This window comes from Argiope bruennichi, chromosome 7 (assembly GCF_947563725.1).
Source record: "Argiope bruennichi chromosome 7, qqArgBrue1.1, whole genome shotgun sequence".
In the NCBI taxonomy this organism is placed as follows: Eukaryota; Metazoa; Arthropoda; class Arachnida; order Araneae; family Araneidae; genus Argiope; species Argiope bruennichi.
The window spans coordinates 6,829,727-6,901,815 of NC_079157.1; the positions used below are offsets into that span (position 1 = coordinate 6,829,727).

At 28.2% G+C, this 72,089-nt stretch overlaps 1 protein-coding gene and 1 long non-coding RNA gene across 3 annotated transcripts; one reads left to right on the forward strand and one right to left on the reverse strand.

Annotated features, from left to right (window-relative positions):
* Positions 1-843: 843 nt before the first annotated feature.
* LOC129976712 (zinc finger protein 728-like) lies at positions 844-22,542 on the forward strand. Of its 2 annotated transcripts, XR_008785176.1 has the most exons (3): positions 844-965; positions 11,101-13,904; positions 22,381-22,542. XR_008785176.1 is itself a non-coding variant. In XM_056090418.1 (2 exons), the coding sequence occupies exon 2, from the start codon at positions 11,687-11,689 to the stop codon at positions 13,364-13,366; it is 1,680 nt and encodes a 559-aa protein (XP_055946393.1). In that variant the 5' UTR covers positions 844-965; positions 11,101-11,686; the 3' UTR covers positions 13,367-14,131. The 2 variants fall into 2 exon arrangements, 1 of the variants encoding a protein (XP_055946393.1); XM_056090418.1 differs by lacking the exon at positions 22,381-22,542 and having other exon boundaries at positions 11,101-14,131.
* Positions 22,543-46,479: 23,937 nt separating this feature from the next.
* Positions 46,480-48,278, reverse strand: LOC129976394 (uncharacterized). Its single transcript, XR_008785138.1, has 3 exons — positions 47,924-48,278; positions 47,297-47,416; positions 46,480-47,042 (listed from the first exon to the last, which is right to left on the reverse strand). It is a non-coding gene; the product is annotated as an uncharacterized LOC129976394 (long non-coding RNA).
* Between the last annotated feature and the right edge of the window lie 23,811 nt (positions 48,279-72,089).

Sequence of the window (72,089 nt, forward strand, 5' to 3'; positions counted from 1 at the left end):
GTATATATATTTCAGATGCTTCAATTTGTCAATGCCTTTTGTGACTATCTATGGTTTAAAAAATCCAAATTTTAGTTTATATTATAAAATTGAAATGTTCTCATGTCATATTTTAAATTTAAAAATAGCAGTATACATTTTTTTTTTCCAGTTCATGGTAACATATTAAGACAAATAGAAATGTGAAGTTTAGGAATTATAAAAAAATAGACATACACTGTTCTGGGAATGGAAAGGCAAATATAACCATTGGCAGAATATTTTTTTTCTCAGACTATAAAGATATTATATCCATACCATCATATAATAGGCACATCTTTTTTATTTACTGCAGAAATAGTACATGTTAGATGTAAATGAAAAATGTTTCCATATTATTCAGAAATTTTTCTGTAAAGGAATGTTATCATATTACAATTAAATTTTTTTCAAAATCAGTAAATTACCAGTTTTGAAGATGATATATTAATGGAAATATTAGTCGGGTCAAAAGTACTTTTAAATGATTTCAAGATTCATTAATATCAGGAAATTCAGAACCCTATAAAAACCGAATTAGTAATAATAATAATAATAAAAGCAGTAGAAAACAAGTAAAAGCCACCTGAAAATGAATTGTCTGAAATATTGCTTTTGGTAAAATAAATGGTATTTGCATTAAATATCCATTGAATAAGATGAAGGTCACTGAAAAATATGTTTTAAGCTAATATGTCGACACCTTGCTTGGAAAACGCATCCTTCCACTCCAGCGGAAAACGATTCAATTGAAGCGGGATAAGCGTTGAGCTACAACTCAACATTTAAAAGACAACGTTTATCTCTGCTACCCCTCTCGGTCAACGTCCCTACCTGTCGAAAGTATGGTTTGGGATGGATTCGCCCATCCCTTAGGGATAGACGTTGCGATTGAGACGCTAGTGAAAAATAAACGAATAGGCGGCAGCCTGACCATCCACATTAAGGTAAGAAGTGTTCCTAATTAATTTCTGTGTTTTATAGTTTTTTTCTTCTTTGAACAGAGGTCAGTCTATATAATAATTTGAGCCTTATATTTTTAAGTAAATTATATCTAGCTTTACCTAATCGTCCACCGCAATTTCCTTACAGATCGCTATTGTATATCGTCTTTGTGCCATTTTTCCACAGTCATATTAATGTTGATTTTGTCATCAGTACGATAGCAAGCTGCCCACTGCTCTGTTCCGTTACAAAAGTTATTTTTGAAATAAACAATATTATATGTGTCGACATCCGAAAAGATTTTAGATTTACATATATTTAATAAAGTTTTGAATGTGGCCTCATCAGTTTAATTAATCAGCTCGTATAATCTATTTAGAATTTCTGGGATTTTTTTCATTTATTATTTTAGTTGTTCCAGATGTTAAACTTTCCTTTTGTGCTCTGTTACATGCCAGTCACACAAAGTGTAGAAGTTTAGATTTATTGGAAAAAAGCACACCAAACATTAAAGAAGGTTTTAAAATCATCAGACATAAACGCATTAACTTTTATGTTTCCAATCCAAATTTTTACTTTTTGAAAAAAATATATGAAAACTGTTTCATGTTGCCTGTTGCAATGCAAAAATGCAATAGAGAAGCTTTCCAAATTATCATTTTTAATTAGTAGGCTGCTCAGTTGTGTATTATATTTATTGATAACATGTGTCAATGCACAACGCTTCATTTCCATATATTTTAAAACTTACTTCCTGGTCTTCATTCATAAGCCCAAGTTAAAATAATCTTTTCCTAAATCAGGAAATTCAGAGCTTTCTTCCCTTATTAATGGTAATTTATACATTAATATTTGATTCTGATCTAATGCCAACACTTCATTTATCCATGTTTCCACAAATGGAATATTATTTTCATTTCTTATGGTGTCTCCATTTATTTGATACTGATACAATATTTCCGATATCCTGAGCTGTTGTTACGACTAAACGCTTAGTTCTTAAAAAATGTGTCTGTATTGTTGTTTAAAATATGTGAAAGTCAGACACCTGTAATCAATTGACCAGCTATTTCTTCTTTTCTCTTTCACATAGCGTAGAATGTCAAAGTTGTGTCTTACGTGTGTGAAAAAATATTTAATATGTAACTCGTCTGACTCTTTACAGCTTTTAATAGATATGAAAGATGGGCTATATAAATTTATTTTGCATGATCCAGCCAACTTTATAGAGTTGTACTTACTTATATAGTTACCAACTTGGTATAGTTACTTCTTTATATGGTTCAGTTCCCTTAGAACTGAAATATCCATTACAGTAACACATATACATGGTAGTGTAGAAGAATATTGCTTTCTTATATAGGATGCTGAAGTTTGTAATTCAGTTTTTATCTTCCAATTTTTAAAATCATTCCAAAAGATGAAAGTTAACTTTCATTTCTTTTAATTAAATTAGGATGGATTTTCTTAATATGCATATACAGTTGATTTTTAATAAAAAATACATTTTTACACTCACCGTAGTGAAATATTTATTTGAAATTTGGACAACATTTTTTTTCATTCCTTCTGAAATATTGAATAGAGGAGAAGTATTTTCTGCAGATGGAATAGTAGCTTGGGGATTTTGGATGTGTCATGGATCTTCTTATGCTTTAAAAGAGCAACAAATTCGTTAAATGTTGCTTCATGATATGCACATGAATATGTTAACAATGACTGGACTGGCAGGGGAATAGGTTCTTCATTATGATTTATTTCAATGTGTTCAAGTTCATTTTTCATCGAACATGAAGATTCGCAACTTCAACATTTTGTTTCATAATTGTAAAATTTGTGGAAATTTTTGTCAATTCTTTTATAATTAATCTTTTTCAAAAATCTCTTATTGTAAATTTGATGCAGAAATATTGATGATAATTGCACTGGCACACGACTTGAATTGCTATAGTTTTAAACTATTGACTTTATTAGTTACCGTTTATGCAGAAGTATGTTTTTCAGCAGTATATTGTAATTCAAATATAACTGATGAAAACACGATTTTTTTTTTCAAAATTAAAGAAAAGATATAAGTCATAAAACCAAATATTTTTATGTCTGATATGGGACATCTTTTCTGTAATGCATGGTAGAGACAGATGTATGATATGGTGTTTTTTTTTTTTTTTTTTTTTTTTTAATTTGGCATGTTTTAACTAAGTGTGGTACAAAATTTTAACAAAATCAAAGGTATGCAAAATCTAGCCTTTGTATATAAGATGTTGAGAACTGTTTTAACTGTGAAAGATAGTGCAACATTTGAAATACTTCTGCAAAATGTATAGAATGTTTTATCAACTGTTGTTGCAATTGCAGGTTATGTGAAATATTTTTCTGCCTCTTATTTGAATTGTTGTACATTATGCGCATATTGCTAAAGAATTCATGCTGGACTGAATACAAATATGCATCTAGGAAGGATGCAAGAGAAAAAAATATATTCATGCTTCTCAAAAAAATCTCAAGCAGCAGAATGCCTTTTCATTTCAGAAAAAAAAATCATGCAATAATATTACTATGCCTCCACTAACAAATATAATGCAAAGCTTTAAATCTGTTAAGTGAGAAAACTGATATAGTAATTGAGAAAAAAAAAAAGTAACTTCATAACTATCCAGCAAAAATTACTATTTATATTTTATTAATGTGTCAAATCCAATGTCAAAAGTCTTAATGATTTCATAATAACAGTTTGAAACCTTTTAAGTTTTTTTCTTCTGTAATTTATAAATATAATTTTAATGTGTACTTAAAAAATTAAAATCCGTTTTCAGTCATTGTCAAATGAGACTGTCTGAATTTGGTAAAAATCATAAACCTGCTTTTAATTGTTTATAAATATTATTAAAGTGTGTTATTATTAAAGAAAATGTTTTAAACCAGTTTTTGAATTAATAGTATGGATTTGGTATATTTTGAATTTATATCCAGTTATTTTTAAATATGCTAGTTTTTTGAATATATGCAATTAAATTAAATGTTATTTTCTTTATCTGTTTTATTAGTTCTTTTAACCTTCACTTTTAGCATGCATCACAAAATTATATAAATATACATTTTTGTTACAATTAATTGCTGTATTTTCATTAAACAGAATTTTTAAGTGTTATATTATGTATGGATGCAAGCATTGCAGTCTGTGCCTCAAACCTGGCTGGCACAATTTTCAAATCTTTTGAACTGTGTACAATTTATCATACATTTCTATTTGTGAAGCTGTTCATGTCTAGTAAGCAGGCATAAAATTAGATATATTTCCAGTTGTCTTTATTTACAAAATATCTTTCTTTAATTTCCTCCACATCACTTTTTTCAAATTATTCAACATATAAGGTACATTGAGAACTTTCTTTATTCACCTGAAATATTATGGCCACATAAATTTTGAAGTTTACTTATGTTAGTGACAAATGTATTTTGCAACTATTTCTATAATATAAAATTATTTCATTGGTGGTTAATGAAATTATCAAATGATTATTTGTGGTTTTTATGCAGTGTGGTAAACATGGCATTGAAAAAAAAAAAAACATTATTTTCAGCAGTATAAATAAATCCCACATAAAAACCAGGAATTTAATGCATCTTGCATTCTGCTAGATAAAAACATTTATTAAAATATGCAATTTTGTTGCTTTTCATTTCTTTAAAATTTTTAAATTGTATTTGTTGAACTGTGAACGTTATTCAAGTAAGGTGAAAGTGCTTTTATGACAGAATTTTTTTATGAGAAAATTTAAAGAATATGCCTTTTTTCTGTTGCAATTGAAAATGTTTACAAAAAATGCTTGATGTTGAGTGGGATTGCATGTTTAAAATTACTTGTCATTTTATTCTGTATGAGAAATAATTTCATTATATGGTATAAAGAAAGGTACTGCAAACATCTCTTTCATATTAATTATTACACCTGGGCAGAAAGATAATATATATATATATATATATATATATATATATATATATATATATATGATAAAATACATGTTTAAATTGTATTGCATCTGAAATTTTTTTAAAGATAAATCTTATTTTATTTATTAGATTTATTCAATGATTCTTAAAAGACCATCATCATATCATATCAAGAAGACTTATTTGTGTGTACTTTTAATGAATCATTTTCCACAATTAAATTTTGACTTTATTTTTTATATGTGATTGTTTTGATTTTTAATTCAAATACTTGCTACTCATTTACAATGAAATTATTAATTATTTGGCTACTACACCACTATCATATTTATTGTGGCCAGACATTATCATATTCATTGTGTGTTTTGAATGAAAGACATATAGTAGTTAAAAAAAACAAATGAGTTAATTGTTTGCATTTTTTCCCTTGATTTTCTAAAATTTATCAATGACAGAATATGCAAACTTGTATGATAAATGTATACTTGCACCTTTTTGAAATTTCTCATAAAAAATGCTGTCTGTATACAATGCAAATTATTTCCATCATTACTACTACCACTACTTTTGCTATATACAAAAATTATTATTATTATTTAGTGTTCTACATTTTAGTAATTTGTTTTTCATCCTAAGTGCAGAAAAAAATTAATAAGTAAAGGAGTTTATGTCATTTTTTGGTATTTTTTTAAAATTAAGTCCTATTTCTTTTATTTGTTAGCATATAGAATTTTTCACTTTTCTAATTTCATATCACAAAAATTGTATAAATGCAGCACATTCATAATTGTGTTGTATTAGACAGGTTAGCAAATATTGAAATGCAATTGCAAATTATATTTTCTGTAATTAAATCATATGCAAATTTAGAATATATAGTGACTTGCTTTCATTGAGATATGAATTAGCCTCTCATTTTAATTTACTTTCAAAAACAAATAAATTTGAAGCTTTGAATTAACACTAAAAGGGACCATCAAATTAAGTTTGAACTAAAATGCATTCTTATCACAGGATCTGCAAAGTTATGCAAATGTTTCATAATCAACAATTTGACAATAACAGATTAAACACTAATTTATTAAAGTGATTAAATCAAATTAACCATGAAATATTTCAATGATACACATATTAATGCTAAATATACATTATTCAGAACTGTTGATAACTGCACTAATTCTTAATATTATTTTACTGTTTTGTAACAAAATAATAATAATTACTTACTTTAAAAATGTAAGTGCTTTTTCAACAGAATTAAACAAAATGTTAACATTGAATATAAGAGTAATAATGTGTAACAATGAATGTCAAGAGTAAATTTATGAAGTAAAATTCAACCATGTTTTTTTTAAATTTTAATCAATTAAATTTTTATCAATATTTTTTAAAAATAGTGTGCACTCATTCTTTTTTTAAATCATTGTAACTTTGCAAGTAGTTACGAGATTTAAAACTTATTCAGTGAAACTGACATTCTAATTTTAAACAAATATAAAGGTGCAGACCCTAATAGAATCATGTGTATTATAATATTTTAATGTTTAGTAGTAGTTCAAGCATTCTAGCTCTGTTTATTTGTTTCTAAAAACAAAGTAAAACAAAAAATCTGTGTTACATTTTTCGAATTTTTATACACGACCCTTTAAGACTAAACCCTAGTAATTAATTAATTATTGTTTTAATGTTTTGGGATACATGCCAATTTTAGTTTTTTTCCTTTATCACATAATAATGAGATATCAACTGACAAACTTATCAAGTAAGAAATAATGATTTCGAGCTAAAAAGAATAACAAACCAGAGGGAATGGTTCCCCCAAAATTTTCTCTTCTACTCTCGAATAAACTTGTTATGCAAGGGAAGGCCTTCCATGGCAGTGGCGAACAATAGTCACTAAATATTAACTTTTGGCATGAATTTTTCATTTTTTCTGATCTATCGTGTCATCCTTCGCGAGTTATTTGGCGGTTAATCCTTTGCAAGCGTTCCAAAAAATCGAATTTGTGTTTTAGATGTGTTTTTTGACAATTGATTGAAAAACAAGTAATATATTAAAAGAAAAACATTTAAGTCAATTCCTATTTAGGTTAACAAAAAAAAATTATTTTAGTTACTTTTTATAAAATAATTATAATTAATATAAAAATGTATATACATATGACAGAATTGCAATATTAAGTGGCAATATAGAGTTTGGTGACCAAATAGAAATTACTGGAAAAATTTAATTAATTAATTAATACTTGTAAAAAACTATTAACATCAAGTGTCATCTGCTACAAATTTTTAAAAATGTATTTGAACTTCAGTGGATGAATAAAAAGTATTTTATTAACGATTGAAAATTTGTACAAGATATATATATATATATATATATATATATATATATATAGAGAGAGAGAGAGAGAGAGAGAGAGAGAGCTAATAGTAGGAATTGAAAAAAAATTGACTCAAAATCTCATACGAAATTTGATATACTTAAAGTCATTTCGTTTTTGAATTATTGCGTTTACTTGTTTCTGGAACTACAGACCGACAGATAGTCAACCCGTAGTTGGATTTGACCCGTAGTTCAAAATTAGACAGATGTCTACGAAATGGATGTTAAATCTGTATACCCAATTTTATCTATCTGACTCTTTGTTTTGAACTACCTTGTTAGCTTATATAACGAACAGACGGATGGATTTCCCCTGAACAAATTTTGTTCAAAATTTGATTTAAATCTGAAATTTGTGTAAAGATTGTATATCAAATGTCACAGACATTTGTTTCTATTAATATTTCAATATTGGGCAATTGCGAATAATGTATAGAGTAACAAGAATTGTGTTAAATGAATCAGAAAAAATTTCAAGGTGGAACCTAAAGTTTAATTGTATAAAATAGCACCGAGAGAAACACCAATCCAGTACTATCCTGTTAAAAATATAATTTGCATAATCCCCCCCCCCTTACATGTAACTTAAACTATTTTTGGTTTTATGTAATATACTTTCTCCAAACTAGCATCAACTGTTTTGAACAGAGGTCTGCAGACTTTTCCAGGGTACGGGCTACTTCTAATTTTTTCAATCTGCTATGGTCCATCCCAGTGGTGTAGATGTGTTGTCTAAAAATCAGACAATATTGATTTTAGCTTAATAATAAATACGAAATATGTACTTACCAACATAACTACAAACATAATAATAATAGCCAAAAATATAATGATATCAAATGGTGCATTTAATATCAAGCAATTCAAAATACATTAGAATATAAACCATTTTCAACTAAAGTTAGTTCTCGTAATTATTAGTCTGTATACTATCCGCCCATCTTGAATATCTCGGTATGCAATTACTAACTGTTAATTTTGCACTGGATTCTAAGTGGTCGATATGTTGTCTTAATTACATTCATCGTTGAAAATGCAGATTCACACAGGTAGGTAGAGCCAAAGAACGATGTTAAATGATATGCAACTATTTTTTTTTAAATGAGAATACTGTACTTCGTTTATTAGATTCCAAAAGTTATTCTTAAATTCTGAACTACATGCTTTTAAAATAAAAGTTAAGTCTCTTTATGGCTATAGCGGTTTTATGAGACGTAAACATTACAGATAATACAAAAACATTACAGAATTCCAAGATCAAAAGAAATACCAGAAATGCGCTGATCGTTCCGCGTCTCACCCCTTAATGAGATGGAATCGTTGAAATGTGGTCGCTCATAATCCGTTGACGAACAGTACTTATAATAAAGCATAATGTGTGTGTGTGTGTGTTGGCGCTCTACAGGCCAGACCGTTCGACCTATAGCTACCAAATTTGGCGCATGTATACCTTGGAGGTCAGGAATGTGCACTTCGGAGTGATTTTTTGGAATTTCTAATTAGAAGTTTGTAGCACCTCTTTTTCGCCTTGAGCAGAGAGCGCCCCCTTGTGGCGTTTTACAGAAGATAAGTAGTTGAACGGCAGACCTGCATCCTGAGGTCGACTTTTTCCCCCTTGCGCTAACGCCGAATGCTTTCGGCTGGAAACTGTGGAATCCCTCCACCATGCTGTTTTCTTTTACCTAATTGTCTGTGTTTTGTAAATTTTGTAGTGTAGCTGTGTTTCTGGAAATTAAAACTAGTGTATTTAAAACCGGGCAGTTCATTAGAAAATCACAACATACCCACTATGTTTAATTAATTAAAAATTAAGCGAAATTTCGGTGTTTTTTGCAATAACTTCTAGAATTATTATTGCAAAAGAATTATTTTTATATCAAATTAAAGTTTAAAAATTATCTTTTTAATGATACAAATGTTTTTATTTATTAATTATTTTCAATTAATTTTAAAAAATCATTTTAACCATTTTTTTTAACAATTGATTGATTAAAATGGGATGAGAAGGGATTTTTGGCAACAAAGCCTTTATTCCCTAATGCCAAAAGTGCTCATTCAATAGATGTTAATATTTTAAATAAAAAGAGTTACACTCTAATCAATTAAATCAGTCGCTAAAACTGAATGATCTATGAAAATTTGAATATCACTATCCAATAAAAACCGGCGACTTTAGACCACCTCATCGACCGTCTCAAAGATGATATCCCCCACCCAGAGTTTCTCAAGAGTGTTTGGCCTAAAATTACGAAAATATTCATTCTATTCAAAACTTGAGAAATCGATCTGATCTGATAGCAGAACATAGAAACTTCATTTACTTATTTAAATATTGAAGTGTCAAGAATATGTCGCAGAATATGACTCCTTAAGAAGAACCTATATAAAATTTAAATTTCATAATTTTTTGAAGTATATTTATATCATAATTCTTTGAAGTATATTTATATCATAATTCTTTGAAGAATATTTACAGAACAAAATAAAATAAAATATCGTTACTAACATCATTTAAATCCTTTTGAAAGTAAAATTAAAAACAGAATTTTTTGATCTATCTGAGAAATTTTTCTAGGATAATTCTTTGATATTAAAAATTATGAAAATTTTTCTGTAGTGACCGTAAGACTTAGATGCTGAATGACATTGTTTTCAGTTCTCATATTTAAAAAAAAAAAAAAAATGCCTGGCTTCAGTGCGACATGTTTTCATATTAATTACAGTTTAATCATTTCCACTTTAATTTAAAGTTGAAATTTTTCACTAGCTGACAGGAAATTAGAAAGATATATAGCACATTATGGCTTAAGGCCATTATAATACTTTGGGTGAATTATATAACTATCAAAATTTGAAGCCTATAAATATTTTGATGAAGAAGCTATTAAAAAATTAGTTTAATAAAATATTGAATTGAAAATTTAAACGAATATTAAGATTGGCGAATCAACTGGTAGCCAAAGGCGGCTCGTGTTAAATGAAATTCTTTATCTCTAATGAAATTGAATGTAAATGTTTTAAAGGCTGCATCATTTATTCTAGAACTATTAAATTTGATTGAAGCATATTTCATAATTCTTATTGTTTCGCCTCTAACTTTAGAAAATGTTATTGAATAAATGATTTTTTTATATCATCCTAAAATCAAATATTCATCTTTTAAATATTATAATTAAATGACATATCCTTCTTACTCTTAAATTTAGCAGTTTTTATAAATAATTTTCAATAAATTATTTAATGCTGTATTTCTTTACCGTGGAGAATTCATCTAAAACTTTTTTGTTCATTATTTCACATTAATGCTAGATTTTTCTGAGATCGCTAAAAGTAAAAAATGAGAGTGTATGACCAGTGGTATCTAGTGTCTATTCTCGACACCTGCCCCTAGATGGCACTTTGAGACGCAGTATTTGTAAAGTTCCTATGCTACCTTTCAGTTAGTAAGTAAGACATCACTACTTTGTGATAGTTCGCTAGCCATCTTGAAACTGGGTGACGTTTTATTCTTCCATGTTAAGCATGTATGTGTAATTTGTTGTTTTGTATGTCTTGTGATGTGGAATCTTTCTAAATTCCACATCACTAATTTCAATAAAATATGTTTCTCAAAAGCCGTTGTTTTCATCTGCACAGGACCAAGAGTCTCTCTTCACTACAAGTGCTATTTGTTGTTCTCATAATGAGTGCATTCCGTTGTGAAATATGCTTTTATTCAATTTGTAAAAGCTTTTGTTATTCTTATTGTTTACTTCAAGTATAAATACTGATGTTTTTTTTCTTTCTTTCTTTTTTCCTAGGTGCGTAGAAGCAATGAACCGTACAAGTATGCCGTTTCTGAAAAAATAAAAGCAATTTTTCCAAAAGATATGAATTTAAAAGAGTTTTCATCTTGGCACCATCAAAATCGAGTTATGAATATAGATAGAAAAGATAAGCGCTCTTACTATTTCTAGAGAACAAGCCAGTCGCCTGAAATAGCTAATGTTAATTATATGATCTAAACGCTTTCTTTGTCAACAAGTGCAATCTCATCGATATGAATATTTGATATGAACATTTTTTATGCTATACATGCAATAGAAATATGTTATCAAAATCAGATTTTAAAGAATAATGTATTAACTAGATAAATAAAAATAATTCATTTGTGCCATGTGAATCAGATCGTTTCTCAGAAACAACGCTTCATTATACTTATGGAAAAGAAATCTCGCATGTAGATTAGTAAAAAAAAAAAAAAAAAAAAAAGCCAAAGATTTTTTTTGAAAGCAGGATTTAAAGAGTCATTTACTAACACAAGTGAAAGTGAAGTCTTATCTTTCTTATACTTGCAGTGAGTCATTTACTAATCAAAGCAATTTAAGGTGAGATTTTTTCTAGCTCATGAAAGAAATGTGCAGTGAATCGTATTCTCAGCCTGCAAGTTTAAAGACACATTTACTGACGCATACGAAAGATAAACCGTATGTTTGTGACGTGTGTAATAAAGCATTTCCTTTGCTGCTAAATCTGAAAAGACATTTAGTGACCCATACAAAAGAAAAACCGTATGTCTGTGATGTGTGTGATAAGGCTTTTTCTAGGAAGGATAATTTGAAAATACATTCACTGACCCATACAAAAGATTATCCGTATGTTTGTGACGTGTGTAATAAAGCATTTCCTGTGCTGATAAATCTGAAAAGACATTTAGTGACCCATACAAAAGAAAAACCGTATGTCTGTGATGTGTGTGATAAGGCTTTTTATAGGAAGTATAATTTGAAAATACATTCACTGACCCATGCAAAAGTGAAACCGTATGTTTGTGATGTGTGCAACAAAGCTTTTTCATGCAATGGAAATTTAAAACAGCATTTACTGATCCATACAAAAGAGAAACCGTATGTTTGTGAAGTATGCAACAAAGCTTTTTCTCACAAGGGAATTTTAAAACATCATTTACTGATCCATACAAAAGAGAAACCGTATGTCTGTGATGTGTGTAATAAAGCATTTCCTGCTCTGACAAATTTGAAGAGACATTTACAGACCCATACAGGTGAGAAACCGTATGTTTGCAATATATGTAATAAAGCATTTTCGCTGAAGGGAAATTTAAAACAACATTTACTGGCCCATACAAAAGAAAAACCTTATGTTTGTGATGTGTGTAATAAAGCGTTTTCTTACCGAAACACTTTCAAAAGACATTTACAGACCCATACAAAAGAGAAAGCACATGTTTGCAATATGTGTAATAAAGCGTTTTCTCAGAAGTGTGATTTGAAAGTACATTTACTGTCCCATACAAAAGAGAAACCGTATGTTTGTGATGTATGTAATCAAGGATTTTCTACAGCAAAAAATTTAAAGTCACATTTAAAGACGCATTCGAAAGAAAAACCGTATGTTTGTGATGTGTGTAATAAAGCGTTTTCTTTACGGACTTATTTGAAAACTCATATACTTACCCATACAAAAGAGAAAGCACATTTTTGCAATATGTGTAATGCAGCTTTTTCTCAGAAGCGTAATTTGAAAATACATTTACTGACCCATACAAAAGTGAAACCGTATGTTTGTGATGTGTGCAACAAAGCTTTTTCTCAGAAGGGAAATTTAAAACATCATTTACTGATCCATACAAAAGAGAAACCGTATGTCTGTGATGTGTGTAATAAAGCATTTCGTTTGCTGATACTTTTGAAAAGTCATTTTGTGACCCACACAAAAGAAAAAGCACATGTTTGCAGTATGTGTAATAAAGCTTTTTCTCAGAAGGGTAATTTGAAAATACATTTACTGACCCATACAAAAGAAAAGCCGTATGTCTGTGATCTGTGTAATAAAGCGTTTTCTTACCGAATCTCTTTGAAAAATCATTTACTTACCCATACAAAAGAGAAAGCACATGTTTGCAATATGTGTAATAAAGCCTTTACTCTGAAGGGTAGTTTGAAAAAACATTTATTGACCCATACAAAAGAGAAAACGCATGTTTGCAATATGTGTAATAAAGCGTTTTCTTTAAAGGGTAATTTGAAAATACATTTACTGACCCATACAAAAGAGAAACCGTAAGTTTGTGATGTATGCAACACAGCTTTTTCTCGCAAGGGAAATTTAAGGCATCATTTACGGTCCTATATAAAATAGAAACTATGTCTGTGATGTGTGTAATAAAGCATTTCCTTTATTGATAAATTTGAACAGACATTCACAGACCCATACAGAAGAGAAACCGTATGTTTGCAATATGTGTAATAAAGCATTTTCGATGAATGGAAATTTAAAACAACATTTACTGACCCATACAAAAGAAAAACCATGTGTGTAATAAAGTGTTTTCTTGACGAAACACTTTTAGGAAACATTTATTGATGCATGAGAAAAAATCTGTGTGTAGTATCTTCATTAACGCATTTTCTCTAATGAGAATTTTAAAAACATACACGAAGAAGAACCCATGTTTGTGTATATGAAATAAAGCGTTTTGTCATAAAAGCATTTTAAGCAAACAGTTTAAAGAAAGACCGTGTATCTGTGACCTGTGTTATAAAGCCTTTTCTCAACTGGGAAATTCGAAAAGACATTTACTGGAGCATACGAAAGAGAAATTGTAAGCTAGCGGGATATTCTATATTTTTTTTAATGTAAAACATCTGATATGATAAATTTTTTTAAAAGAAAAATTTGTTGACCTATCTGTAATATAAATGATGACTTTTTTTTTTTCGTAGACTTTTTTTCCCCGAAGTCTTATTTAATTATGCTTTTACTGACATATACAAATGCATCGAACTTTAAATGCTTGTAATTTTATTATTATTATTTTTTAAAATAAAGTAACATCTGTAACTTTGCATAAGTATTTATATTAGATCCATTATCATGTTTCTTTCCAGAACTGATTTAAAAATATTTATTACCTTTGTCAATTCTTTATTTTTTCCCGCCCACACGACGATTCGTATTGCATGTACACATGATGTAGAACTTTTTTATTGTCAAAGTCAACTGTCATCCATTTATGTCGTATCTTTCACAAAAGAAAAGATTATGATACACTTTATTAACATCCTTTTAAAACAGTAAGTTAAACAAGCAATTGACTGGTTAAAAATGGCATAATTTCTCGTTTTGAGTTCTTTTATATTGCTTGCAAACTTGTTATATTTCAGCAGTTAAGCAAATGATAGAAATATTGATGTATAATTTCTAAAGTTAATGGTTAGAAATACGAACTTATACAGGAAACAAAAAATCACTTATGATTCTATAAACAGATTATTTCTATAAAAAGCTTATTAATACAAACATGCTACTTTTAGGCTAAGCTTATATTCTGTTAACTTTATGACTGTGTCCCATTTCTTCCTTACTTAAAGAAAGAGTGGATTTTTTTTTTCTATTTTAAAAAGTTTATAAACTAATACCTTAATAATTATTATCAAATTGTAATATTTCAAGTAGTTATCTATAATTGTAAATATTGAACATGCTAGTACAAAGTAATATATGTGAAATACTTTTATTGAAAATATGCCATCCGTCCCTAGTTCCCATTGTTTACAAAGTTATACCTAGTTCTAGTTTCTTGAGAAAGAAAAAAAAAAACTTAAATTTTCAGGTATGTTATCTTCAATACTCCTCTCTGACTTGCAAGCTATCAATATGCTCTTAATCCATCAAACAAAAAACTATAACAATAGCTGGAAAAAAGAAATGATATGTGATAATGATGATCGGGGCACATTAAAATTATAAAATACAGTGTATAATAGGGAATTAATTTACAAGTATATTAAAATTATTTCGTTTTGTTCTATATAATAAAAGCAAATATGGAAAAAGTCAATAGACAGCAACTTAACTTTAACACTGGTAAAAACGTATACGAAAAATAAACATGAAAATAAGGTTATATGTTTAACATTTTGGCAAAAGAATGGAATTATTTTAAGTTTTATTCTAATGAACATTGAAAAATTAAGAGTGAATGAAAAATTACGTGAAAATGCATATAATTGATTTGACTGAAAGACTAATTTTTTAAAAATTTAAGATTATATAAGGTATTTCTTTCTAAAGATGTTTTCTGAAGTTATGGTAGAAAAATCTAAAAGGGCTTTGCTTCCATTTCATCCTCTTTAAGGCCTTATCAGAATGTGCAGATTATCTGCTTTTGTACAATATCTTGTGGAATATAATATATTCAATTTGTAAAATTATCTTGCATTTTCTTTGTTCTTTAAATTCAGTTTCTATGTTCCAAGTTGTCTTCATCTCTTTAGAAGTTTCCAATTATATTATGCATATCCAAATTCTATTGGTCTTTGATATGCGAAATGGTTACTTTTTTCTTCTATGAATATAATGGCACGGGAAGCTCTTTCAGTTGCATTTAAAATGTACAAAATTGCTTTGATTTTTAAAATACTTGTTTTTTTCCTACAAATATATTTTATAATCCTTCTCACATTTTTCATTCCCCATTCATCCTTTTTTCTTTAATGAATAAAATCTCTCTTCAATTCATTGCTGTCTATTTTCATTTATTGACATAATTGATAAATGTAAGTTAAACCATGAAGTCGGTCAGACAGTTTCAACCTACTTGTGTAATTAAGTCTTAAAACCTTTACTGAAGGGGAATTGGATCAATACCAAATTATTTTTAGAATTTAACCTTTCTTCATATTTTTGTAATGGAGACAATGGAAGTTGTTTTAAAAAGACATTCATCAAGTTATTAAATTGCCTATTGAACAAATGAATTCGCAGATTATTTGATTCAGGGATTATGATTAACTTTATTATTGATTCTAAATTTCAAATAATTTTTGGAACTTAACATAACAGAGTTGAAATTCATTAATCCATAGTAATTATCATAATTTTAAAACAGTAACATTTATCCTTCCATTCCATTTTTCTACATTTTATTCTATATTCTCATAGAATTTGTCTTTTTTTTAATAATTTGGTCGATATTATTAAAAAGTAATGTATTTATATAAATTTTATAATATTATATAGTTATATAATGTATTATATAAACTATAAATTCTATAGGTTTTTAAGAATTTTCATCAATATTTTTCTTTTTACACAATACCCCAAAAATATTCACCACTGCCTTGGCATTTATCCACTCATCATTTGAATTACTTAAAACAATATTATAGCCTTTTTTAAGCTGGAGCAATGTCTCTCATTTTGTTAATGGTTTGATTAACTAATATACATTAGTATATTACAATAATGATTGCTTATGAACAGACTATTTTTATTTCTTGAATAATTGTTGGAAAATCAAAATGAGGAAATATTAAGCTTCCATAAAACTGAGAAAAGACAAATTTCTTGAGAAAATGTAACAGTGTTGAAAAAAATACGACATAAATACTATACAAAAATAAGCATTTGATTTTTTTACAATGTTAATTTGAAAATTCCATCGCACTAGTTTGGAATAAACAAAGATTTCTGTATTAAATTCAAAAATAAGGTTTCTCTTTAAATTAAAATCCAAATTGTTTTTAAACGTTTTTACTTCTGTGCATCATAAGAGTGGAAGTTTCAGCATTTTGAGCAAATTTATAAGCATGAGGGAAAATAGTTAAAATATCCAAGATATAAGAAATTTTTAGTACAAGTTTCTTTTAAGTTATTGCATCCGGAGTATAATTATGAAGAATTCATTATATTACCTTTCCAGATTTAGTTTGGCTTCTTTCTATCAAAATTCTGATTTTGATATAAGATTAATAGAGGAATTAAATTCTGGTATACATAAATAAATCTAAAATATTAAACAATTATGAAACAAAAAAATTTGGAACATGATATTTACACATATAAAAAAAAATACATTTTTAAATCACATAATATTAATCAGCTAATATATATATATTGATTTTTAATTCAATATAAATCTTATTTTCAGAAAAAAAAATTAGTTTTTATGAAATTGAAAGTATTGGGAATTTTAGTGATTCATTTGAAGATATTTTTTTTGCATGCTTTCAAGAAAATTATCCGTTTTCTTAAGCCTCAAACTATAGCTTGCAGATCATCTTAAATTCTTCAAAACTAAAATATTACTTCAAGCAGTTTAGAATTCCATCGGCTCGTTTATTTTTTCAACTGAACATCATATTTTACAAACATTGCCAGATTCCAAAAGGTTTACAATTGATCATCAGCTATTATACAAAAAACAAACGAAATAATATTAATAAAATATGTTTATCAAAGAAAACATCGTTTGCTTTTACTTTTTAATAATATTTTATTTAAATGAAAATAGTAGCAGTCATCAAATGTCTGAGAAGGAATTTTCTGCCAAATGTCTTTTAACAGATTTAGATTATGATATTTACCGAACACTCCCATCTTTGATTATTCGTTAATAATCCAACAGCAAATAAGGTAAATAAGCATTGGATAACAAAGTAATTAGCATTGTTCAAGTCCTCAAAAATCTTGAAGGCACTTTTACAATTCTACCTCTTGTTGTAAGAGATTTCTCACTAAGAGGGCTTTCATCTTCTGTACACTTTATCTCAAGAGGATAAATACGACGAAAAGGATGTACAACCTCACCGTGTGATGTTTTCAATCGCACTACTCTAACGTTTTTATCCTTATCTTGATAAACATCAAGAATTTTAACATTGGCCACATAAATCTTTTCTTTGATTCATCTTGAATTGAGACAATTTCTCCGGGTTTTACTTCATAATAATTCACATCGATATTTCAGAGGCCTTTTAACATCGGTAGTGTCGAGTTTATCTAAAGCGGGCACTCCTACCGTCGGAATATCTTGTATAAACATTGATGGAACGAGGTCATTGGGATCTTCGGTTAAGTACGTAAGAGGACTGGAGTTAATGATCGCTTCACAATCCCATAAGATAGTAACTAAATCTTCATAGTACAAGCAGGCAATTCCCTAAAACACGTCTGAGAAGTTTTTTCACCATTTGTACAATCCGTTCTCAAAACCCACCCCACCAGGATGCAGAGTTTAGTATGAATTTCCATGTTATTCTTTGGATAGAAGTTTCTCTTTCGATCAGTTTTTGCAGCAGATTTTCAGCGCCTACAAAGTTTGTGCCATTATCGCTGTAAATAATATTTGGTCGGCCTCGTCTGGCTATGAACCGCCGAAGGGAAAGGAGAAAGGAACTAGTATGAAATGACAGCGTCAGTTAGAGGTGTATTGCACGATAGACTGCACACGTGAAAAGAACTATCCAACATTTTTCACCTCCCTTAAGCGTAAGAGGTTCAGCCAAATTTACACCGCTCACTTCAAACGCAGCTGATTCTTTTACTGTGTCCTGAGGCAAACTGATAGGTTGGGTCTGTATGTTCCTGGAATTGTATCTCTTGCATCTTAAGCATTTGATAATTTCTCTACAAACGATTCTGTTTCCTTTTATAATCCAGAAATTTTCTCGCAATTTTGATAATAGAATCTGCGCTCCAACTTGAGAGTTTTCCATATGAGCTTCTCTGATAAAAAGCTCTACTAGCTTATGTTTTCCAGAAAGAAGAATGGGGTATCTAAAATTTCGCAAGGCGTCCTTCTCAGTTAATTTTGTTTTAATCCTTAAAATACTCTCCTCATCTCTTAAGACATTGCGGGTCTTCAAACCTCATCTCTAAAGACATTTTGCTTCATTTATTTCAGATGTAGTCAAACATCCCTCTCTTCTGCATTCCTTTTCGGTCTTAGAATTATGCTGAAATCTTGAAAACCAATCCAAAATTTTAATGATGTTAGCGTAATTCGAAACACGAGAGAAAAGACTTACAGTGACAGGAGAGTGGTTTACAAGACTAATTGATTTGCCACATTTTTCTACAGAGACAATTTCTTTATTAATATGATGATTCGATTCTGGCCGTAAATTCTCACGTACGAGTAACCATTTGGATCCCTCCCACCATTTAGAACTCAGAAGCTTCAAAACAGAACATCCACAAGAGGGAAAATCGGCGGGGTTTAATGGTCCGGAATATGTCTCCAGTCGTCTATATTTGACAGCTTCCGAATTTCATTCGCTCGATTGCGGAAAAAACGCTCCAAGTATCGTCTCGTCTGATCCATTGAAGAGCTGTGGTAGAATCGATCAAAAAACTGTGTTTTCATATTTACAATATTTAAACACTCTTTTACAAATTTTGAGAGTCTTGCACCAATGCAACAGGCAAGCAGTTCCATTCTCGATATAGTAATGGATTTTAATGGAACTATTCCAGATTTAGCAGCTAGTAATTGTACAGAGGTTCCATGGACTGATTGGCATCGGATGAATACAAATGCTGCATATGAAATGCCGCTAGCATCACAAAATACGTGAAAGCTAAAGGAAGAAATATTACTGCTGAAAATTTTCCTCGAATTTTCACAAGATGTAACATTTTTATATCTTTTTTTTCTCCTTTATATCCGTTGATACTTCCGAATCCCAGCTTTTCTTCGATCGCCAACTGTCTTGCAATAATATTTTAGGTTTCAAAGAGACTGGGCAAGTAAAACCAATCGGATCAAAATCTCTAGCGGCATAAGATAAAATCACACGTTTAGTAATTGTATCAGGAGGCATTTCCAGTAAAGAATATCAGAAAAAAAGCACATATTCTGATTTTTCACACTAAAGTTCTAAAACAGGAATTGGTTTGGGATCTTTTAATGAAATTGCCTCTGCTGTGAATTCCCAACCTCTAAGGTCAAACTTGGCTTGTGCCATCAGCTTTGTTGAATCTTCAATAAAGTGAAGCAATTCCTGCTCTAAATTTACAGATTTCACACAATTATCGACATAAAATGAGTTCTTTAACTTCACAGCTGTATCATGGTAAGGAGAAGATAAGTGGGCCCAAATGATGGTGGATGACAGCACTCAGCTGAAATTCTGGCCAAACACTACTCTAGCATGCTAATAAACCTTAATGGCATCCCTGCTCTCATTCTTCCACCACATAAATTTCAAATATTTTTTATCTTCTTTAGCAACAGATATTTGAAGAAAAGCATTTTTGATGTCTGATACATCACCAAAATTTTTCTTCCGAAATTTCATAAGTAAGGAAGGTATCGTCTCTATAAAATTTGGTCCTTTCATCAAATCATCATTCAGTGTGAGATTATATCTTGACTTGCAAGAAGCGTCAAAAACTGGCCGCACTTTGGTGGTAGAATCATTCTTAAATACTCTTCGATGATGTAGGTAGTGACCAGGACCCTCATCAGAATCATCTTTCTTCCATTCTTCGAAGATCATAACACTCGAACTGATTGCCCTTTAACAACTTCATTCTAGTAGAAACGAGCCTTTTCCCAGCCTTGTATAATAACTGCCCTTAATGAGTATGTAATTAATCAGTAACATTAATATTTGCTTATCATTTCGTAGCTGTATAATAGACGTGCATTTCTCTATTGAAGATCCTCGAGTCATTGTCATGTCGCATATTCCTTTATATAAGGTAACTGTTTCCAGATGGTCTTAGAATTATTTAGTTATAATTATTTGTCATACATTACAAATTAATCTAAAATACCGATAACCGTAATAAAACCTTTTAAGACTCTATCATATTTGTAAGTAGTTAAATACTATAATGAAAATAAACATCAAAATTTAAAAAGAAATGAATTTTATTTATTTTTGAATTAGTAAAAATGAATCTGGATTTAAGAAACAAGTAATTTACTTCATTTATAAAATGTCTGCTTATATTGCAGTAAATAATTTTTTATTAAATTCCTAAAAATAAGACACCAAAAATGCACAAATCTGGCTTGTTAGTCATGTGTATTTGAGAATAACAATTGCATACAATTTAATTTGCGAAGTTAGCACGTGCAGTAAGTGTACACAAATTGAGTGGCATAATTAATTGTCAAATTGCTCAATAGTTATATTTTTGAATATTTTCCTGAAAAAGATTGAAAAAACATCTGTAAAGCGAAAATATACCAGCTGTCAGAATTTAAAAAAACAAAAAATTGGAAAAAAGGGCGTTTGTTAGCTGAAAAGAGGTATAAAATAAAAAAAAAAACTTCTAGTTTAGAAGTTTATCAAATGATTTGCTTGAAAATAGCTTTAAAACTATATAATCTAGTTCCTGAATTAAAAAATAAGCAGTGTTTATATCCATTCTTTAAATATCGGGGTTCAAATGATAAATAATAGGAAACTTCCTTTTTCTTATCACATTGTGAATTGCGAAAACAACTTAAAAACATTTATAAATAAATATATTATTTATTGTCCACTTCAGAAACTACAGAGCTTACTGAAGAATTATTATACCAAACTTGAATAAAAAGTACGCATTATATTATGAGGTTTTTGTAACAAAACTGCACCAAAAAATTAGAATTAACCGCGTTTAAAGATGTCAAATAGCATTAGAACGAACGTAAATGCAAATATCAGTGTGACTTCTTTATAAAAATTGACTTAGAAACAAATTTCTGACGGTTTTATAAAGATACCTGCTCAGACATGCAGAATATTAAATTAAAAAAAGCCATAATTTCTCAAAAAAAATCCACTATTTATTACACTCATCTAACAGGAATTAAAATAATAGACACATATATGTAATAGATACATATTTGTTTTTATATCCTCATTTAGGACACCTGTCCAGCCTTATCAGTCCGTCACTATGATAACTGGGCATTCGAATATTTTGGAGCTCCCCCATTCCAAATTAGCAATAATAAGAATTTTGTCTCGCCTGCTTGTTAGGATGTCCGTTAAGACGATATTAAGAACACTAAGAGCGAGAAGATTAAAATAGGGTGTGCGTTCTTCAACGTGATGCATGTTCTCTAAAACTGAATTTTATATTCCTCTAATTTTTGGATAAATTCCATGAAAGAGAGATCCCAGTGCCTTATTAGTTTATATACTAAACGTTAGTCATATATCTTTAAGTAATAGTAGTCAAAAATTTCAGTTGCAGATATTTTGCATTTTTTAAAATTAAAATATCCTTTAAGGTGAAAACACAGTTTTTTTATTTTATCGTTATATAATAATCACACTTTTTCTTCCACTCAGGCAGGAGATCTGTTCAGCCATATCGGAGGACTGATGGGCTGCTGGCTGGGAGTGTCTGTGGCAACTTTCGCTGGCATTGTAGAAAGTACATTTAGGGAAGCAATGTATTTGATGAAAAAAATTCGGAGAAATCGTAAATGCTGTTTTGAACATCGATATTTCTACAAAAATTGCTGTAAAAGACATAATTTTCAAGCTGTGTATTTAAAAAATGAAGCAATTATTCCAGCTTTATAAAAATGCAAATATAAAAAATTGTAATACAATGTGTATACTGAAAAAAATTTGAACTCATCTATTTAATGTATGCATTAAAATTATAAACTGATTAAAATGCAAAAACTACTTATGTGACAAACCATTGCATAATTATATTTCAAGAATGCAAATTTTCACTAAAGCGATCTTAAAATTCTCTCTGTGACATTGAATTTAACATGAAATCATGCACTGCAAAATGTTGAATGAAATCTATAAAAGGGACGTATTTGAAAAGTTCAAAAAAAATATATGAAACTTCTCGTAACTTTTTTCAAAGCCATATTCTAATATACGACATAGTAATAATTTTCAATAAGTTTATATTTCTGATTCTAAAATTAAATTCATTAAAACATTTAATAAATAACAGGTTTATCAAAGAAATTCATGACAGGAATTCAAACGTTATCTTAAAATATTTTACAACAGCAAAATGTAAAAAATCTATCTTTTTATGGACGAAATTTTAATTTTATTTATCAATAAAATATCAGTCCACTTGAGTTTAAAATGTTCATCTAAATTATTAATGTTGTTTTCGACCAATAATAAAAATGCATAACAATACTTAATAGATACATAAGAATGCTTTATATTACAGTGTATTATTGCAACAAAGATAAATTATTTGAAATATCGAAATTCCATGGATATATTACTGCAATTCAGTAGGTTACCTAATAGCAGTTACGTGTAAAAAAAACAATTCTATAATATCAAATGTCTGCATATTAATAATATTCTGTTCTACTTGCTATACCGCAGTAACGGGGGGAAAAATAGCTAACCTTAATTGAATAGAAGAAAAGTTGTAAGATAATTTGCCATACCAAGATGGTTGCTTTAGATCAGGAGTGGTGAACTTTTATGGATCAACATGCCATTTTTTCTAAAGAAATGTTTAATGTGGTATAGGCGTGCTGTCAAATAATTTTAACTTGTTATTATTGGGAAAATAATAGAACTACATACTAACAACTCAAAACTCATTTTATTTTCTACGAAAAAATACATTTTTCACTGTACAGTAATAAATGTTTTATTCATACGTGTAATTCAAATTACGCAACATAAGTGTGATTTCTGTTGTTGCAGATTAGATGACAAATAACTTATATTAGGATTGTAAGATGTTACTTTTAGCAGAATGCATATTGAATCGATTGTATTATGTTACTTTTAGCAGAATGCATATTGAATCGGAGTCATCTGCCAAACAGTTTCTAGGCGATTTTTTAATTTATTCATCTCTGAAAATAATGACTCGCAGGCATAGGTAGATGAAAATATGGTAAAAATAGCACGAGTCAGCTTCTTCAAACTGTTAAATGTGTCTGGAATGGAATTCACATGTTTCCAAAACTTCGTTACTGGCAATTTTACTTATATTGCTTGTTAAACTTTCTGTTCGAATCAATTCCAACTTTTTCCTCGTTTTAGCAAATTTTTGAATCCATAAACTGGAAATCAATCAGTTGCATTTCAAATTCTTCCATTTCGAACCAATCGAATTGCGACAAGTTCAGTTTATCAAATGAACTCAGATCAGGGCACATAACAAACTTGAGCGTTTCCGATAATTTTTTTGAACGGAGAAAATCAAGCTAAAAATCCCTTGATTGAAGTATCAATTACGAAAATAAATTCTTCAATAACTTTTTCTTCGTCTGGTTTCTCATGTACATCTAAATTTTTGATATTTTTTTCAAGTTTGGGAAGTACTTTTAGTTTCTTGTAATAATATCGTTTCTGAAAACATGCAATTTAGCGCCAAAAGTGCGAATGAGATTCATCATTACGATACTTGTTTTATTTTTGAATTGAAGCTTTACGTTCAATTCATTGAAACGTTCGCATATGCCGGTAAAAAGCATCAACTTTGAAAGCCACATAACATCTGATAACAGTGGGTATTGTTCAATTTTCCCCTCATTTTGCAGAAACAGTCTGATTTCTTCCATGCAGTCAACAAATCTTTGAAGTACGTTTTCCGCTCCTACACCAGTGAACATTTTTATACATTAGTAAGCCATTATACACCGAATTGACTTCATCCAACAAAGCATCAAACTTTTACTTATTTAAAATCTGCGACGATGTGAGTTTGACTATTTTTGTGATCAACGCCTTTACATTATCAAAAGATGTTAAAGCACACAAGGCCTGTTGGTGAATAATGCAGTGGAATTCAAAAATCGATTGTGCGATGTCTGTTTGAAATAAGCTAATGAAGCCATTCTTTTCTTTTTCACCATATCTAGAGCACCATCAGTTGTTACTGAAACAATCCTTTTTAAATCAATTTCCTTCTCAGCAAGCGAATTTTTAACAGCCGTACAAATATCTGTGCCCTTTGCAGTTGTTAACATTGATGTCATCGTAATTAATTCTTCTTTAATGACATTTCCTACACAATATCGAGCTAAAACATCTAAACGTGCAGATGTAGTGACGTCAGTACTTTCGTCAAAACATAGCGATATAAAAGGAGCGGAGTTAATGTCATTGTTTTGTTGATCTGTTACATTTCCGTCCAGTTTTAAGATTTTTTTCTTTTATTGTGTTCCTAGATAGAGGAATGGATTTTAAGTTGCACCTAATGAAAACTATTTCATTGTTTTCAACAATTTCAGTTTCGAAATATGGATTGAAATTCTTGGCTGTTATATTCATACGAATATGCTCAAATAAATTCATTTAGTCGGGAAATAAAAGGTTTAAAAAAAAAGAGAGAAAGAGAGAGAGAGAATCACACAACAAAGAACAAAGGCAAATTCGTTCTTCGGAAATTACGGAGTACAATCCTAGCAATAAGAACTAAAACTACTTCGAAGTTAGCACGAAAACACGTCACACTCTCTTAGCTGTGTACGCGACGGTGCGAACCAATGATATTGTCCAATTTTCTTCTATACATGAAATTACGGAGTACAATCCTAGCAATACGAACTAAAACTACTTCGAAGTTAGCACGAAAACACGTCACACTCTCTTAGCTGTGTACGCGACGGTGCGAACCAATGATATTGTCCAATTTTCTTCTATACATGAAATAGTGTTGGAAATGGGTATATGCGCTCCATGCACCGCGACCAATCACTCGCGTTTGTTCGTAATACTTCATAGTGAACTTTGTCATTTTGAACGAAAGTGCAAACCGTTTTTATCGGCGTCTTACCGAAAATATTGTGACCCGGGCCACTGGTTTGTCATCCCAGACACAGCGTAGAACTCTACAAATGAATTATAAAACCTCTTGTTAGGTAAATATCAAAATCTATGTAGAAAACTGACTGGATACGGGATTATTTTTAAAACTTTATTGTATCATTCCTGTATCTGGCAACTTCTTTTTAGGCGGGCTTCTGTTTTTTATGTTTATGTTTTGATGTAATGTTTTGTGTGCCTCGCAGTTTTAGATATCCGTGAATGTAATTAGATGTAGTTAAAGTAGATTAAAAGCTTTAGTAAGTGTTTGAAGAGTATTGAGTTTTATATACTACATCACATGAGTATTGAGAACTAGGAATATTGATCCATAATAGAGTTTTTGGAGATCGATATCCGACAATCTAAATCTGTTTATAGACATTTAGCAGACGATTCCTTTTTAGACATTTTATAACTGCTACTATTTTTATTTAATCAAAATTTTATTAAAAAGTAAAAGCAAACGATTTTTCTTTGATAAAAATATTTTATTAATATTGTTTCGTTTGTTTTATTGTATAACAGGTGATGATCAATTGTTGTAATGTTTGGTGATGGCAATATTTGTAATATCCGCTGTTAAGTTGAAAGAATAAACAAGCCGATGGAATTCTAAAATGCTTGGAGTATTATTTTAGTTGTAAGAATTTAAGATGCTCTGCAAGCTATAGTGTGAAGCTTAAGAAAACGGGCATGCAAAACTTCTCATGATGAATGGTTCCCAAATTTGGGAGGCACTTCTACCGGTAGCATTAAGAAGTGGCAAGTTTTTCCCAGCAAACTTTTAGGATTTCTAAGTCCCAAATTCAAAAATTTCTAAACGCAAGAGAAAATTTACTCTTATCTGTCTTTCCGGGACCAAAAGAATTGAGGTAATTCAAGATGAATTACTCCATATAAACATCGAAATCATTGATCTAATAATAGGTGAGCATTTTATCATCTTTTTTTATTTTCTGGACGAGGACACAGATAATTATTTGCAAAGGTTATTCACATATTTCTTTCACTTGCACGAATTCTAATATTCGTGATTTCTTTGCATAGCATACAATAACCTTTCGTTCCGTTCTTACTTACACTCCACCAACAAACTTAAACTTACATCTGTTTCTGTGGGATCATGAGATTTTTCCCCCTGGCGTCACCAATCAGCGCATGCGCATAGGGTTACAAAGTATTATGGTTGAACCAAGAATTCCAAAACAAATAACTGTTGAAGATTGTTAATGAGCTCTTGTAGGTGAGAAGGAAATTACTTCATAAAAACCACCAATTTGATCAGAATTTTCAGAATAAAGTCAATTAGACTGAATGCTATCTTTCTGTAAAGACACGCATGTCACAGCCTCTTCTTCTTAATATAATATTTAAAAATTGGCTTCGCTGTAAAATAATGCTTTTGTACCACAAAGCTCTCTTTAACTCTATTTACATAGCTGTTATCATTCTAAAAAAAAAAAAAAAAAAAAATTTTTTTTTTTTTTTTTTTTTCCGCATACAACAGGGAACTTAATTTTGGCTCGGCATCAGTGGCGCTCGTGGCAGCGATGTTTGATGAGGTCAGGTTTTCATAATTATATTCATTTTAAAAGATGTTGGTCAATATAATCTTTAATGCGTAAAAAAATATTTTCTGAATTTGTTTTTAATGTAATATAAGAAATTTATTATTATCTCTGATTTACATAGTAACATTTTATTTTCCTGTTACCGTCCTTTTACAAATAGCTCAATAAAAATTCTTTATGAACTGTATCTATCCAATGTTTGAATCTTTTGGAGAAATAAAGCTGTAAAGCCTTCATAATATATATTTATTTTAGAAGAGCCAACGCAAAATTCATAAAATTGCTGTGAGATTATAGCTTCTTATTATAAAATTCAACTAGCAGTCTGACGATATAGGCAGCGCCATCTAGTCAATTCCCTTCACAACAGTAACAATGGAGCGTTCAAATTTTATTTTCAGATTATTAGCACCCGAATATAAAATAAAAAATTTACTGAATTAGCTTTAAAAAAAAGGCATGGCACTAAATAAATGATGCGATACAAGCTCTAATATTGTGTAACGCAAAAAGGACAAAACAAGCAGTGTTTCTTAATTTTACTTTTCTATTAATTCCCTAAAGAATGGTTGAATTTTTGAGAGAATATATCGAAATTGCATAAGATTTCGAAAAATTGTAACCTTCTACCACTTTAAATAAAACTGCATCGTGGTGTGTTATATAAAAAGTAGTACATTGCGGTCTAGCAGCGTAGGGGTTGAAGTGTTCAGTGAGCTGTGTTTAGACCGCTGAATGCGGCAATTGTTCTGACCGGTGTCAATAGACGCTGGCAATCGTTGATCGGGTCCTCAAATGGATAAAATTGAAAACTCCTTAAATCGGCCTAATAAAAAAAAAAAAAAAAAAAAAAAATTAATACAAGCAGCTTCGGAACCTTCGACCTTACGCTTTTGATCCGAACTATGAATGCAAACCTTTACACAAAATGACTATAGCGCCACTGACTACTATTATGGCTGTATACGTTTGTGATAAAAACTATATATATATTGGCAGTTTACCTTTACTAAAGAAGGTTAACATATTAAGCAATCTGTAATACTTTTAAATTTAAAATATTATGAAATATAAAACAAATTTCTTCTCCTTTCAGTTCATTTTAATCTTTATAGAAGCAGGTAATTTACCATTACAATAAGTAAAATGCTTTTCATGACCAATATTTTTTAGGGTTTCGATTGATTCCGTTCATATTTCCCATTTGTTTCCTCCCGGTTTGAATAGATAGAGGGGATTTTTTTTTTTCCTATGAAACTTGATGTTGTTGTTGTCGAGATACAAGTTCTGACTGCAAAATTCAACTTGCAGGCTGAAGTTACATACAACGCTTCCCAGCGGTAGTTTCAATTTGCTTCACTATACAAGATTAGCAATTGAGGGTTCAGAATCAGTTACAACTTGATAATACTCGAATATAAAATAAAATTTTATTCAATTGTCTTCAAAAAATGGATCACATGCTACAATATTTAAGTATAGTGATCGTAGCGTAGTTGTTAACTGGCTTATATGCTATTCACCCCAGTTAGGGATTGCAATACCGGGATACCGAATACCGGTATTTTGAGCCATTTTACAATTTCGTAATACCGGTATTCACAAGTTCAAATACCGGTTTTTCGGTATTTACTAGAAATTTTTAAAATGGTCTCCACTATATGTTCAGGGATCACCAACAAAGCAAAATAATACACGTTTTTGTTTTTATGTCTCCCTAACGGGCGAAATGAATTAGCTAATGAATGGCTTAATTAATTGCTTAAATCTAAATTAGCGAAACATGGGTATCCCTGAAAGAAGATATTGTATCCATAACGACTAATGATGCAACAGGTATGAAAAAAGTTGGAAAGCTGATGGGTGCAAATAAGCAATTGTGCTATGATCATAGAATTCAATTAGGGGTAATAGATATATTATACCAAAAAAATAAAGAACAGAAGAATTCAAATACTGTGGATATAGAAACTTCGGATTCCGACATGGAAGAGACTAAGAGTGAGAGTGATATTGACAATGAAGATAATGACAATTTAATTGTTGAAGAAGATATTGCTAATGACAATGAAATATTAATCCATCAAGAATTGCTTCCTATAATTTATAAAGTTTGAAAAATTGTTAAGATATTTAAACTTTTCTCTACAAAAAAGCCCATATTACTAAAATATATACTAACTGAAAATAAAACAGAATATATGTTAATAATAGATTCTAAGACACGTTGGAACAGCTTACTCCTAATGATGGAACGGTGTTTGAAATTTAGAAATCCAGTTCAAAAAGTAATCATCGACTTAAACCTGAAAATTAATTTTTCAGATAGTGAATTCGACTTAATATCCAGAACTATATCAGCTCTGCTTCCTATAAAATTGACTATTGAGGCATTGTGATGGAGAGATTCTAATTTATTAACAGCTAATGCAACAATAAATTTCATGTTGCGGTCACTGAAAGAACAGCACACATCACTATCTGAAGAATTATATATTACATTGAAAAATCGCACAGAAGAAAGGCATACCGAAATAGAAAATGTCTTACGGTATTTACATAATTATAAGGATTTTAAAAATGAAAATGAAACAGAAGAAAAGAAAATAACAAATTCAAATCTGATTAAGTTTAGAGTAACATCCTGAACATCCCTATCCACATTCAGAAGAATTCGGTTCAATAATCGAAGATTATGATGTCACTACTGTTGATAGTGAAAAGGAATTGTCTCTTGAACAAAAATTAGAATGAGCAATAAATAAAAAAATTTCAACTATATCCAAAACCATCCGACGAGAAATCGATTTATTTGAAGATGAGGGATTTAGAGGTAAATACTTGGAAAAAATATATTCCGCATTGCTAACAGTACCACCAACTAACGTAGATGCCGATAGAGCGTTTTCGACAGCTGGTCATTTTACACAAAATTACTTTTCAGGCGTAATGACAGTACAATGGATGCATTAGGTTTTTTAAGATCACATTTCAAAAAGTTGTAATAGTAGCCCAGACTGAATATTGATATTTACACTTTTTGTGATTTAAATAAATAAGATGTTTCTTTACTTTTTTCTGATTTAAATAAATAAGATGTTTCTTTACTTTTTTCTGATTATATACTGTTATAATTTATAAGTTACAAATTATTTTTGTGATATTTACACTCTCTAACAAAACTGGCAAATAAAACACAGAAAACACCTGTGTTTTCTTTCTTTTTCTAAAATTTCTAATACCGGTATTAAAACCGGTATCCCGGTATTAAGATTTTAAAAATACCGAATACCGGTATTGAACTTTTGGTCCGATATTGCAATCCCTAATGGGAAGCGATTTCAGACTTAATAAATAAGATAAAATGTTAATCTGAAATTCAATTTTCACCACAATTTGCTTGAAAAGCGAATATTATAATTCTATTCGCGAGTTGGGACTGCACATCAGACCAAATAACGTGGATTTGCACTCACTGTTAAAGTCGATCGGGGATGGCGCCCTTAGGGCACCAGAGTCACAAATCGTTTTCGTTGTGTGTTGATTAACACAAAGGGACCGTGCTGTCATGTGGTTGGACCAAATAAAATCTGGACTACAAATAATTCTAATAATAGTTGCACCCAACACTTATTACAGATTAAAATATTAGCAACAAAACTCAACAATAGATTGTGTTATTACAAAAATGGTATTTATTTGCATACATAAAAAATTTGGAACCTCATATGCGCTGCAATGCATGCTTATTAGAAATATTTTTTCGAAAAAAAAGAAGAGGGATTCTGCAAGAGTATGAGTTACTTCTTTGCGCTTCATACCTACATTGCACGAAAAAAAACCTGCTACTGGCATAACTGTTCAACCAGGATTAACAGGACTTCACAACAAATGTAAAAGAATTATTCGGATTTCTTTGTATTCCGAAGCGGATACGTAGAGGTTTAAAATCTCCATGTTTCCCCTACAAGATGATACAGAAATTTGAAGCAACTGGAGAACAGCATTTTTTTAAGAGGACAAAAGCAAATCCCCGCTTCTACAGTTGTCGTTGAAAAAGGAATCTGCACAATCACACCACCATGCAATCCGTCGCCGCATGCTAATGTTCAATTGTTTACCATTGCACGTAAAACCTTAGGATGGATTTTCTATTTTTATCCCTACAAATTCAAATCTGTGGACCTATTGTATGACGAGGATTCAGAGTGTTCGAGAAAATAATAAACATAGAATCAAGTTCAGATTTCTAATGGGCTTGCATCTACCCGATGCTGGGCACTTTGGCCACATAAGACTAAAAATCCTTCCAATTAGACAAATATTTATTAACAAAGGACAAAACAAACACAGGACACATATAAAACGTACACACACCAAGATCTCAAGTTCTGCTTTCATAAGCCAGCTCGCAGGCTGATAACACAGCGCCATCTATTGGAGGTTACATTTTGATTCTCTTCACAACACCATGAATAACAAAGAATAAAAAAGGATAACAATAACATTGAAAGAAAATTGAACGTTTGCATCTCGAAGATGAAAGGGTAATTAAATGAAATTAAGAAAAAGAAACCTTACTCATAAAACAAATCATATCGTTTGGTTTTATTTTGTTTAAATATAAGATTAGTCACAGAATCATGCAAGCTTTTAACATAAACACACACTTGTCACAATTTTTAAAGCGAAACAGAACTATTGTGTATTTTACGAGATGCATTATTACGTTTTAATATGCGCCAAAGTGTCCTTTTATATCAAATAAATGATGCTTGATAGCTTTTCACTTCTCTTTATTCTTTTATATTTTCTGTTGTGATATAAGAACAATAATTCAAAAATTTTCCACTAGGTGAACTATAAGGCAGTTTAATGCCTAACGCAATTCCACTTTACTATTATTTATTCTATTATTTACTCTTTATTACTCTATTATTTACTACTCCTGAAATGTGTTATTATTTATAAATGATAGTCAGAGTTTGCATACATTTAAATTTTTCCTTGATTTATCAGCCGTGTTGGAATAAAGAAAATATTCGACTTTGTATAGTTTACCACTTTTAAATATAAAAAATATTTTATATATAAATATTAATTTTAGCAAAAGTTGACAAATCCAACGGAGGTAGCCTTTTTTTAAGGTATTATTTATGATTCGGTCATGTATCGAGTCGAAATGAGAAATAATATTCATCAGTTAACTGTTATGTTGTGTCCATAGTGCATTGAATACATATGGCATATTCAAATTATTTGTTTTGTTATGATGGACTAGCGTCTCAATCGCAACGTTTATCCCTATAGGAAGGACGAATCCATTGCAAACCGCACTTTTCATATGTAGGACCGTTTGCGTGAGAGGGGTACCAGGGCTAAGCGTTGTCATTTACATGTTGAGTTGTTATCACAAAGCTTTTACCTGTGGTTTGGGAAGGAATGGTATATTTTTTTCCAAACGATGTGTTGATATGTTAGCTTAAAACTAATTTCTCAGTAATCTTTCTACTTATCTAATGGATATTTAATACAAATTCCTTTTCATCTTTTATAAGAGTTCCTTTGTATATTATTTCACGACAGCGAATGCTGGAGTAAAATAACATAGTGTTAATCGGTTAGTACCGACGAAAAATTTTAGACTATTTATTTTCTTCAGGTGGCTTTTACTTGCTTTCCACTTTTTTATTGCTGTTTGTAGATGGTTCTGAATTATTTAAAAGTACTTTTTGCCTAACGAATGTTTCCATTGATACATCTACAAAGCAGGTGATTTACAAATTAAAAAAATGTAACATTAAAAAAAAACTATCATTTAATTAATTATTATTTAAACTAATTAAATTTATTATTTGATTTTCGAAATTTATTTAGTAAAATCTACATAAAAGACATCTCATATTATGCAATGTTAATGTTTGTTGGACTAACTTTGTGAAATATTCATATGTAAATGTTTTACATTTTTATTTTAATTACTAACCATTTATCAAAAGAAATGTCTAGTAAACATTCAGCTAATCGAAGCCCTAAGGATACCAATCTGTAAATATTCTTATTCTGTTCTTCAACACTGTAACCTCCCTGTATTTTATATGAATAAATATTTATCCTATATCTATAGCTGAGCATGTTCAATGGTTCCTTAGTTAACTGAGAGTACACTACAAGTACAATGCTTAGCAGTCATTCATACCTTGGTTTCCTTAATGATTTCCAAGCAAACTGAAGACAACTGAATGAAAGCAAATATATCATTTTCTTAACCATCTCACAAAAATCAGCTGGTATATAAATATTTAAAACAAGTTTTAATCAAAATACTTTCATTTGTATTAACTTTGTTTCCTTGAGTTTTCAGACTTGCTACAACTTTCTGTTCATCCAAACTTATTATGCATTCATTTTTTTTTTAATCGAATCATAATATAAGACTATAGAAGTATATTTCTGTACATAGAAAAGAACATATTTTTGTATATATACTACTAAAAAAATGGAAATAACTATTTTCATTGTAGTCTTTTAATAGATTTTATACATAAGTTTATTCAGTCTCAAAAAGTCTAATATCACAAATTAAGTTTATGAAATGCTAAAATATATTATAAGCTTTTGCAAAATGCTTTGTTTCTAATACAGCTGCAATACTAAATTTTTTAATAATTAGATACAGTAAACCAATAAAAAAATTAAATTGCTATCGAATAAAAAAAAATCCCCGAAAAATTAAGATTTGTGTGTAAATTAAGTTAAAAAAGTATTTATTTCTTATGCTATATTCCATAATGATAATAAAAAAAAGTTGATTGCAATAGATACTTTGTAGAACATCCTTATTATTAAAGTTTCTTAAGAAATATCTATTAACTATCATTGAGCTAATACCTAGTTCTCAATTCTTGAAAGATGTAGTTCAACAGATTCTCTAGATTATTTGGTACAATTTTAATACATGAGCCAAAATACGGTATGCAGTATTTAATCAAATAATTCATAAAGTTGTATCATCAAAAGTATTTATGTAAATATGTTTGCATTATCTAATCCAAAAAACCATATAAAAAACTCATTTATTATATTACTTGTATAAATTTTTTTAGTTATTTCTATATTTAACTGGAGTCCAAATTGAAAGAAATATTCATTAATTTGGAAAGAAAAATTCTTTCTCTCAGTAAAATTATCAATTCAATAATTGTAATTAAATTATGCTTAATTTTTAATATGATTGCTAATCTACTGGAATCAAAACGTTAGGATCCCAAGGCTTTGTTTTTGTCTTGATTTATTTAGCAGGTATGCTGTAAATTTTCACAGCACTTTATTTTTTATAAAGAAATTAAATTTTTAGCTGACTATTTAATTTCTGAAAGAAATGTATTTTATTAATTTAAAGTAATTTATGCCTTTTGTTTATGAGAAAATCCAAATAAGAAGTTGCAACTGTAAAAAGTACAATTTAAAATCAATCAAAACTGTGTATGAAAATGGGGAGAATTTTTATGAAAACCAATATACATTGAAACAAAACAAGTAATTATATGATAATTTAAATAATATTATTATACTGCTGAATTTTACTGTGCAAGAGATGAGAGTTTATTAGTATCTCATACTAAAACGTTTGTAAAATTTGAAATTTATTTGAATAAATAAACAGTTGTTAACTTGTAAATATATAGTTCTGATAAATTTGAATAAGAGTGATATTAACTATGGTTATTTTAAAGTTGATATCTCTACATGAAATATATTCATGATCCATGAATAGTAAACAACCAGATCTTTATAATAATGCTGCAGAAAGAAAAAAAAATAAAGATTTATTTTTACTTTATGAAACTTAATTTTCCTAATATCAATATAAAAATTTCTATATACGACCCTTTTTTTCACTTGACTCCTTGTTGAAGGCATTTGTTGCTTTGGGTTGAATGGAATAAAAATGTACTCCATTATAACTAAGCAATGAATTAGGATAATTAAAACTAAACAGAAAATGAGATATATTGTGATTGCTTGAAACATTTCCATAATTAATCTCTATAATACATTTCTTTGTTCAATCTTAAGTATTTGAATGCAAAATAACATACTTATTTTATATATATAACATTAAATTTGATGTAACATAACATTAAAACTTTCTGTTTCATAGCATTATAAACAGTGATATTTCATATTAGTTCATTCTCAAGATCTATGTTTTTCATGAATCCATACTAAAGTTTACATTTTCCAAACTATTAAGTAAACTGATTCTATTGGTTTTACCAATAAATTCTTAGAATATTTACAAATATTTTAGTTTAGAATGTTTTGTGCACTTAACAATGCAATAGAAATCTGCATTTAAAATAATTGGGGAAATGTAAACTTTTTTGTAAATTGAACCAACTTTTATGACAGTAAATTATTTTGACAAAAACTATCTCAAAATTTTTCTCCTGCCAGTTTTCTAACATCATTTTCATTTCTTTCTTTCAAATGAGGACATTTTATTTCATGTGACTTTGCATAAATAAAACAATTATATTTCAAATCCTGTTATTTCATGAATATGATGGAAATATTTATTTTCTGATTTATAATTTAAATTATTGTTAGTTAATATTATAGGAAATTTTTTGCTGTTGAAAACTTTTGCTCATGCATTTCTATTTTGTGACTAAGCTCTATGGAAATTTATTACTTCCTTTTTAAAAACTAATATGCGATTTAAAATATATATATAACATGAATTTGTTAAATTTCATTATGATAAACTATCTTTTGATATTTTTTGACAAACTTTGAAACATATCTTTGTATGCTTAAAATTAGGAATCAAATTCTGATCGCAATTATTATGTTCTGAAAGACAATAAATTATCATGGCATGATTCCGTAGAATAGCTATGAAAATTCAGATTATGTAAGAACTATTTCTATCTGAATTTTTTTAATCCTAATAAAAAATATGTTTGCAATTCAGTTTTATTAAAAATAAATTTAAAAAAGTATGTTGATTAAACAATTTACAATTAAGCATATTAACAGAATTATCACATAAAATTTAATTTTTACTAAATTTTTCCAACCCTAATACATATTAAAATATTTTATGAATGGTTCACATATAATAACAATGCAATATTAGTAATGAAGGATTTAAAATATCTATATAAGCTGCTTAGATTGAAAATGAAGTACTGTAAAAATAACAGTTTTAAAAACAATAGTAATAGTGATGTATTTGGATATTTATTTGTAATGAATTTATTTTTTCAAATTATTATATAAAATGCCTGCATTGGTGTGTAATATGATATTCTTATATACATTGAGCATAAAAATGAGATAAGGAAAAATAAGCAGCTATATAGTTTTAATTTTATGAAAATTTTTACAAAATTAACCAGAAAAAATAAATGCTAATATGTATTTATCATACAAAATTTAACTTAAATATTAATCGTTTCAGTTTACAAAGATTAAATGAATAATAATGTTGTAAAGAATATTGATTTGTAAAGAAATGAATAATTTTAGCTAAATTTTAAAAAAATGTTGAGTTTGGTAAATAAAAGAGCCATTAATGAAAACTAAAATGAAAGAATTGCTCATAATTCTTTAGGGATTCTTAGGCTTATAGTTTAAATTAATCTGAATGAAATTCAGATTTCACAATCAATGGTCAAGAGTTTGAATTTCAAATGACTTACACAAATTAACTTTTCCTATGCTATCTTCTTCACTTTTAAAAGATTGTACATTTTCTTGAGTTGTATATTTATCATCTGGTTCATTACATTTAAATTTCTTTCTTTCAGTTGGTCCTATCATCCCACTATAGAAGCTTGTGCAACCTGTATTCGTCAGACTTTATTCTTTCCTTTTGCATATTCAAATTTTTATAAATATAAATAATAAGCATATTTTTTCCTCTGAAGTAACTATTAAAAAGTCTAATTAATTCCCACAAAAAAGAGCATAATGAATACAATATATATAATATATGATGATACAGTATATAAACTTAGTAATACATCCCAGAAAACAGCTTTGGTATAGCATGTAGCACAAAAGTTGGAAATAAAAAAGAAATCCCTCAATTTTATAAGAACTGAAAATGAAAAAGACATAATAAAGCTGATACAAAAATTGGTTTTCCATAAAATGGCCTATATATTTTTTTAAAACACTAATAAATGAAATGTACTATGATGTTTACATAATATTTAATTAAAGAACTTATTCATTAATGTCAGAAAAATTCTAATTAGTGGTAGCCATGGAAACAGATAATGCAGGCAAGTTTTTATAGAGCAAAAATCAATCCTGTAAATCCATCACCAGACAAATTCATTTATCACTTACAAAATGATGGATATCCACAAAATTTGCTATTCATAAACTAAAATTTATACTGAAAACAATATAAATATTTAAGAAATTTTATAGATGAAGTATACAGTACTAAAAATGATATTTAAAAAGTTTTGAATAAATAAATATAAGTTTATGTTTTGTTTATATATAGCATTTGATGATTTGTTTTTATATAACAGCTTTATAACACAAACATTCCATGTCTATCAACTTTTATTACTGATATATAACTCTGAAATTCATGACAAATTACTTATATCATTCAAAAACATCAAACTCTACATTCGTGATAGATAATACATAACTGCAAAATTTTGCAGAATTGAACAAAACTTTCAAACATTTTTATACATCAATATTACTTTTTAAAAAAATCAAACTATTATTTACAATACACAGATAATAAAATTCTGGATTTCTCTTCAAAGCAAGAATGTTTAATAGATAACTTTAGACAAAATCAAAACATAATTTTTATTTTCTTCAAAATACTATTCTAATAATTTTTTTGTAATGAAGAAAAATGGTCAATTTCAGTTTAAATACACGAAAACAATGATATAAGATTCTTTATTAGTCTAAACATTACTAACTTCTCCATCTCGAAATCATCACAAGTCGGCAACTGCGTTCGAAAAACAATTGATCAGAGTGTGATTATCCGTTGTCGGATGATCAGAAAATGCAAAACAGGGGGAAATCAACAGCCGGTTTTGTTTGGAGAATACCGATTTGACCACTGAGCAGCACTTAATTATCAGCTAATGTTTAACTACGCTTGGTGAATATGGCCATAAAGGATGAAAAAAAGAAAGGGGGAAAAAAAAAGGTCTTTTCAGATAAAATAAAACTGATCAGTAAAGATCATAATTTTAATGCAGACATATAATACCTGAACACAAGTCGAACCTGATTGGTTTGTTCAACTTGGTTGATTGGTTTGTACTTATAGGTATGAGGAATTATTTTTGCTTATGACATGAAATATGTTTAATGTCAAATCCAGAACTACTGATATTCACCTTGTATAATTTTGAAATTTAGCACTGTAGATGACATATTCCTTGAGATAAGAATGATGATAATAAGATTCCATGAGCAAGAAAGAAAGCACTGATATTACTTTTGTCTTTAGTTTTTTTTAATGATAATTTTTAAATAAGCTAACATTTCCATAAAAGGTTTTTTTTTTTTTTTTTTCCTCTACCATATAAATTTGGACTCTATTTAATTTATACAGTTTAACAGTCGAGTTTGACATCTTTGCTGTAAAAAAGAAAGGAATTCATGAAAAAAATTTTAAAATATAATAAGAGCAAGATTTTATTTTTGAAACTATTTATACAAATTATGGAATCCAGGAATGATATATCTTTTAATTTAAATAATTGCTGGTTTGATGATACTTAAAATTATTTTATATTTTTTGTATTGTACAAATTAGGTTTGAATTATTCCTAAGGAATATTTATAATCATTATATATCACTATATTATATATATATATTGTAAATAAAATATAAATATATTGTTTAAACATAGTAAATAATTTAATAAATTTAACCCTCTTCATCTTGAAGGTAGTCAAGACTAGTATTTATGGCAGAGTTGATTCCGAGAGGGTTAAGCTACCGAATTGTATTTAAACATTCTGGCCTTTTTAATAATTTCCTTATATAAGAATAGCTGATATTTGAATTAAAGATCAATAAAATCAATCACATATTTTTAAAAAGTGAAATGGCATTTTATTATTGGAAAACGACTAACTATATGTATGTACAAATAATTCTGTGATACACATGAAATGATGATAGTATTTTAAAAGACAATAAATATAAAATTTTAACTTAAAAAAGTATTTCATCATATATATTATATATTCTCTTTCTGCTTAGATGTTATAAATAATATAAAAGCAATGTTTTCAATCCCTTTCTTCTCAGCATACAATGAAATCATTTCTGTGATAGAATAAAATGAAAAGTAATTTTTATGTATTCCAATTCACGGTAACAGATTTTTTATAAACATTTTAATTTTTGAAAATAAACATTTTCTTTAAAATTTTCACATACAAAAAAAAGACCACTGTATTAGACTTCAGTAATAATAAAAATACTTGAATACTTCTCATATATTAATAAAAAATAGAACTTAAAAATCTCTACATAAATAAAGAAACAAGATTTTGTATTTTAATAAATGTTTTTACCTAACTAGATGCAAGACATTCATTCAGTTCCCAGATTGATGCTGGAATTATATAGACATTTGATGATAATCTTGCTCATATTCAATGTCATGCTTACCAATTGCTTAAAAACTTCAAATAATTTTTTATTGTATCAATTGCCAATGAAATACTCATCTAGATTACAGAAAATCGCTATCAACATATGTAAACTTCTGAAGATATGTGCACAAAGTATTTCAATTAAATAAAGTAACTCTTAATAATTCGAAGAAAAAGTAACATGGATTTGATAGGTATTTTTGTAAATAAAGATAAATATTAGCTGTAATTATCATCTAATCTTATAGTTGTTTACTACACATGAATAATTTCACAAATAAAAATGTATGATGTACACAACTGAATTGTAGCAACCTGGTTTCTGGCAGAGATTGCCATTTTTTGCATTCACAGTGTAACACTAACAAATTCTGCAGATTGAAAATACAGCAATTCATTGTAATATACATATATAATTCTGAGGTGAACTAAAATTAAGAGTTGATTACTTAAATAATTAATGCTAAAACATTTTAAATTAATTATATATATATATTCACACTGTTAGCATATTTAGAAATAATTAAAAGTAGATTCAAAATATGTGAAATACATACTACAATCACATTTAAAATTAATCAAAAATAAGTTCAGAATATTTTGAATATGCACTACAATAATATTTAAGAATAATTGAAAACAGGTTCATAATTTTCCGATTTCAAACAATAATTGCATTTGTAAATGACTGAAAATAGAGAATAGTTTCTCAATTGCACATATAATTTTATTTATAAATAGCTGAAAAATTATACTTAAAATATTTTAAATTGCTAAAATTAAATTATTGCTGGCTTTTGATGCTGAGCTTTATACATTAACAAAATATAGATATGAAATAATACTGGTTAGTTACAGCATTACTTTTATCTTCCTTGCTGAATTAGTATTCTGACTTAAAAGGTTTAAAGCTATTGTTTTAGACTCATTAGTAAAAGGCACATAAATTTTCTTGTGTGTGCGACTTGGAATTTTTTTTCTTCTAGTACAAAAAAAAGCATTTCTACTGCTCATGATTTTTATTGGCAGAAGCATGACTTTTGGTTTAAAAAATAGAAGCATGTTGTTATGTTATCTTAAATCATGCAAAAATGGCATATTTGAAGAAATTTGTGTTCAAGCAACATTGAGTTCTTCTGCAGCAACAAGGGAATGTATCAGATTATTACAATATTCCCTTGGCTTTTCTCATTGTTGTGAGAAAGGTATTGTAGATTCATACAAGTGAATCTAATTTAATGAACATTAAATTATTAGTTTCAGTGGTTGGTTGGTCTGGGAGATGTGATTGGTGCAATATTTTAATTAAGATTGTAGGTTTCTGCAGCTTCACCAAGTATCAAATTTTTGTCATTTGGTACATTATTTATTTTCTTTTTGTCTAGCTAGTTCAAATTTTGAAATTGTGGTAGAATTATTTTTATGCTGTAATATTTTCAGAAATATCCCAAAAATCATAGACAGAAATTCCTCTGTATTATTATTATAGTAGAGATTATCCTTTAAAAATGAATCAAAAGGGATAAATTGATCAAAAGTGGGTATATTCTATTAATTTATTTAAAATTGAATTTTTTTTCCCTTTTGGGTTTTAAATTTTAAGTTTTATCAAAATGCTACATTCTCCAGAAATATATTCACTTTGAACAAATTATTCCCTGCTTTTAAATGCATTATAAAAAAAAAATAAGCAAAAATTATAAATGGCATGCTTTATTAAAAGATTCATTACTTTAAGTATTTGCTTTATAAAGTAAGTAACTTTATAATTATTACTTACTTATTACTTTATAAAGCAAATACTTATTACTTTAGGTATTTACGTTTAAAGTAATTAAATCTATGTCTACTGCACTAATTAGCACATTATACTGCACTATATTGCACTAATCTATATATATACTTTACTATGACATAAAATAAGAAAAGTGAAATATTAAGAGAAAATTTCTGCATGCATACTAACAAATAACAGAAATATGATTAATTTTAGAAAATATGTTCTCATAAACACTTCTATAAAAAATTGCCTTATATTGTAAAAATGTCTATATTTGTAACAATTTTAATAAAATCACTAAGAAATTAGATTTATATATATATATTCATTTACTTTATATTTTCTTTCGACGTTTATGATGAGAAATCCTATTAAAAATAGAGAATACTAAAAATGATAATAATTTTGGTGTATAGCAAAAGGAGTGGTAGTATTAATGATGAGAATAATCTTAGTTGTACTGTATACATTTATCATATAAATATGAGAATTATGTTAGTGAATGGTTTTTATACATTTCAGGAAAAAATATGAACGAATAATTCATTTTTAAGCTATCACATATCTATTCCTTAAAAAAATTCCTTCTATGCCACAGTAAATATATTAATGGCCCAGTAACCATAAAAGTATATAATAAAATTGTAAATAAAACATTTTTACTGTAATTTTTAAAATTCTTAATTAAACTCATTAACAGATCAAGTTCAGTAGAAACTGCATGGTAGCAAAAATATACAGGGGAAAAAAACTTTTAAGGCTGAGTTGAATATGGATATTTGAGACTTTAAAATCCTTGGAAGTATAGTTTTACTCATTTTTCTAAATTTCTCCATAGATATAGAATGTATATTTCAGAAACAGGTTTGAAAATTGAGATATATTTCTCTATTTTGAAGTACTTATAGATATGAGAAGTTATTTTTACTTAACATGAGATATGTTCACTGTGAGATCCAGAATTGATTCTCATCTTGTATCATTTTCAAATTAATTCCTATTGACAACTTATTTCCTGAAATAGGAATGAGAATAGCTGAAGATGACTTGTGCATAGAAGGAAGCATTGATATCAGTTTGTCTTTCTTCTTCTTTTTTTTTTTATTATATTTTTAAAATAAAACAACATTTCCAAAAAAGATTTTTTCTTCTTTTTTTTTGCCTTTTATATAAAACTTGTTTATTTTGGCCGGGTTAACATATGAGTTTGATACCTTTGCTATAAAGAATGAGAGGAATGTAAGAAAAAGTATAGCACTTTAAAATTCAGTTGGAGCACAATTTTGCTCGGATATTTAAAATAAATTCCTGAATCCAAGGATCAAGAGTCCTTTTAATTAAATAAATATCGATTTGATGGTACCTATAATTTGATGTCAATTAAATATGTATTCATTGTTTTTTTATTGTATATAAGTTAAGATTTTTTAATGTTGATTCCAAACAGATAATTAATGCAGATTGTAAGTGAAACCGATAATGCAAAATATCGTATATATATATTTTTTGGTTGAGTAGAGTGCAGGTTGAACAAGCAGTGAAGAAATTTGGTATCTTAATTTTGTTTTATTCTATTCCGAATGACAGGCATGATGTTAACAAGGTGCAGCGCAGCGAGGCGCAGAAAGGGCAAAGATCACTAGCCTTATATAACATAGGATTTTTGGCCAGGTGCCAAAGGAATACATGTGTTGACCTTTGACACCTTTTCAAGGGCAAAAGTATCACTTTCATTTGATACATAGTACTGATGGCACATTATTTTTATAAAGGGATTAATTAAACCGAAAATGGGATTGGATCACGAAATAAGAGAATATTTTAGAATGAAGTTACGATGGGCTAAATTAAGATAAAGCTTTGGAAATTAATTTGGATTAAATTAAGAGTTTAAAATTTTATTATATATATATATAGTCTAAATTAAGTATAAGCAGGTGATTTGAACACAGCTAATATTTTAATAAACCCTGAAATTATGACTAGGATAACTACAAAGAAATTCAGCTACAGAATTGTGTTAAATTCCATTTTTTATACAAAATAATATTTCCTATGCACAAAATCTACAATGGATCGAGAATCTCAGGAAAATACCTTTTTTAATAAGATTTTTTAAAACTGGGAACAAATAGTGATATAAACATAAATTACATTAACATATAAAAATAATTATGACAGAGCATACTAAATATAACTTGCAATTTGTAAATTCATATATAAAGCAAATTTATTCTGGAGATAGATTACATCATGGGATTATAGCAATGCATTTCTCAATTCTAAATTGAATATAAATAATTTTGAATAATTCAGAATATTTATGCGATACAAAGATGTTTATTTTAACAAAATATTCTGGATTTTGACTAATTTACAAACACCAGAAGTTTGACTATTTCATTGAACTTGACACTATCCAAAAGTTTTACTTTTTTCCAATATCATACTTATATATTTTGTTCTAAAATAAAATGGAAGATAGTAAACCTCTGAAAAATTCTTGATTCAAGATGGTAAAAAAGATAATAATTCTACATTTTTTTATAAATATATTTAGAGCCCAAATTATTCCCTCATTTCAAAAGCATTATACAAAACTAAGCAAATATTAAAAATTGTAAGCTTTATTAAATAAATTCATTACTTTTAATATTTGCTTATTTCTGCATAATGTAATTAAATCTATATGCATTGCCCTAATCTAATTTGCACAACATAAAATAAGAAAGGTGAAATATTAAGAGAAAATTTCTGCATGCATGCTAACAAATAACATATATATGACTTAATTTTAGAAAATACATTCTCATAAACACATCTATAGATAATTGCAAAAATGTTTATAAATAAAATATAAAATGTTAATAAAATCGATGAGAAATTAGACTACATATATATATCCATTTACTATATAATTTCTTTCAACACTCAGGATGAGAAACCCTGTTAAATTATACAGAACATTAAAAATAATAAAAAAAAGTTTTGTGTATAACAAAAGCAGTGGTAGAAATAATAATTATAATCTTAATTGCCTTTATACATACACTTTTGATGATAATTTTCAGAAATATGCAAGTACACATTTATCATACAATTTCGTGAATTCTGTTACTAAGTGGTTTTATAAATTTGAGGGAAAACAATGTGAAAGATAATTTATTTTTTAGCTATCACCTATCTATTCCTCAGAACAATGCTCTGAGACACAATAAATATATTAATAATCCAGTAGCTATTACAGTATATAATAAAATTGTAAATAAAACAATTTTACTTTTTCAATAGTAAATAAACCTTTTTAAGTTCTTAATTAAATTGTGTAACAGATCAAATTCAGTAGAAACTGCATGGTATCAAAAATATAAAGGGGGGGGGGACTTTTTAAGGCTGAGAATTGCACATGGAACAAGTTTGAAGATTTAAAATGCTTGAAAGTATAGTGTTATTCATTTTCCTAAATGTCCTCCATAGATATAGAATGTATATTTCTCAGATAGGTTTGAAAATTGAGATATGAAATTATTTCCCTGCTTTGAAGTACTTAGATATGAATAATTCACTTGACATAAAATAAGTTCTCTGTCAGATCCAGAATTACTGATATTCACCTTGTATCATTTTAAAATTAATACTATTGACAATTTATTTCCTGAAATACGAATGAGAATAGCTGAAGATACCTTGTGCAAAGAAGGAAGCATTGATATCAGTTTTTCGTTTTTTTATATGATATTTTCGAATAGATCCAACATTTACTCAAACTATTTTTTTTCTTCCTTTCATATAAACCTTGCTTATTTTGGCCATACTAATATATCAGTTCATATCTTTGCTATAAAGAACGAGAGGAACTTGTGAAAGAGTTAATCACTTCAAAATGCAATTGGAGCAAGTTTTTGTGTAAATATTTAAAATAAATTAATGAATTCATATCCTTTTAATTAAACAAATGTCGGTTTGATGATATCTATAATTTGATGTCAACTAATTACGTATTTCATTGTTTTTTTAAAATTTAATATGTGTTAAGATATTTTAATGTTCATTCCAAAGAGATATTTAATGCAGGTTGTAATTAAAACCAGTAATGCAAAATATCATATATATATGATGTAAATTAAGTACAAGCTTATGATTTAAACACACCTAATATTTTAATAAACCCTGAAATTATAACTAGGAAAATTGCAAGAGAATTAGGGTACAGAATTGTATTAAAATGCAGTTTATATGCAAAATAAAATTTCCTATGTATGTAATCTACAATAGATTAAGAATCTCAGGAAAATAACTTTATTTTAAAAAAAATTATATGATTTTTAAAGCAGGGAACATATAGTAATACAAACATAAATTACAGTAATGTTTAAAAAATTATGATGAAGCATATCAAATATTATTATAACTTGTAATTTGTAAATTCATATATAAAGCAAATTTATTCAGAAGAGAGATTGATAAAAAGGCTATAGCAACTCCATTTCTCAATTCTAAAATTGAATATGCTCTAAAAATATTGAATAATTCTTAATATTTATGTAATGCAAAAATGTTTATTAAAAGATTACTCAATTTTAATAAATTTACTTGCACCAGAAGTTTGATTATTTCATTCAAATTGATACTATTTAAAAGTTTTGTATTTTTTCAAAATATTACTTATTTTTTTTAGAAGGAAAATATTATAAGACATTGATGCTCTAAAAAATTCTTGATTCCAGTACAATTAATAAATTTAAAAGCTATTCCAATATTCAATATACACACTAAATAAGAATGACAAACAGGAGTATTTGCCATTATTCATTTCACCCAGATTCCGTATTAAGGATATTTAACTCGTTTTTTTAATAATTTCATTGTATAACAGTAGTGGGCATTTGAGTTAAATCAATCACACACAAAAAAATATGTGAAGTCAATTTTTAATAGTGGAACATGATTTATTATATGTACACACGAATAAGTTTTCATTACACGATGGAAATTTTTTAACAAACATTAAATATAGATCATTAAAAAAATGAAGTAAGATTTATCTTTAAAGTAGTCTTATATATAATAATATATACAAGATATTTTATGATATAAATATTTTTTTTCTAAATATATAAAAACAATGCTTTCAGTGCTTTTTTTCCCAGCATATTATGAAACCATACCTGAAATACAGAATAAAAAGGTCCGTAATTTTAAGTATGCATTATCATTCAATATAAAGGATTTTTTTAATAAACATTTTTACTTCAAAAGTAGAAAGGCATTTTCTATAAAATTTTACAAGCGAAAATTCTGTAATAAAAGGCCATTCTATTAGGCTTCTGCAATAACGAAAAACACTGAACAACTTCCATAATAACATTTCATAAACAAATGCAATTTAAAAGTCTTAAGAAATAAAAAGTAAGAATTTTACCTTTCTGAATGCAAGACATACATTCAATTCCCAGTTTGATGTGGAATTTATTCACACTACTTAGGATAATCTTTTGTCCATCTTTTACATTGATTGTCAATGAGATGCAAATTTTTTTCCCTAGAAATAGTTGTGTATTAGATTTATTATCAACTTATGTAAACTTCATAAAAATATATAGGTAAAATATTTCATGTAAGTAAAGTAGGACTTTCTAAATGTAACTTGCATGCTTAATGATATGAAATAAAATGACAAGGAAAATTTTATAAGAAGTTATTTTATTAATAAAGATAAGTATTAGTTAGAATTAACATTTAATCCTATATCTGGCTTAACTGACATGGAAAATTAGACAAACAGAAATATGCGACGAGCTGTACACGATTCAAAATACTTGAATCTTGTATAGCTTGCAATTCTGGCATTCATATTAAACATTAATTCACAAAATAATTTGAAAAATAATGATTTTCAAAAGCATACTATACTTGCATGTATAAATAACTGAAAATATTTCAAATTGCTAATATTAAATTATTAAGGCTTTTGATGGTGAATTTTTATGCATTAACAAAATATAAATATGAATACACAATAATAACACATTTTTAATTAATCATATACATTTCCATTTCTGTCATGCTTGCAAATAAGTGAAAGTGCATTCAAAATACTTCCAATAGAAACTACAATATTTCAGATTAATCAAAAATAATGGGTGCTGCCAGATTATTTTTGATTAAATTAATAATAAACTTTCACATTTCCGTCAAGTTTATAAATAATCGAAAGTACGTTCGAAACATTTCCAATATAAACTATCACATTTAAAATGAATTCAACATGAGTTCAAAACAAACGTTCAGCTGTTAATAAATAACGGACTCAACCAAATCAGTCTTGAGAATAGGTGTCTATTAACAAATTATGATTCTGAAGATTTTCCCCAGAAGCGGATAGCGAAAGAACGATGTTACAATGTTAATGGACTAATTAATTTTCTGAACAGGAATAAGTGTTTCTGCGCACGCTCAGATTTTACTGGAGAAAATAAGTAATATTCACTATGGTTCATGATCGTTCTCTTCTCTCGTTATCCGCTTATGTCAGAAGCATCATCAGGATGAAGAATTTTTTCGTGTTTAGAAAATCAAAAATGTTAAAAATATTTTATCATTTACAACTATTAAAAAAAGTACTAACGTTTTTTTCAACGTATTTTGAAAGTTAATTGAAAAAGTATTTTATAAATAAAAATGTTTTATATTTCAAACTTTAAAAATAGGGTTGATTTTTCGTTTCTTAAATATTTAATGAAACTTCCTGAAAAATGACAGTAAAATTAATGTGTCTTCAGTACTATATTGAGGATATAAATTAGGAAAGTATGATTATGTTTTTTTTTTTTTTTTTTTTTGTTCTTCTTATATTTAAAGTGAAATAAAGGTTAACCTTATTTTTTTCAAATTTTTAAATGCTTTATTTAAAAATTTTAGTAATCAAATACCCATATCTATGAATTTAATATAATAATTTAAAAAAGTTAAAGAAATTTATCTTCCTTTGAGGAATTTCTGAGAATAACATTTGAAATCATTTTAAAAAGGGCTTTGGAGCAACAAGGAAGTATCAACCAGCATATTAATTGAAGCTGATGTTTTTCTTCATATCTTCTTTTGTTGAGCATTTTAGTTTTTTAAAAAAAATTTCTTCTTTTTTTTTTAACTGAAAGATGAGCTGATGAAAAATTACAAATACTAGATCTTATTTTTGTAATAATTTGAAGTGAGAATAAAAAATACAATAATTATATATAATACTAAAGATTCCAACTATCGTAATCCTAGTTCATAAAAAAAAGAAAATGATCATTTACATCATGTTTCCTAATTTTTCTAAGAATTTAATAAATCTTCCACTTAAAGATTCCATGCAATCAATCCAAATACCATTTAATCAATGTATTTTTTAAGGAAATAATCACTTTAACTATTTTTTCAATAAAAGTACTTTGTATACATAATAATTTTAAATATAATAAGTATCTACATTCTATCAATAGAACGAAAATTTGATCTAAAACCTTTTTTTGAGCAAAGAATTTAAAGGGATATACTTCTACTAATTTCAATCATTTCTTAAATTTTATTTTAGTCTAATAAATAATTGAAAAAATAATAATAATGAATTGTAGTTTTGAAATCCAGTTCTGGCAAAGAAAAAAAAAAGCCATTTGTCAAATTAACTGTAATAAATGTAAACTATTCTGCAGCTGCATTTTTTTTTCTTCAGTGGCAAGGACTTTCTCTTAAAACATATACACTTTTTGTTATTGCATATACTTTAAGTTTGATGAATACTTAAGTTTTTATTATGGTAACATCAGAGAAAGATAACTGGGGAAAAAAATCATCAGTTTAAATTAATAATAAAATGTTTATCAAAAGAAACAAAAATAAAATTTAATAAGATCCCCTCCACAAATTCTTTGGATTCTTAAAAATAAACAATATTTAGATAAAATTTAACATGACTATATACTCAAAAGGGAGTCAATCATGGAATAACTATCTTAGTCATGTCTTGCTGAAATAGCTTTCTGTAGTTAGGCAAATAAGATAAAATAGAAAATCTACATGTTTTCACCACCATGATTGATATGCATTTATCAAAAACAAAATTGATCAATAATCCAAGAATAACTATTAACCATTTCTTCTTTAAAAAAAAAATCTTAGTAACTCATATGATTTCAACTTTTGCCCATCCATGACTACTGGTGTAGCTGCCAGGAGTTTTCAGCAATTTTTTTTTAATTCAGAGAATTTAATTTACTATCTCATTCTTTCAGATATATTTAAATAATACAAATATGTTTTTAAAAATTTCATTTCTGAACATTTTAATTTAAATAAAAGTTTCAATTTTTTGTTTGAAATTATGAATTATAAATATTAATAATTTTATATTTTTATAAAAATATGATAAGATATATTATGTTGTCATACCAAAATGTTAGTGTTTTTATAGAAAAATTATAAAAGATTTCTTATATCATCATATTCATTTTATTTATTTTAAGCAATAAATATTTTGATATTTTTACTTGACATTTTTCTAAGCTAAATGAAAGAAAAAGTGTACTGAAATGTAAAACTGAATGAGAATAATAAATTAGAAGAATTATAAACAATTTTGAAATTTTTATTACAGACATGAGAACTACGAAATGCATCTGATTACTCTTTACAAAATATAAGATGAATACTGCACTAAGTAATAAATAGAAACAATTTTCAAATATCAAAATCACAAAACAAAACATTGAAATTATAAAGTAAATTATTATGAGTATAGTTTAATGTAGAATTTACAAAAGTTTTACAATTTATAGGTGCAAAAGATAAAAATCAAGGTAAGAAAAAAAAAAAGATTAATTCTCTAAAACAGCTGAAAATCAGGCAACATAAATATAATTGCCATTGTATACAAATTATAAAAATTAAAAAGCAAAACAAATTCTGAATCTCCTGGGCAAACTAATAATGCAAAAACTCAAACAATATAATTGAAGAGATTTTGAGGGAAAAAATTGCAGAATAGTAATAGCTCTAGATTGACAAGATAGAAAGTTCAAAATAAAGTTTACAACCAAATATACATAAAATTTAACATACACTGTACCATTATTGAAAATCAATGCTATTTTTCATGAAGTAATCAGTAATACAAAAATTCAAACAACAATATAATGAAAATTTTAAATTATATACGTTTAAAAAAATTTCAAAATATAGATTGTAAAAGCAATACATGAGTGACTTGACAGAGAATCTAAAATAATGTAAAATTTATGAATGAATTTAAAATCAGATATATAAGATTATTATATTCCTTAATTCCTTATGAAACCTTATCATCATATTCTTTGTGTTATAATTGAAAAAAAAAAAAAAAAAAGAACGAAAAAAAAAAAGGAAAACAATATTGCTTTTGGATATGCACTAATCAGAAATATACAAAAATTAAATAACAATGAAAGTGATATATGTAATTGTGAAAGTATGTGATTAATAAAACATATACTGAAAAATAGTATAGAACCATAAAGAATTTTATATAGCTACCGCAACATAAACAGTTTTAATATAAAGCTTTATATATATATATATATATATATGATTAAATAGGAGAAAATGATAATAAAACAAAATATTTTTTTACAAAGCTGATATTTATAACAGTGTACATTTTTATTTTTAATAATTGCAGTTTCAAAAATTTTATAAAATCACTCTCTCAAATGATTAAAATTCTAATTTAAATCATTGCATAGAATAATTCAATTAAAATTGTTTATATGCCTAACTATACATATATATGCATAATTCTAGATAATGACACATTTAAAGTGTTAAAGAAAAATCTAAATCAAAGCAAAATAATTACAGAATAAATAAAACAAATAGTCTAAAAGTATTTGCATACAATAATAAACTTAAAATAATATTAAATCTGATCCAGGGTGCGTAGTGTGAAATGGATGCAAAAATTAAGCACTTTTAAGCACCTTAGCGAAATGTTATCGATTAGAGCTGCCTGGTGGATATTTCTCCCGAAAAAATTTTCTAAGTGCGTTAACATTACATGATCGTTCTCTCGCTATTCGCTTCTATTTTCCCCTCTCAACTTTTTACCTAGACCAGGGATGGCGAACTTTTATGGGTCAACGTGCCATTTTTCCTAAAGAAATGTCTAATGAGGCACAGACGTGTCTTCAAATAATTTTGGCCTGTTATTTTTGGGAAGATAATAAAACTAAATACTAGCAACACAAAACTCTTCATTTACTACGAAAAAATACATTAGTAGTAGTAGTATAGTAGTAAACGGTTTATGTATAGTAGTAAACGGTTTAGTTATGCGTTTGTTTGAATAAGGGGGATTAATGGATTTTTAGTTATGCGTGTAATTCAAATTAAGTAGCATTAATCTGAGTTTGATTGATTGATTGAATGAGGGGGTTAAGAGATTTTTAGCTACAAAGGCTGTCATCCCAGCGTTCAACAATATCTCCAATTAATAAATGTCAAAAAATCTCAAGTGTTGAAGGAAAATATGAAAAGACAGTTTATTTGTAAAAATTTTGCTCGTGAGTTGTTTAAAATTACAATTGAAAGAGAGTTGAGGCCCAACTTCAACCAAAGGCAACGTCTGATGTCTGAGTATTTTCGGTAATGCAGTAAGATATTAAGGATGACGAATATTTTATGAGCGGTTATTACGTAACCAATATCAAAAAGTCACAAATACAAGTGATCAATACTTTTCAAAGAGGGCTGTGATTCAAATCCTTGATACGATCTTACTGATGATATTTCGATTACAGGTTTTGGATCACGATAGAAAGTAAAAATCGATACGATATCACAGAAATTTGCCGGAGCGGTGACTTCACTGCAAAGTTACAATCAATACGATCTGTCCAATGGAAGCTCTCGAAAGAAATCTGTGATTGAATTGAAAAGTGAACGGACCGGTTATTGGAATTATCGTATCGTATCATTGAATTGCATATCACTGAAATTTATCGGAGCGGTGATTTTACCGGAAAGTGCAAAGTCACCGCTCCACTTTACGGGAGTGACCGATATTCGTATTTGATGATGCACTATTCCATACAGATCATTTTTAAATGCTCGTGACATGATTGACTTTGATTACATGTACTCTGTTTACTGCTGGCGCCATCTATTTGTAGAATATAGGACTAAAGTAAACATTTTAAAGAAATGACATATATTTTTAACTCATCTTTTCCAGAAAATGGTTCACTCTAATAAATAAATTAAATAAATAGTTTTGAGAAAAAAAAATAAAATTTAAGAAGTAAGCTGAAACACATAAATTAATTCAATCATATGTTACTTAAATTAGTAAATTAAGTATTAATTACAGTTAATAAATTTTATATTTAATATTAAGTGATAATTTTAAATTAATAATATGATTGAAATAACAGATATTTGGAACGCATATTTAAAAATAACAATAGCAATATTATTTGTTATTCAAAAAATCGTGGATTATGCATCTGTATGCACTGTTCCATACAAATCATTTTTAATTGCTCGTGACATGATTGACTTTGATTACATATATTTTGTTTACTGCTGGCGCCATCTATTGGTAGAATATAGAACTAAAGTGAACATTTTAAAGAAATTTACATATATTTTTAATTCACCTTTTCAAGAAAATGGTTCACTACAATAAATAAATTAAATAAATAGTTTTGAGAAAAAAAATTTAAGAAGCAAGTTGAAACAGATAAATTAATTCAATCACACGTTATTTAAATTAGTAAATTAAGTATTAATTACAATTAATAAATTTCATATTTAATATTAAGTAATAATTTTTAATTAATAATATGATTAAAATAACAGTTATTTGGAACACATATTTAAAAATAACAATAGCAATATTATTTGTTATTCAAAAAATCATGGATTATGCATCTCTATAAGATATGATCCAAATTATTCAAAGAGTAGCATGTTTCGCAATTTGGTTGATTCAACTAGAGATGCATAATCCACGATTTTTTGTATAACAAATAATTTTGCTATTGTTATTTTGAAATATTTGTTTAAAATATCTGTTATTTCAATCATATTATTAATTAAAATTATTACTTAATATTAAATATAAAATTTATTAATTATAATTAATACTTAATTTAGTAATTTAAGTAACGTGTGATTGAATTAATTTATCTATTTCAGTTTACTAATTAAATTTGATTTTTTTCAAAGCTATTTATTTAATTTCTTTATTTGAGTAAACCATTTTCTGAAAAATTTGAATTAAATATATATGTTATTTCTTTAAATTGTTTAATTTAGCTCTATATTCTGCCAATAGATGGCGCCAGCAGTAAACGGAATATATGCAAAGTCAAGTCACAAGCAATTAAAAAGGATTTTATGAAATAATGTGTCATCAAATGCGAATATCGGAAAGTCAAGGTCACTCTCATAAAGTGGAGCGGCGACTTCACACTTTCCAGTAAAGTCACCGCTCCAATAAATTTCAGTGATATACAATTCAATTCTACGATAATTCCAATAACCGTTCCGTTCACTTTTCAATCCATTCACAGGTTTGTTCTTTTCTGTTTTGTTCGAGAGCTTCCATTGGACAGATCCTATCCAATGGAAGTGAAGTCACCGCTACGGCAAATTTCAGTGATATCGCATCGATTGTTACTTTCTATCGTGATCCAAAAAACCTGTAATCGAAATATCCCCGGTAAGATCGTATCAAGGATTTGAATCACACCCCTCTTTGAAAAATATTGATCACTGATATTTGTGACTTTATGGTATTGGTTACGTAATAACAGCTCGTAAATTATTCGTCATCCCTAGATTCGACAGTTTAAAATGATGTAGAAGGCCAGGTGTAATTAGTGTTTTGGTAGAAATTCTAGCGCAAATGATGTCTTCTCTTCTATTTCTTGTCCGTTGTGCAATATTTTTTATGTCTGGGATTTCTCCAAGAATTTCATAATATTTTCTCTGTCTATAGCTGTCTGTTGTTTTTCTTTTTGAAATTTCTTTGATGCTTGAGGTGATGTCTGTTACTGATTTTGCGATCGCTTTTTCATTCCATAATATTGTCGAATGTCCTGGGATCCATAGAAAAGTAATATGTTGATTAATCTGAGATTTTTCCACAATTTTGCTCACAATTTCATGAATGATGGATTGGGATTTATATGAAAATTTTTGAAATGCTGTAAGAACTGAAAGACTATCTGTAAGAAGAAGTATAGGATTCTCAGGAACGATAAGATAGTCAAGAGCCTGGCAAATTGCAAGAGCTTCAGCTGTAAAAATTGAATTGATGTTGTGGGTTCGAAAAGCAAATTGAGACAGAACCGAAATGCTGGCGATTTAAGTGAAGTTTTGCGATTTCGATGCATCAGTTGCGATTATGAAACATTGTTTGAAGTTCTTTTGTAGCGTTTCTTAGAAACTGCTATTAATAGCTGATTGTGGGAGAGATTTGTTTTGAAAAGGATATTTTGAAATAATAATACTGCAATTTTCTCTTGGAAGTTGTCAAAAATGTTGATCAGAAATAATGCAATTCCAATTAATGTTTAGATCAGAAAAAATTTTATCCAAAAAAGTTTTGCCCTGTTTAATAAGAGCAAGATTGAAATGTTCTAAATCTAATTTGTAGATGGCGGAGAAGGAACTGATAGAAATCTGCTTAATGAGAAATTGCAAGAATAAACGTTTGATTTTTTCACTGAGAATTTCCTGATTGAAGATGTAAAGGAGAGCTTTATTTAGTGTGGAACACCAAATGCAATGCAAAGTGCTTTGGTTTGAATAATATTACATGATTTCATGTGAGTTTCTGGAAGTTTGTTTATAATTTGATTGGCGTAAAAAAATAAGCTGCAAATGCTATTGTCTGTGATTGTGATTAAATCTTTTGTTCTTGGTCCATAATGTTTATATGCCAAACCCTTTAATGCGTTGATTTTTTAAAGCTTTATTTTTAATTTTATTGAAGATCGATCCGTTTTGATTCCTTTTTGAAAAAGGAATTCCGAGGAATGTAATTGAGTTTTTCCATTGGATGTTCGCTCCTGCTAGTGAGATATTTGGGTTTGTAAAATTAATTTTGTCTGAAAGATAGACTATGTAACTTTTCTCTGCATTAACTGAAAGTTTCCAATTCGTACACCATTGATATATGTTTTCCATTGTTTTTTGTAATTTCTTAGTAATAAGCTCAATAGACTGGTGCGAGCAAAAAATAAATATGTCGTCCGCAAAAATCAAACAATCAACTTCATTGTCAAGAGTTTCAAAAAAATCCGAAATAAAAATTGCCCATAAGATTGGCGAGAGGATATTACCTTGTGCTAATCATTTGTTTGTAATTTTTATGTCGGAGAGTGCTTGTCTCCATCGCACTTGGAACGTACGGTGACAAAAGAATTGATACAATCATATGCATATCTACCCGAAGATGCCCAATTCCAAGCATTTATATATCAAACCGTCAATATAAACCGAATCATAAGCTTTTGCGATGTCGAGACTAATACCAATAAAATGTTTTTTCCCTGTTTGCATTTGAAATGCTGTAATATAATGAGTATGTGGCTGCCATATTGTCCTTGTATGATAAAAAACCAATTTGTTTTGATGAAGTTTTTTGTTCTTTCTAAGAAAATCGATAATTCTCTTACATAAGATATGTTCAAAGATTTTGGAAAAATCAGATGTTAGAGCTATTGACCTATATGATGTAACCTGAAGCTTGTCTTTATTTGGTTTTGGAATGGGAATAATAAGTGCAGGTTTCCATGTTTTGGGAACATATGTTGTGTTAAAAATCTGTTGAAATAATTGAAGGATGTAATAATTTGCATTTTTATTAAGTTTTTTGAAAAAGGATGCGGGAATATTATTTTGACCTGGGGTTGTTGTTTTTGATTTTTTAATTGCGAATTGTAATTCTTCGATTTGTAGTGCTCCGTTTAATTCGCTTTCCTGATTGTCCGTAAATTGGATTGGTAATGGTTCGTGAGAACTGGTATTGTTGCCATAAAATTCTGCGAACAGATTACTTTGCACGAATGGGTTTGTGATAAAAGAATTGTTAACAGAGATGGTGTTGAAGGAGTTATCTTCATACTGCAGATTCAGTTTTCTTAAGATAGAATAAAATAAACGAGGATTTCTTGCGCTATTACATAATTTATCCCCAAATTTTTGTTTTGCTTGTTTACTCTAAAATTTGAATCTACTTGCGAATTTTTTGTGAATAATCTAAAATTTAGTTGATATGCATCTTAATGCTTTCTTCCGATATCTGATTTTAAGGTTGTAAAGTTTGTGACAGGTTTTATCCCACCAGGGTGGGTATTGTTCATTATTCAAAGGTATTTTTCTAGTATTATTGGATATGATTTGGTCGCTGTCAAATGATGATTCAGCAACAAAACAATCTGATCTACAGAAGAGTGATTTGGAACAAAGGGTAAGATCCAGAAGTGATTGGTTACTTGCAGGAGTAATGTATGTCGGGTTCGAAGTATTTAAAATGATAAAATTTGAATCCGTTAACCAACCGACAAAATTATTGCTGAGTTTGGAAGAAGTGGTTGAACCTCAAAAAGGGTGATGTAAATTGAAGTCACCAAAGATGAAGGTTGGTTCAGAAAGTGAGTTAAAAAAATTTCCGAAAATTACAATGTCAAAACTTGTAGGAGCGTAAATGTTAACTGTACAAAAGTTTAGGGAAGCTGTAATGATTTTAATGGTGAGGATTTCCACGTCCGAATTTTGAGACACAACGGAAAGGATTGTGTATGCTGACAAATGTTCGGGGATTCCAATTGAAAGGCCCCTTCCCAGTCTGTCTTCCCTGTGAGATCTAAAAAACCCTTTTTTTTATAGAAACGAAAAATCTTTTTCAGCATAAAGAAAAGTTTCTTGAAAAATCCAGAAATCTGATATTGAAAAGGGGGGAATACCAAGCCAGATTTTTTTATTCCTAATAGTACGGCAATTCCACTGAACAAAACGCATCCTGATAGATTAAACCAACAGAAAAGAACAGATCCAAAATTTGTTGTTCTTTGGCGTACAAGGGAGATGCTTTAGATGTTGTTGCATGAGAACCTTGACAATTAATGCATTTAACTGGGTTTTGACAATTTCCGACGTGTTCTGTTTCACATAATTGGCAAACTTTGTCTTTCGAACATATCCCAGATGGGTATAGTAAATTGTAATATTTTGAATACTGTCTAGGCCGATAGATAAAAGGTCGAATTTTCTGGATTGTAAACCAAAGTTTAACTCAATTTGGAAGGGAAGTACCCAGAATTGTTACGAGAATTGGGGAAGTTTGCTGTGTCGAATTTTGTTTGACAAAACGTCTCATCTTTCTGATTTTAATATCATTAAACTTTCGCAGTTCGTCTGCAACTTCTTTGAGTGGAACACATGTGGGCATATCAATAAGCAGAAATCTAGAAGTAACTCCCTCCCAAATAACGTTTGAAGTAACCTTGGTATCGTTAATCTGTTCTAAGCTAAGAAGTGGTTTTGCGCATCCCGGAACCTTTCTAGTAAAAATTAGCTTCCCTTGCCGAGTAAATCTCATGTTCGTGATATCCGAGTGCCTGTCGATATTTTGCTTTATGAAAATTTGCATCAGAATGGGGTTTGTGCGCGGTATTGCACGGTAAATGCTTCTGTTCGCGATTCTTCTTAAATGTTTACATTTAAGAATTATAGAATAAGTTTAGATTTCTTTATTGTACTGAACTGATTGTATTCAAGATTTTTTTTTACCTTCTCGAATCAATAATTTTTCAGAGGTTCAATATCTTGCATTTTATTTTATATATATATATATATATATATATATATATATATATATATTTTAAACTTTAATTTCAATTTAATTAATTTCCAAAATTTTATCTTAATTAGCCCATAATAACTTCATTCTAAAATATTCTCTTATTTCGTGATCCAATTCCACTTTCTCTACTTAATTAATTCAAGAGAAGCTTTATAAAATTGCTGAATCGGCTAAACGCCAACACTTTCACACGCTCGGCGTAAATGGTTAAAAATGACCAGTAAATACATTCTTTCTTAATAGATCCCTGTGTTTCCCTTAAATGTGATTGACATGAGTCAGAAATCCCTATTGAAATCTTAATAATATATATTAGCGCTGTAAAGAAATATTTTCCCTATCAAAATCATAGGTTATATAAGACCGGAGATAAAATGTCCAAGAGCTTTTTCCGCATTCCTTTTCTGTGTCGTTCTGTGCGCTCATCGCTTGTACATTTGCCTGCTTCTTCAAAATGAAATAAAATGACGTCACGAAACTAAAAGGATCTTCACTGTCTTCAACCTGCATTCAGCTTAACATAAAATAATGCTTACATATTAAAGAGTACATATTAAGACTCTTTAATATGTAACAATTTTCGGAATCCTGTCGACTCTTTTTTTTTTTTTTTTAATCTTGGGGATGTTTTTTTCTTTGCCAAGTTTTCCTTAGTCTATTGCGAAGCGTTGTTTGTGATCTTATCTCTGGAGGGGTCTCTAAGGAACTAGCCTTGTGAAATTTGGCAGTTTCAGTGAAAGCGTTAAGGATTTCTGTGGTGATATTGTTAGTTTCATTTTCTATTGCAGTTGGGGAGTTGATTTTCTTAATATGGTGTGAATTTTCATTGAGGTGGAGTCGGAATTGTTCCCAGTTTGGCTTGATTTTGAAGGTTACCTTTTTGTTAATTTCAGTAATATTGATGTAGAGAAGTATTGGAAGGTTGTATGACTTTTGCGTACAATACACTTTGCGTACGAATCATAAAACTGTCAATCAGTTGTCTCGTTTACAATGCGGTTGTGTTACTGATAAGGATCAGTTCTAGAAGAGGTTACAATATCTTAAACGTTATCTAAAAGTGTCATATTTGGTGAGAGAGCCTGATGTTTGACACAATTTCGAATACTTAACGATACGTTCATTAATATAATTTCATGCGTTTTAATACTATAGGAGTAATTTCCACTTCGCTTTTTATGAAAGATGGATTGCTTTTCAATGTATTTATTTAAAAATGTAAGATAAAAACATTAAGGAATGATATTTCTGCTCATATAAATAGTGTACCCACTTCGAAATAATAATCATTTTTTCTAGATTTCAGATATAAATGCATTACTTTACATAAATATAACGTTTTGCATTAAACGAAAGAGTTTGCGTTTCATTAATTTTTGATTTATTTCTTCTTCATTTGTTTATTTAATTCAATAATTTCGAACATTAAAATATGTTATTTAAATATAGGCACTTAAAAAAGTTGTTTCTTAAATTTAAAGTACAATTAAATGAGGTTAGTGGTATTGGAATGATTTGTAAGAAGGGAAAACTTGCAAAAGCAATTCTTGAAATTCCGTAAGTAGTAAGAAACGGATGTTAAGTTTCCATGCTATATCAATTTTAAAAAAACCAGTTTCCAGAGTAGAAAGCCATTACAAATTTAAAATTTTCTGTTTGTCATTATAGATATAATTTAAATATTGTTACATTTTTTTTTAAATCTGTAGTCTGATAAAGATAAATTATTTGTTCATTGTATAACTTTGCATTTTGTATATGAAATATTGTAAGTATACGGTGCATAAAATAAGCAACTTACTAAATCAGAAGTATATTAATATTTTGCTAACTGATCATTTGTATCTGCGAAAATTTGTAAGAGATATTAGCTGAATTGAAATTTAATTTTCTTCTAGTTGCACTATTTATTAAACCATAATCCAAATCTACTGTTAAAAAATAAAATAAAATTAAGAAAAATGATTTTTACATTAATATATATGATATACGTTCTTCAGAAACTAATTTTATGAAAGATCGTTCTTATATGTACAATAAATCATTAAAAATAGTTTTGAATGAAGTTCTGGTAATACACTCTTCAACAATATACATCTACACCTTAATTGAAATGTTTACTGATTAGCTATGCATTTTTTCCATATTTTAATCAGTGTAATTATTTCTTATTTCAGAAGAATTCATGGCAGTTTTAAACCTTCCAGGGGCCCTGAGATAATGCAAATCTCAAAGCCCTTTTTCTCTCCAAATTTTTTAATTGATTTTAATTTAATTTTTATTCAGCAATTTTAAGTAGTAGATTTTGAAAACTGAAGTCGTAATATTATGTCCCTTTCTAAAAAGTCCATTTCAATATTGTACAAATAAAAAAAGTGCACAGTCAAAACGTAAAATTAATTTTAAGCAAAATATCGAAAACAAAAGGCAACTTTCTATATCACTCTAAACAATATTGTAAAAGGAGGAAATATATTTTTTTAAACTGTAAAGCTCCAAACTTTTTAGAATTATAAAACAGCATAACGAATAACTTGTAAATGGTAATTAGGAATATTATTAGAATAAAATTCCAAAATTAATTTAATAAATACTTGATTATTACTTGAATAAATTGACTGCAGGGCCGTCTGTCATAAATGAAAGTATAAAACTAAATACCTTTCTACAACTACAAAAAATTTTCAAGAGCTGAGTATAGTTTTCTTTGTTGCTTTTTTTAACTAATCACTCTTTGTTAAGATTTGTCATTTAGTCAGACTCGTCATATTTAAATACTTCTTCATCAAATTAGAATATTATGTTAACTTACCTGCATATGCATTTTGCGATTAATATTTATCATAAGTATTCTTTATAAGCTTCTTATGCATTCCACTTTCAAAATTTACATCATCAATGGAAAAATAAGAGAATACAGCGTTTCAAAATTATCTAAATTTGTAACAATGTCACAAAAGATAAAAGAAATCACACTAAGAATATTTTAAAATAATATTCACTACATTGCGATATTATAAAAATCAAATAAATAGTAAATTCGGGAAAAGTTTAAAAAAGGCTTTCTTACGTATTATTATTCCATTTTCAGTTGTAATGTTCCATTAAAATATCCCGAATTTTATTTTTAATTCATAAAATAAAATAAGGACTGATTTAGGAACTTAAATAACAAAATACCTGATAACATACGAGCGCGCGCGCACACACACACACACAAAGGAGGGGAAGGGGAGGGAATGGGAAAAATTGACTTTAAACACGGAAGCATATACTTTAAATTTCACAGGTATTTCCAAATTTTTCGTTTAAAATTATTCAAAAATTAAAGTGTGGAATATTCAGACTTTAATCTAGAAGTTTTAATTAGCAAAATAAGATTTTCTTCCAAGAATAAAAGTGAATGCATATATATTCGTCTATCAATCTATTTAAAATATCGACCATTGGATGTAGAGATACTAAATTTAACACACGTATATTTGGGAGAAAGAAATATGCAATTCAGTGCATTTAAAAATATTAATACAAAAAATAATGTTATCTCTAATGTAAACTATCTTAAAATTTTTAAAACAACATTCATTTTATTGGTTTATCAGTCCTTGCGTATTTTCATTCTGTAAAAAGAAAACAGATCTTAGATAGCATGTATGTTTTATAGTCAAGATCTTCCGTTTATATTGCCACGAAGCTAGCCACATGTCTCCGTGGCTCGTTGATAAGACATGGGACTGCGGGTAAAGAGATTGCTGGTTCAATCCTCACCAAATAAATTTGTTATTTATTTATTTCTTTTCCTTTCAGCTCTTCCAGAAGTTTCTGGAATATTCCATTATTATAATTTCCTCAGAATCTTTGCACGTCATTTCCTCTTCAGTTAGTTCTAGGAATGTTCTAGAACATTCTATATCTGTATATAAGAGTTTGCTTTATAGTAACCGAGGTCTTTGGTTTACTTTGAATAAACTAATATTGTTCTACGAGTGTTCTCTTCCTTAAGCCTATAAACGTGACAATATTTATGTATGAAAAGATAAAATTTTCATATAAACGAGAATACTAGATTTTTAAATATAAGATAAAATGTATTTTTATAACTATATCAGGCTTCTTAAGTTATTTATTTCATGTATATATGAATTATTTATTTGATTACCAGGGTTATCAAAAGCTTTGAACAGATTTAATTTCAAATAGTAGCAAATTGATCAACTGTTAAATTCTCTTATTGACTTGTGTGTTATTAATTAGCTGAAATGCACATTTAAATAATCCACTTATCTTAAAACAATTGGAATCGCTTGTGATGGTAATAGTTAAGTTCAGGTGTTTCTGTTTCAGATTTTCTTTTAAACGTTATTGATTTTCATTTGAGAACTATATTTAGCATGCTTTGACTGTGAATGAATAATGCAGAGAATTGATATGATTTGCAAGTAAAAACTATTTTTTACTGTAAATTTTTAGAAAGTTATCACGGAAAAAAGTCAATATTTCTCTTAATTTTTGATTAATTAAAATTCTAATTAAAAATTCAAAAAATCACTTTCCTACCATCCAAAGTATATATTCGCTAAATTTGATAGGCAGACGACCTGGTGTGTACAGAGCCAGTATATAGTATAAAGTATAGAGCCAGTATATACACAAACAAAAGTATTTTCCTTGTGTTTAAGTATCAAAATTTAGTTAAAATATCAATACATTTTCTCGCCAAATACTTTTGCCAACAGAAAACATATGTTTTAGCAAACCTAGACTAATCACTCCCTACCCCCTTTTTTTCAAAGAGCTACGCATGATTTATTGACCTTTTATGATCCGTACGCAAATGGTTGTACGCATTTGTCCCACTACCGTATTGGAAGGTAGTCACTTGAAAGCTCAGTTAGGGTTTTTATTTCATGTTGGTAATTAATATTTACTGTTAATGCAAAATCAATTATTGTTTCCGTGTATCTGCTGTATCTTGTTGGATGGTCTAGGGCAAATATTCTCATTTTGAGTTTGTTAGTAAAGGATTTTAGTCGCATTCAGACGGGGTTGGCTTTCTCACAATTCCAGCTTCTATGCTTCGCATTAAAATCTCCTACAAGGATTGTTTCATAGCTGGTCTCTATTAGGGCCTCGATGTCTATTGTAAATGAGGTATCTGAGCCGGGGCGGGGGAGGTAGGTTGAGATGATTGTTCTTATGAGATTTATTGTTCTTATTTTCAGAAAGTTGGACATGTAATAATTGATGCTTCTAGATGCCTAAGTGTGGGGTTTGGATGTGCTTGTGGTGGTGCTTTATATAGTTTTTAATGAAAATTCCAGTTCCTCTAATGGTTCTTCCTGTTCTACTAGGTGTCGAGTAGAAGGTATAGTTTGCTACTGCCATTCTACTGTTGGTGCGTAGATGTGTTTCTTGAATTGCTATTATGTCCGGATTGTATTTGTTTGAAAAGTTGTTAAGTTCGTTAATCTTATTTAATATTACGTTTGCGTTCCACGAGCAAATAGTGAGCCCTGATTTGTAATGAAACTTATTGGGGTTTGGAGGAGAGAACTGTCAAAGGCTTTTGCTAGTATGAATAGTTTATTCTGTGAGTTGCTGGTTTACCTTAATTCTAAGCAAAACAAAGTATCAAAAAATTTATAAAAAGAATGCCTTATATTAAATACTACTCTTCATGAAAAAATGAGTGGAATCTTCATGTCTTGGTCACAACAGTGGAAAAAAGATCAAAATGAAATACTAGTAGCGACAACACAAGCTTTACAATCAGACTGCTTAACCTTGATCTACCAAATTTAGCACATATAAACTTTGGAAGATGAGAATGTATACATCCAAACGACTGTTTTGAAACTTTAACTTGATAAAAATTCAGCTGAATTTTCGCGTTTTTCCGTGATAAAATATAATTGTACAAAAATTAATCTCATACCTTTTCAAAATTTAAAAAGAAAGTTATATTTTTAATGATATCAATTAAATAGTAATGAGGATTCATACAGCGTTTAGAAAATATTTTTTGTCTAATTTCCAACAATAGATTCCAAAATTGTTATCCTGAATTTTTTAACCATTTTCTTTGCTTCATAAAATATTTCAATCCTGTAATTTTCCCCCACTGTAAAGCTAATGAAGAGGGATTCTGCTTAACATCTCCGTCATTTACAAGAGGAATTAAATATTAAAAAGTGTATTTACAATACAACAAAATTTAGAGAATAGACGAATCCTACATTATATTTTTAACTGTGCCCTGTTGATATAACATCTGGTCTCCATTAGGAAGATTAATGTACTCACTGAAGAGAATATACGTTAACAATTAAATGAACGCGGTATTAATTCCTGACAATTGGCGGAGTCTTGGAGATAAAGTCAAATATAAACGATTTAATGAAAACAAAAATGATCACATTTTAATTGAAAACAAATACAGCCAATGTTCCTTGCGAAGCTGAAGTGAACAGAATCGCGCTTCATCTGAAAGTTTACGAAAGAAATGAAAATAAATCTCGCAAGCAGACAATGTGTAAAAAGGAAAATTGCTTACTTCAGTGTTGATTCACTTGCTTTTAATAAATACTATCTATAGCAGCATCTACAGAATTAAAAATTTCTTAAAGGGCCGTCTATAAATTGAAATAAGAGCAAACTTCAAAATTTCCAATGGAGAGGCCCGTTTTCCTCATCAAATTTTAAAACTACATTAAAAATTATTTCTGGAAACCAAGTTCCATTAGTTTAGGTCTACTCATTTTAAAATAAAGGAGTTAAAAAAGTTTGATTTTTTTTATTGATATCTTAAAAACTAATACAGTTATTGATCTAAACTTACTTTTTGATGAAAATATAAGGTATTGTACATATTTTACATACAAATTTAACATGGAAAAGTAATTTTCAATATGTGACAAAAATTACAAAATTAGAATTTAAAAATTTTAAATTACAACATACTTAAATTTTGGCGTGAATCGAAGGGCGAGACCATTTTTTACAGACATGCACAATTTCAGCTTATTCCTGCAAGTAGTTTTCCCGTTCTCCTGAAACGAAGTTAGGGGCGCATTCATAAATTTCAAAATATCGACAGCTTTTTATATGGCATTGAAGTGCTTTTGGTCATGTATTCCTTGAAACAAATATCATCTTCTGCATTGTTGTAATATAAAAATATATTTTAAAGATTCCTCCACGGTAAACAATATTAAATCAAAGTAAAAATTTCCATTACCAAATTCTTTTATTAATAGTCTCTACTTTTGGATGTGGAAGTTAAAAATTTTTTTCGTCAGCTCATATAAGGTCATTTACAGAATGTAACAAATTCCAGAAAAATAGGAATTTTATTTCGTATTTATTACTTTGTGGGATTCAACTATTTAATTTTACAAAAAATTATTTCTCTTAATAAATTATGGAGTACAAACTCCATACTTTTGAACAAGAAAAGCGTCATTTGTGTTTGTTTAAGTTTACTGTTATTGCTTAGGTGTGCAATATTTCTTACACAAGTTTCAAATTTCATAAGCAATAATTACCGTAATTATAATTATTGTAAATTAAATTGTAATTGTAATATTAAATTGCAATAATAATTAATTGAAAATGCAATTATATATGCGTAGTTTTTGAAGTTGCCCTTTCTAGTTGCTTTGAATTTTTTGAGAGTCTCCTGGAAATAGTACCGAATTCTCTAAAAAGATCCGGATCTTCGCTCCTAATTGAAATTTCACTTCCTTTTTTGTTGCGAAAATTGTTAAATTCTTCAGCAACTCGTAAAACGGTTAACAAATGTATCTTCAAGGTCATTAGTAATTGGCGTGGTATACATTCAGCATCATTCAAGTTGTCTGCATAAAAGAAAAATAATTATTAACAGAAAAATATCACCTTCAAGATTTTAACAATTTTATATGCTTTAGACTTCAATGAACTCTAAAAAGGCATTTTAGAGATTATGTATCTGTCCGCAAACACGTTCATTTAATAATGCAACCAGCTTGGCAGTCGGTATTAGATTTCTCTTCCAGTAAGAAGTCTGTGTGTGAGTCCAAATACATTTGAATTTGATATCTCAAAAAGTCAAAGGTGATGAAATTCTTAGTAGGTGGATGAAATTCAGCATAGTATTTAACTTTTTATTTTATTTATTATAAAACACTTTTGGTGATCAACTACTTCGCCGAGGATATTGATTTCATTTAATTTCAATTAAATCATTTCGATGTAACTTCATGTCTCCCAAATTTGCCAGATATTAAAGCCGTATTATTAGGTTGTTCGGAAAGGCATTTCGTTTTTTTTTCAACAGAGGGATTATTGTTTTTTTTCACAGCCGACTTCTTACTTTAGAAGCATAATCATTATATATTTTGACAACTGATACATCAAGGCTTGGTTGTGAGAAAGTTCGATTGATTCTACTCCTAGTCTTTGACTGGTGCTCTCTCAAATACGGAAAGTGGGACACAGCATTTTCTGCATATTTTACTTTTTTACTTTAGGGAAGAAAGTGCTGTTCAATGAAAGAAAAAAGTTATCCGATATGTTCGGAGAAAATGCGAAAACTAGTTTGTAAAATTTCGTTCCTGCAATTTTGATGTTGAAGACGCACCACATTCTGGAAGCCCAGTTGAAGCTGATGAAGTAGCAATAAAAGCATTATTTGAAGCAAACCAGCGAATAACAACTCGTAAGGTCGCTGAGAGATTAAATTTATATAATTATATCGTTCGTGCTCTATCACAAAATTTTAATTTTCAAAGCTCAACATATGGACTCCTCATGTTCTACCGGAAAAAAAAATGTATGCCATTGCTCTGACGTCTGATTTGCTTCTCAAATGTCAAGAAAATGATCCATTTTTGAAGCACATCATCACTGGGGATAAGAAAGGGGTTGTCTACAGCAATGTTAAAAACAAAAGATCATGAAGTAAAAAAAAGAGAGAGAGAGAGAGAGAGAGAGAGAGAGTGAAAGAGATGAACCGGCTTAAAACACTTCAAAAGTCAAAATCCGTCAAAAAAAAAAAAAGGATGCTATTTGTTTGGGGGAATATCAAAAGAATAGGGGGTTTATTAGATTCTGCAGAACAAAACGATCAATTCTGAAGTGTACTGTCATCAACTGGACAAAATGAGTGATTCACTTAAACAGAAAAGGGAAGAATAGTAAAGAATAGAAATTGTGTAGTGTTCTACCAAGATGATGGGAGGCCTCATACAAATTTGGAAACTCGCCAAAAGATTTTACAACTAGGATGGAATGTATTGCCTCGCCCAGTATTATTTCCAGATTTGGTACGTTCTGATTATTATTTGCTTCGGTTCTACAAACTTTTTTAGACGCCAAAACCTTTACTTCAAATGAAGAGGTCAAAAATCACCTGGATGAGTTTTTTTTGCAGCAAAGGAATTGAAATTTATTAACGTGGAATCGGGCTACTGCCATAAAGATGGCAAAAAATATTGGACAAGAATAAACAATATATAATTCAATAAAATATTTATTCACTATAAGAAAATCGTCTTTAATTTTCATAAAAAAAACGAAATTACTGTCCGATCAACCTAATTTTTGATTTGTATTACACATGTTCTTTTCATTATGTACTTGAACCTTTCTAATGGAGATCAATCCTAAAACATCATAATGCTGCTAAAAATGTAAATATTCAGATCGTCTATCGACTAAGTTTCACGGTTCTGGAGCTCCATGTTTTTATTCATCTTGTAAATGATGCAGGTATTATATGAAATCCTTCTCAACTTTTAACGAAGCAATAAAATCACGTGATTAAATATTTTTCGGAAGAAAGGAAAAGGGCTTGAATTTCAGAATGACAATGTAATATATTGTTAAAAGTTAGACAAATATAAATGTAATAAAATGTAAAATAATTCAGAAAGAATTTTTACTATTAAATTGGTATATTTAAAAAGATAAGCTTTTAGATTTTAAGGTGACGAAAAAAATTCGTTTGTGCGTCTATATATTCTAAAGTTATCATAAGAAAACAGCCAAAATTGATATTAGTTTTTGATTATTTAAAGTTTTTAAAAGATCGTTCCAACATACACATTCCCTTCTCCAAGGTATATTTGTGCCAAATTCAATAGTTGTAGGTCCTACAATCCATAGAAAGCCACTACAGACATTCTTCCTTATTATCAGACATCTTTCCTTATTACTTATAAGTAGAAATATAGGTTTATTAGCATATTGTATATCTCTACCTTATTTCGATCTAATATTTCAATTGACTGATTATCAGACTGTCTATTAATAGTGCACGAACGCCTTGCTGGAAATGAGACAAACTCTAAAATGTACTAATTAAGAAAAATGAAATTCGACATGCAATTATTTACTTTATATATGTAATGATAACTCTAAATTTAATTTAAATCCAAGTTAATTTCTTAAATAATTTCTTTTTATCTTAAATTAGCCTATATTGCGGTTTCTAGAATTTTCTCTCATTCACTAATCCAAGTCCCATTTTTTTATTTAATTATTTTTAACACGCGCTCGGAAAAATTGCTGCATCTTTAAGATCTCAAGCTCCGAGCAAATGTATAAAAATCTCTCAGGCGTGCGACATAACTTTAGAGATACCAAAGAATATTTTTTCTATATTAACAGGTGTTAAGATATATATTACACAACAGATTATTTTGCTATATGGAATATTCGGTTTACAGTGGTGTTAAAATTAATTTCTCGGGAAACTACGAGATAAAAATCATTGATACAATCAAGATTCTCATTTCAATTAAAATTAGAATTGCGGATGATAAGAGAATTTTTCATATTATAATATTTTATATAAAAGTATTAAGTAATTCTATATTAATACATTCTAAAAATGTGTTTACTGACATGGGTGCATTTTCTTGTGAGTAAAAAAAATTTTTTTTTCCTACTTTCTAGCATAATATAGCCGTCAAAGCTACAAAGGCGATAATTCTAGAGATCGCTTCATAAAAAAATAATAAAATATTTAATTTTTTTTATTGATGAAAGGCATTAAAATACCTGATCCTGAAAAAAGAAGGATACATCAGCTAGCAAAGCCTAAAGTTTAATTCAGATGATTCAATAATTTTATAAAGCTACGATATTTCTAATTTTAATGTGATGTGTAAATTCGATGGGGATAATAGAAGTCGTTTCTTTTGATAAAATATAGACTTTTCTTGTTTGATAGAAATCCTTCATTTAAATTCATTGTTTGTTTAATTCCTTGGATACCAAACTGAAATTTAATAAAAGAAATCTCTGGCACTAAATCTACAAATGAAAGATTAATCGATTTTAAAATCAATTATATTTGTTTGCAGTTCGCAAATTTATTTCATAGAATGTTATTATTATCTTAAATGTAGTATAATAGTGCTAGTGTATTGTATTTTGATGTTGTTGATGATTTTTGTCCTTTCATTGACGCTGTCAATAGAAGTCTTTGTAAGGGTTAAACGTCAATGCTTTCAAATTAACTAAAAAAAAAAATGCTTCCGACTTATATAGTAGGGTATTCGCTTTATTTTGATTCAAGTTTTCTGAGGTAAAGTATTTCCTTTTTTTAAGTACTAAAATTTGTATTCTTATCTCATTCCTGCTATTCAATACTTCATGTCCATGATTCCGTCAAATTGTCTGACGTTAAAGCCGTGTTATTAAAATTGTCTCAGGTAAGGTATATTTATTGTGTACTAACTATTAATAACATAATAGAGCTATTAAAAATGTAAATATCCTGTACATTTAGCTTCTAAATTTCTCATAACTTTGTAATATAACTTTTTATTGTCTAATAAACTACACAGATATGAAACAGAAAAATTCTTCTTGATCTTTCAACAATGAAAGAAAACCACAAAATCAAATATTGGATGAAACAACGAAAACAGTTAGAATTTCAAAGAAACAATATTATCTATGATTGAAATTCATGATTTTTTTTAATTCAAAAAATGAGAAAAAATTGCACAGTATTAAATCAGCGCCATTGAAATGATAATATTTAATATATTTTAGAATGGCATAAAAATTTTTTTGTGCTGTAAAAACTTTAAAAGTTATATAGAAAAGCGACATAATTTCGCTTCATTTTTTATTTAAGAAGTTTTAATTAAAATTTCAAGCATTTAAATCACGAAATGTAATATTATTTTTTATATTTAAAAATGTCACAAAGAGGATGAGTAATGGATTGCACATCTTATAGAAACATCCTGTAGATTATTGCAATGTGGTAACTTTGATTGCAAAAATATTGTCATGAAGTATCAAAATATTATCCTTAAGTATGTCACAATGAAGGTGAGTGAGGGATTGCACTTCTTTTCATAATATCCTGCAAAATATTTCAATATGGTAACTTTGATTGTAACAATACTGCCATTAAGTCATCAACAAATTTTAAATAAACTATTGCTGCAAGTAATCAATGACATTTAAAATGAAATGAAAATATTAATCAATACCATTTTGAAAAAATAGTTTTTCTTAATTCGTTAATAAAATTTATCAGATTACACGATAATTAATAATTAAAATTGTACTATCTTCTTTCTTTTTTTTTTTAAATTTAAAATACCAAAAGTTTAAACTTGCACCATAACTCCTAAAGACAGCATTACATATGATTTTTTTATACTGTTCGTAATTTTAAAAATGGTATAAATTTAGTTGTCGTAATATTTTTTCTAGAGAATGAATTGTAAAATAATATCATTTCATACTTTTCAACAATGCTTTTGACAGAGTTATAGAATTTGGAGTAATAAAATTCGAATGTTGAGAAGATGCAACTAAGGTTAATTTTTTAAAAGTATAGTAAAATTTTAATTAATTAAAATTTAAGCAAGATTTTAATGTCTTTCCAAAATAACTTCTTAATGTATTATAACATAAAAGTAATTTTTACTCCAACATAAAAATTAATTTATTTTCTTCACTTTAACAACTTAAAATATACTTTTTAAGGCTACCAAGTTTGCTGTTAGTTTACACAATTTCAACTTTCAAAAATAATTTTTGCGTAATTTTCAAAAACGAATTTCAATATTGAAATGAAAGTCAAACCATTTCTGTTCTTTCATGAAATATTTATTCGATTAATCTTTTTCCATTGTTTACAGCAGAAGAAGAAATGTCATTCTAAATATCTACACAAGTTTCAAGGGTAATAAGAAAGTGAAGTTAACGTGTAATTTCAAGATAAATTACTCAGACAGTCACATTTTTAATGGCACCATGATACTATACGATATATTTCTTTAGATCATACATACAAAAACGCAGAAGAGTAACA

What these genes read in the sequence shown, in the direction of transcription:
- LOC129976712 (XM_056090418.1), top strand. Translation starts at nt 11,687, where the DNA reads ATGAAAGAAATGTGCAGTGAATCGTATTCTCAGCCTGCAAGTTTAAAG.